This window comes from Stegostoma tigrinum, unplaced genomic scaffold, assembly GCF_030684315.1.
Source record: "Stegostoma tigrinum isolate sSteTig4 unplaced genomic scaffold, sSteTig4.hap1 scaffold_121, whole genome shotgun sequence".
Classification (NCBI taxonomy): domain Eukaryota; kingdom Metazoa; phylum Chordata; class Chondrichthyes; order Orectolobiformes; family Stegostomatidae; genus Stegostoma; species Stegostoma tigrinum.
The window spans coordinates 315,135-386,725 of record NW_026728070.1 but is presented as its reverse complement, the minus strand read 5'-3'; the positions used below and the strand labels follow the sequence as shown (position 1 = coordinate 386,725).

General features: G+C 48.6%; 2 protein-coding genes across 2 annotated transcripts; both read left to right on the top strand.

Annotated features, from left to right (window-relative positions):
- The first annotated feature begins 29,619 nt into the window (after window positions 1-29,619).
- LOC132207686 (zinc transporter ZIP10-like) lies at window positions 29,620-30,643 on the top strand. The gene is made up of 3 exons (XM_059643588.1): window positions 29,620-29,995; window positions 30,441-30,526; window positions 30,618-30,643. The coding sequence occupies exons 1-3, from the start codon at window positions 29,772-29,774 to the stop codon at window positions 30,641-30,643; spliced, it is 336 nt and encodes a 111-aa protein (XP_059499571.1). The 5' UTR covers window positions 29,620-29,771.
- On the top strand, window positions 30,574-52,198 carry LOC132207684 (zinc transporter ZIP10-like). The gene is made up of 9 exons (XM_059643586.1): window positions 30,574-30,675; window positions 34,540-34,714; window positions 36,523-36,692; window positions 37,507-37,653; window positions 41,437-41,539; window positions 43,751-44,062; window positions 47,146-47,226; window positions 48,576-48,766; window positions 50,748-52,198. The coding sequence occupies exons 1-9, from the start codon at window positions 30,652-30,654 to the stop codon at window positions 50,898-50,900; spliced, it is 1,356 nt and encodes a 451-aa protein (XP_059499569.1). The 5' UTR covers window positions 30,574-30,651; the 3' UTR covers window positions 50,901-52,198.
- Window positions 52,199-71,591: the final 19,393 nt, after the last annotated feature.

Genomic DNA, 71,591 nt, shown 5'->3' with positions numbered 1-71,591 from the left:
CAGTCTCCTTTAGCAGCTATTCACCCTCCTAGCCAGTTTGTTATTAACTCCTTTGTCAGTCCAATGTGCTCTTCTCTGCCTTTGGGCTCTAGCCTATCGTTTACCCCATCCCATTTCCTGACTTCTGTGTATAAACCAACATTTTCCCATCCAACTTCAGTTCTGAAGAAGATTCACTGGACCCGAAACATTAACTCTGAATTTTTCTTCACAAGTGCTGCCAGACCTGCTGAGCTTCCAGCAACTTCTGTTTTTGTTCATGAATGGGAAAGGTTTGGTGGAATATGGGCTGGGATCAGGTAAGTGGGACCAGTTTAGTTTGGGATTTTTTTGGCATGGACTAGTTGGACTGAAGGGGCTGTGTGTCTATGACTCTATGTTAAGGGCCTATAGTCAAGACCGATCAGAGGATTGGAATAAAGGAATTTTATGTTCAGTTTTTGCAATGAGAAGTGCACCAAATGACTCTATCAGATTCAAATTTAAATTAGTTTTTGTGTATGAGATAAACAGACCACTGAATTTGGTTAAGGAGTATTGATGGGCTAGAGTCAGTGACCAAATATTTAGACTATGTTAAATTTTAGGGAAGGTTTATGAATAGAGTGAATGAGTTAGTTAGACAGCATTTATAAGTAATGCAGCAAATGAAAAGCTGACAAGAAATCATAAGTTTGTAATTTTGCCAGTGCAAGTAATTTTCCAGTGTTAAGTGAGCTTTTGAAGGCAAGGTTTAGAGGCCCTTATCAAGTCAAAAGTAAATTGAGTGAAGTAACTATTTATTAAGAATGCCAGAAAGAAAGAAATTTCACTGTGTGTGTTTTGTGAATATGCTCAAAAGGTTTTTTGATAGGGAAGGAAAGCAAAAGAAGACTATGTTACTGTTAAAACACAGAGTTAAGAACCAAGTTTAGATTGTTCTAAAGTGGACATTCCTTAAATTAAGTTGGACAATGAGGAATTTGTATAAATTGGGATAAATTAGTGAGTTACCTTTCAGAAAATCCAAATGAACGGAAACAATTATTACAATCACATGGGGAGATATATGGACATAAGCAGAGAAGTACTAATCTAATTAGGCATGATGTATAGCTGTTCCAAATAAGCAACTTCGTTGCATATTTAACCCTCTGAAGTTGGCATAGCTTCAAAAAGAGATTGAACACAAGCTCAAAGACTACATAATGAGTTACAGAGAATGGAGATACCAAGGTGCAGAACTGGATGAACACAGCAGGCCAAGCAGCATCAGAGGAGCAGGAAAGCTGACGTTACGGGCTGAGACCCTTCATCAGAAAATGGAGCTTAATCACAGTAACAGTGCCAAAACAGACGGTGCTGAATGACTATTGCACAGTCAATGCAATTACAAAATCTGTTTGTATCTTTTTCCACATGTAGAAGACTGAATTGAAAAGTTGGGATGAGCAACTTGTATAACTTGTATTTCTATTTTGGACTTACTCAGATACTGGTAGATATCATTATCCTAAATAGTGAAGGAAATTTCAACATTTTTGAAACCAAATGGGTCGTACAGTTTAAAGTCATCCCATATGAAGAATGTGCCAGCCAATTTCAAAGACTAACTAAAATGTCATTTTTGGATTATCCAATTTTTGGTGTAAACAGATGAACTGTGATTTTTACTCATGTGGAAGGAACATTTGGAGCATCTAACAGAATTCTTCAATTGACATCAGGAGGTAGGCTTGGTCATAAACATAGCTAAGAGTGAGTTCATAAAAGCCCAAGTCACGTTCTTGGGCCTTGTCATTGGACATGGACAGATGTGAAAACAAAGGTTATTGTGGGTTAACAGAGATAACAAAGTGTGGAGCTGGATGAACACAGCAGGCCAAGCAGCATCTCAGGAGCACAAAAGCTGACGTTTTGGGCCTAGACCCTTCATCAGAGAGACAGAGATAATGGGAACTGCAGATGCTGGAGAATCCGAGATAACAAAGTGGGAGACATTGGTTATTGTGGGCTTCCCATATCATTGATGAACAGGAAAGAATTACAAATCTTGGGACTGAGTTGCTGGTAACACTTAAAGGGCAATTAGGTAAGTACATGAATAAGAAATGTAAGTAAGTACATGAATAAAAATTGCAAGCAGATGGGACTGATTTCATCTAGGATTATGGTCAGTATGGTGCTGTTGGACTGAAGGATCTGTGTCAATAACTCTATGACTCAATGAATCTATAGGTCTGACTCTGTATAACTGTCTATTTCATTATAGGTGGGGACAGGTCTGTCATTGTTTAATATTAGGGTAATCTACTAGTGGGGTAGGTCCACTGGCAATTCTCTGCCCAACTCTCCAATCTATCTATATTCCATTGAATTCTCGGACAGTCACCAATCTTATTGTCAGCTGAAAACTTGCTATTCAGACCATTTATACCTACCTCCAAATCATTTATGTATATCACAAACAACAGTGGCCCCAGCACGGATCCATGTGGAACACCACTGGTCACAGGTCTCCATTTTGAGAAACTCACTTCCACTACAACTCTCTGTCTCCTGTAGCCCAGCCAGTTTTTTATCCATCTAGCTAGTACACCCTGGACCCCATGCGACTTCACTTTCTCTATCAGCCTGCCATGGGGAACCTTATCAAATGCCTTACTGAAGTCCAAGTATATGACATCTATAGCCTTTCCCTCATCTATCAACTTTGTCACATCCTCAAAGAATTCTATTAAGTTGGTAAAACATGACCTTCCCTGCACAAAACATGAGATAGTAGACTTGCAGATTCTGGAGAATCTGAGATAACAAGGTGTAGAGCTGGATGAACACAGCAGGCCAAACAGCATCATAGGAGCAAGAAAGCTGATGTTTCGGGCTTAGAACCTTCTTCAGAAATGGGGGAGGAGAGGAGTTTCTGAAATAAATAGGGAGAGAGGGGGAGGCAGATAAAGGATAGATAGAGGAGAAGACAGATGGAGAGGAGACAGACAGGTCAAAGAGGCGGGAATGGTGCCAGTAAAGGTGATGTAGGTAGGGAGGTAGGGAGGAGATAGGCCTGTCCAGGAAGCACGGACAGGTAAAGGGGGCAGGTAGGAAATGGGGGTGCAGCTTGAGGCAGGAGGAGGGGATTGGTGGAAGGAAGGACAGGTTAGCGAGGTGGGGATGATTTGGGTCGGTTTCGGGATGCGGTGAGGGCTGGGAAATTTTAAAGCTTGTGAAATCCACATTGATACCATTGGGCTGCAGGGTACCCAAGCAGAATATGAGTTGCTGTTCCTGCAACCTTCGGGTGGCAACTTTGTGGCACTACAGGTGGACCAGGATGGACATGTCTTCTGAGGAATGGGAGGGGGAGTTGAAATGGTTCGCGACTGGGAGGTGCAGTTGTTTAGTATGAACCGAGCATAGGTGTTCTGCAAAACTATCTCCACGCCTCTGCTTGGTTTCCCCAATGTAGGGGAGGCCATACAGGAACTGCAGATACAGTATATCACATTAGCAGATGTGCAGGTGAACATCTGTTTGATGTGGAATATCTTCTTGGGGCCTGGGATGGGGGTGAGGACGGAGGTATAGGGACAGGTATAGCACTTCCTGCTGTTGCAGGGAAAAATGCCGGGTGTGGTGGGGTTGGAGGGGAGTGTGGAGCGGACAAGGGACCTCAGGAGAGTGTGGTCCCTCTGGAAAGCAGATAAGGGTGGGGAGGGAAAAATTCTTTGATGGTGAGGTCGGATTGCAGATGATGGAAGTGTCAGAGGATGATGCATTGGATCTGGAGGTTGGTGGGGTGGTACATGAGGAAGAGGGGCATTCTCTTTTGTTTTTATTATTGCGGGGAAGGGGTGTGAGGGATATGTTGCAGGAAATGTGGGGGATATTGTCAAAGGTGCTCTCAACCACTGGAGGGGTGAGGCTGCAGTCGTTGAAAAACGAGGACATCGAGGTGTACAGAAGTGGAATGCGCCATCCTGGGAGCAGATACAGCAGAGGCGAAGGATTTGGGAATAGTAGATGGAATTTTTGCAGGAATGTGTGTGGGAGGAGGTGTATTCTAGGTAGTTGTTGTAGTTGGTGGGCTTGAATTGGCTATCGATTTCTAGGTGTTTCTGGAGTTAGAGACAGAGAGGTCCAGGAAGGAGAGATTTGAATTAGAGATAGTCCAGTTGAGCTTGAGGTTGGGGTGGATGGTGTTGGTGAAGTGTATGAACTGTTTGATCTCCTCATGGGAGCAATAGGCGGCTCTGATACACTCATCAATGTAACGGAGGAAGAGGTGTGGTTTGGGGCCAGTGTATGTACAGAAGAGGGACTGTTCCTCGTAACCTACAAAGAGGCAGGCATAGCTTGGGTCCATGCGGGTACCCATGGCCACCCCCTTTGTCTGTAGGAAGTGGGAGGAATAGGAAGAGTTGTTGAGGGTGAGGACGAGTTCAGCTAACTTGAGTTCAGGGCACACTCGTAGAAATGCACCAGATTCTCCGGACACTGCAATCAAGCCTACCCCAGCTCAGAGCCTCCCTCTCCCAGACATGCAAAGGACCTGTCCTGTTTTTTATTCTTCATAGGATCCACAACCTGAACTCTCAATTCTACTCAGCTTTATTGGACACAAAAAACCATAAGCACAGTAAACTTACTGGTGCCTACCACCCAAAACGGGCTTCCTCCACCTCCCAAATCCCCAGCTGTACCCTGGACCTTCCCCACATTGTGCCCGCCGCCATTGGGCCATGTGGCCACTGACAGAGCAACTACAGGTAATGTCACATCCTCCGCCGCCAGGTACGCAGTTCCGGGACAGCGAATGCCGTGGACACCGCTGCTGCTGACACCGCCTACGTTTCCGAGGCCAACACCATTGACGCTGAGAACGCACCTACCCTGCTCCGTCCAGTGTCTATGCGACATAACCCCGCCCACTGCCAATGTAACCCCACCCACTGCCAATGTAACCCCACCCACTGCTGATGCAACCCCGCCCGCTGCTGACACAGCCGCACCCATTGCTGAAGGAACCCCGCCCACTGCCAACGCACCTCCGCCCAGCAGCTGCAGAGGCACTCGACCCTGCCGGGTCTTCACTATCCCCCCAGACCTCCCCCTTATTGAGGACGAACTTTGTTCCCCTCCACCCAAACATCAGCGAATGCCTCTCATGCTTGGACATTGAGCAGTTCTTCCTCTGCCTTCATCTCCACGCCTACTTCTTTAACCATGAGCCTAACTCTCCCTCTACTGACCACTTCTCCCGCCTCCAATGCATCCCCTCCTCCTGGACACCACCCCCAGGCTTCCTACTTTCTCTCGACCTCTTCATCTCTAACAGCCGCTGAGACATCAACCGCCTAAACCTCTCCACCCCTCTCACCCACTCCAACCTCTCCCCCACAGAACGGGCAGCCCTCTGCTCCCTCCACTCCAACCCCAACCTCACCATAAAACCCGCAGACAAGGGAGGCACAGTTGTAGTATGGCGCACTGACCTTTACATTGCCGAGGCCAGGCACGAACTGTCCGACACCTCCTCCTACCGCCCTCTTGATCATGACCCCACCCCTGAGCACCAAACCATCATCTCCAATACCATCCACAACCTCATCACCTCAGGGGACCTCTCACCCAGAGCCTCCAACCTCATTGTTCCCCAAACCAGCACCGCCCACTTTATCTCCTTCCCAAAATCCTGGTCGACCCATTGTCTCTGCCTGCTCCTGCCTCACTGAACTCATCTCCACCAACCTGGGCTCCATTTTCTCCCCCTTGGTCAAGGAACTCCCTACCTACGTCTGTGACACCACCCACGCCTCCACCTCCTCCAGAACTTCCAATTCTCCGGTCCCCAACACCTCAGTTTCACCATGGACATCCAGTCCCTTAACACCTGCATTCTCCATGCAGATGGCCTAAAGGCCCTCCACTTCTTCCTGTCCTGCAGGCCCGCCCCATACCCCCGCACCCACACCCTCATCCACTTAGCCAAACTTGTCCTCACCCTCAATAACTTCTCTTTCAATTCCTCCCACTTCCTACAGACAAAGGGGATGGCCATGGGTACCTACATGGGCCCAAGCTTTGCCTTCCTCTTTGTAGGTTACATGGAACAATCCCTCTTCTCATCCTTATCTGCTTCCCAGAGGGACCACTCTCTCCGTGACTCCCTTGCCAGCTCCACACACCCCTCCAGCCCCATCACCCCCGGCACTTTTCCCACCAACTGCAGGAAATGCTACACCTGCCCCTGCACCTCCTCTCTCACTCCCATCCCAGGCCCCAAGACATCCTTCCACATCAAACAGAAGTTCACTTGCACATCTGCTAATATAGTATACTGTATCCGCTATTCCCATTGTGAACTCCTCTACATTAGGGAAACTAAGCAGAGGCTTGGGGGACCACTTTGCAGAACACCTCAGCTCGGTTCGCAACAAACAACTGCACCTCCCAGTCGCAAACCATTTCCACTCCCCCTCCCATTCTTTAGACAACATGTCCATCATGGGCCTCCTGCAGTGCCACAATGATGCCACGCGAAGGTTGCAGGAACAGCAACTCATATTCCTCTTGGGAACCCTGCAGCCATATGGTATCAATGTGGACTTCACCAGTTTCAAAATCTCCCCTTCCCCCACCGCATCCCAAAACCAGCCCGGCTTTGTTCACCCTCCTCCCTAACCTGTCCTTCCTCCCACCTATCTCCTCCTCCCACCTCAAGCCCTATCCCCATCTCCTAACTTCTAACCTCACCACCCACCCCTACCTTGACCTGTCCGTCCTCCCTGGGCTGACCTATCTCCTCCCTAACTCCCCACCTACACTCACCTTTACTGGCTCCACTCTTTGACCTGTCTGTCTCCTCTTCACCTATCTTCTCCTCCATCTATCTTCTTTCCGCCTCCCCCTCTCTCCCTATTTATTTCAGAGCTCCCTTCTCCTCTCCCATTTCTGATAAAGGGCCGAGGCCCGAAACGTCAGCTTTCCTGCTCCTCTGATGCTGCTTGGCCTGTTCTACACCTTGTTATCTGAGATCCTCCATGCATCTGCAGTTCCTACTATCTCTGTCAACACCAGCCATGTTTCTCCAGATGGAGATGTGTGAGTAAGATGTAACTGACTAAGTTGTAATCATTTCAAATTTCAAATGCGGTGGGTTTTTCAACCTATTTTTCCCCCAAAAGGATATTACAGCGTTGTTCAGCATGGAGACAAATACTTCAGTCCAACGCATCCATGCTGACCAGATATCCTATTGTGATCTCGTTCCATTTGCCAGTATTTGTCCCAGCCCCCACCCACTTCCTCTGACAGCTCGTTCCACACACGCACCACCTTCTGTGTGAAAATGTTCCCCCCTCAGGTCCCTTTCCCCCTCTCACCTTAAACCTATGCCCCTCTAGTTTTGGACTCTCCCACCCTGGGGAGAAAAGACCTTGTGTATTCATCCAAGCCATACCCCCTCATGGTTTTATAAACCTCTGTAAGTTCACCTCTGATGCTCCAGAGAAAATAGCCCCCAACTATTCAGCTTCTCTCTATAGATCAGGCCCTCCAACCCTGGCAACATCCTTATAAATCTTTTCTGTACATTTCAAGCTTCACAGCATCTTTCCTACAGCAGAGAGGCCGGAATTGAGCACAGTTTTCCAAAAGTGTCCCTAACCAATGTCCTGTACAGCCCCAACATGACCCTCCAAATTCCTGTACTCAACATACTGCCATAAAGGCAAGTGTACAAAACACCTTCTTCATCACCCTGTCTACCTGCCTCTCCACTTTCAAGGAGCTAAGAACCTGCAACCCCAAGGTTTCTATTTGTCAACTCTCCCCAGGATCCTATCGTGAAGTGTGTAAGCCCTGCCCCGCCTGCCCCATCGAAATGCAATACGTGGGTTGGCCTATGCTTCTGAATATCTGGGACCAGGAACTGAACTAAACGTACCACCATAAGGGATAAGTAGGCCATTCAGTAGGATCATGGCTGATCCAACGATCCTTACATCCACTTTCCTGCCCTTTCCTCAATTCCCTGACTGATCAGGAAACTATCGATCTCAGCCTTAAGAGTACACAAGGACCATGCCTCGACAGCTCTCCATGGCAAGGAGTTCCAAAGTCCCACAACCCTCTGAGAGAAGAAATCCTTCTTAATTTCAAGATGGGATGGAATTGCCCAGTGCTCAAATTCTCAGCTCTTTTAAAATACCTACAGTGGGGAAAGAAACCATTTGGCCCATCGAGTCTACAGCACACCTCCAAACAGCATCCCATCTCAGACCTAGCCCCCACCCTTTTCCCTTGCCCCGCATTTCCCCTGGACACTACGGGACAATTTCCCACAGCCAATCCCACCCTAACCTGCACATCCCTGGACACTATGGGACAATTTCCCACGGCCAATCCCACCCTAAACTGCACATCCCTGGGCACTACGGGACAATTTCCCACGGCCAATCCCACCCTAACCCGCACATCCCTGGGCACTACGGTTCAATTTCCCACGGCCAATCCCACCCTAAACTGCACATCCCTGGGCACTATGGGACAATTTCCCACGGCCAATCCCACCTTAACCTGCACATCCCTGGGCACTACGGGACAATTTCCCACAGCCAATCCCACCCTAAACTGCACATCCCTGGGCACTACGGGACAATTTCCCACTGCCAATCCCACCGTAACCTGCACATCCGTGGGCACTATGGGACAATTTCCCATGGCCAATCCACCCTAACCTGCACATCTTTGGACTATGGGAGGAAACCGGAGCACCCGGAGGAAACCCACATAGACACGGGGAGAATGTGAAAACTCCGCACAGACAGTCGCCCGAGGGTGGGATCAGACCTGGATCTCTGGCCCTGTGAGGCAACAGGCTGACCACTGAGCCACCCTTTAATATATGTAAACGAAGATTAATTGGAAGCTGATGACAAACTCCTCTCCCAGCTTGGGCAAGTGGAAGGTATGAGAAATGCCCTTTTGAACAAAAAAAATAAGATTATCCTTTCAAGACTTCGCACATTCGATCTTACAGGGCTTGCTGCATTTTGGAAATATCAAATACATTAACCTTCAACAACACTCCTGAGTTACCTAGAGCCATAGAGTAATACAGCATGGAAACAGGCCCTTCGGCCCAAACTGGTCCATGCTGACCATGGTGCCCACTCAGCATGCCCACATTTGTCCATATCTCTCTAAACTCTTCCCATGGTTTTTAAATGTCACTATTGTACCAGCCTCAACCACTTTCCCTGGCAGCCCATTCCATATGGGACATCTCATCTGGCCTGCAGTTTTATCCACTTTTTAGCCTGCTGAACTTATTAACATTCCCTCTCTCACTCTTGCTTTCTCCCACTCTCTTTCTCTCTCTCGCACTGTTACTTGCTCTGTCTCACTCTTTCTCACTGTCTCTCTCACTACTGTCTCACTATCTCTCTCACACTCACTCACTTCCTCTCTCTCACTTTCATCCTCTTTCACACACACTCACTCACACTCACTCTCTTGCTCTCACACACACATTCTCTCTCACACGCACTCTCACACACGCTCTCACACACGCACTCTCACACACGCACTCTCACACACATACATTCTCTCACACACACACTAACTCACTCTCTTGCTCTCTTACACACTCCCTCTCTCACACATGCTCTTTCTCACATACACACCCTCTCTTTCACACACACGCTCTTTCATTCACACACAGACACACGCACTCTCTCACACACATGCACTCTCTCACACACATGTTCTCTCTCTCACACACATGTTCTCTCTCTCACACACACACTCTCACACACACACATGTTCTCTCTCTCACACACACACGCTCTCTCTCACACAGTCTCTCTCACACAAATGCTCTCTCTCACACAGACTTCTCTCTCTCTCACACACACAGACACATACTCTCTCTCACACACACTCTCTCTTACACACATGCACTCTCTCTCTCTCACTCTCTCTCACACACACACAGACACACTCTCTCACACACATACTTTCTCTCACACATACACGCACACACACACTCTCTCTCTCTCACACACATGCTCTCCCTCACTCTCTTGCTCTCACAAACAGTCTCTCTCACGCAAACTTTCTCTCTCACTCTCATCCTCTCTCTCACACACTCTCTCACTCTCACACACCACACTCTCCCTCAATCTCTTGCTCTCACACAGTCTCTCTTACGTACACATTCTCTCTCACTCTCCAACACTCTCTCTCTCTCACACACACTCTCCATTACTCTCTTCTCTGTCTCTCTCTTCTGTTAATTCTGTCTATTATTTCAGAGGCCTGGACCCTCAGGTCTATACCTGTGCTGTTCTGTTCCATTAAGAACCAAAAGATTGCCTCAATATTCCCAAATGGGCTCTACTCTTTCCTAAGTTATTTTACTGATCTTTATAAATTTAAAGATACCCTTTGTGTTTTCGTTCATTCTACCAACCTATGCTTTCATATGCACTCTCTTACCTTCCCTCACTTATTCTGCAAATCCTGCTCATTTTTATACTCTTCCAGATATTTTGCCTTATTGAGTTGTCAATATCATACAGTCATAGAGTCATACAGCATGGAAACAGACCCTTCGGTCCAGCCCACCTGCGCTGACCAGGTTTCTTAAACTGAGTTAGTCCCTATTTGCCAGCATTTAGCCCCCTATCCCCCTAACCCCTTCCTATCCATGTCCCCATCCAGATGCCTTTTAAATGCTGTGACTGTACCAGCCCCCACCCACTTCGTCTGGCAGCTCGTCCCACACACACACCATCCTCTGGTCCCCCTCAGGTCCCTTTTAACTCTTTCATCTCTCACCTTAAACCTATGGCCCTCTAGCTTTGGACACCCCCCTACCCCCTGGGGGGTGGGGGGGGGGGGTGGTGGGGGTAGTAAAGACCTTGTCTATTCACCCTATCCGTGCTCCTCATGATTTTATAAACCTCTATAAAGTCACCCCTTCACCCTCCAATGCTCCAGGGAAAATAGCCCCAGTCTATTTCAGCCCCTCCCTGTAGCTCAAACCCTTCAGCCCCGGCAACATCCTTGTAAATCTTCTCTACACACTCTCAAGTTTCACCACACCTTTCCTGTAGCAGTGAGACCAGAACTGAACATAGTAATCCAAAAGTGGCCAACATCTCTTAAACCTGACCTGTAGGCAGCCCGACATCCAGGGCTCCCATACTCGCCTCGTATTCTGTCTAGCTCTTGTCTGAATTTTTCCTGCTGCTCTGATACAGTTTTATCTGCTTCCAGTCCACTTGGGCCAAACCAAATGCTATCTTAGTGAAGAGATAATGGGAACTGCAGATGCTGGAGATTCCAAGATAATAAAATGTGAGGCTGGATGAACACAGCAGGCCAAGCAGCATCTCAGGAGCACAAAAGCTGACATTTCGGGCCTAGACCTTTCATCAGAGAGGGGGATGGGGGGAGGGAACTAGAATAAATAGGGAGAGAGGGGGACGCGGACCGAAAATGGAGAGTAAAGAAGATAGGTGGAGAGAGTGTAGGTGGGGAGGTAGGGAGGGGATAGGTCAGTCCAGGGAAGACGGACAGGTCAAGGAGGTGGGATGAGGTTAGTAGGTAGCGGGGGGTGCGGCTTGGGGTGGGAGGAAGGGATGGGTGAGAGGAAGAACCGGTTAGGGAGGCAGAGACAGGTTGGACTGGTTTTGGGATGCAGTGGGTGGGGGGGAAGAGCTGGGCTGGTTGTGTGGTGCAGTGGGGGGAGGGGACGAACTGGGCTGGTTGAGGGATGCAGTAGGGGAAGGGGAGATTTTGAAACTGGTGAAGTCCACATTGATACCATATGGCTGCAGGGTTCCCAGGCGGAATATGAGTTGCTGTTCCTGCAACCTTCGGGTGGCATCATTGTGGCAGTGCAGGAGGCCCATGATGGACATGTCATCAAGAGAATGGGAGGGGGATTGGAAATGGTTTGCGACTGGGAGGTGCAGTTGTTTTTTGCGAACTGAGCGGAGGTGTTCTGCAAAGCGGTCCCCAAGCCTCCGCTTGGTTTCCCCAATGTAGAGGAAGCCGCACCGGGGACAGTCCCTCTTCCGCACCTACACAGGCCCCAAACCCCACCTCTTCCTCCGGTACATTGATGACTGTATCGGCGCCGCCTCTTGCTCCCCAGAGGAGCTCGAACAGTTCATCCACTTCACCAACACCTTCCACCCCAACCTTCAGTTCACCTGGGGCCATCTCCAGCACATCACTCACCTTCCTGGACCTCTCAGTCTCCATCTCAGGCAACCAGCTTGTAATTGATGTCCATTTCAAGCCCAACGACTCCCACAGCTACCTAGAATACACCTCCTCCGACCCACCCTCCTGCAAAAATTCCATCCCCTATTCCCAATTCCTCCGCCTCCGCTGCATCTGCTCCCACGACAAGACATTCCACTCCCGCACATCCCAGATGTCCAAGTTCTTTAAGGACCGCAACTTTCCCCCACGGTGATCGAGAACGCCCTTGACCGCGTCTCCCGCTTTTCCGCGACACATCCCTCACACCCCGCCCCCACCACAACCGCCCCAAGAGGATCCCCCTCGTTCTCACACACCACCCTACCAACCTCCGGATACAACGCATTATCCTCCGATACTTCCGCCATTTACAATCCGACCTCACCACCCAAGACATTTTTCCATCCCCTCCCCTGTCTGCTTTCCAGAGAGACCACTCTCTCCGTGACTCCCTTGTTCGCTCCACACTGCCCTCCAACCCCACCACACCCGGCACCTTCCCCTGCAACCGCAGGAAATGCTACACTTGTCCCCACACCTCCTCCCTCACTCCCATCCCAGGCCCCAAGATGACATTCCACATCAAGCAGAGGTTCACCTGCACATCTGCCAATGTGGTATACTGCATCCACTGTACCCGGTGTGGCTTCCTCTACATTGGGGAAACCAAGCGGAGGCTTGGGGACCGCTTTGCAGAACACCTCCGCTCAGTTCGCAAAAAACAACTGCACCTCCCAGTCGCAAACCATTTCCACTCCCCCTCCCATTCTCTTGATGACATGTCCATCATGGGCCTCCTGCACTGCCACAATGATGCCACCCGAAGGTTGCAGGAACAGCAACTCATATTCCGCCTGGGAACCCTGCAGCCATATGGTATCAATGTGGACTTCACCAGTTTCAAAATCTCCCCTTCCCCTACTGCATCCTTCAACCAGCCCAGTTCGTCCCCTCCCCCCACTGCACCACACAACCAGCCAGCTCTTCCCCCCCACCCACTGCATCCCAAAACCAGTCCAACCTGTCTCTGCCTCCCTAACCGGTTCTTCCTCTCACCCATCCCTTCCTCCCACCCCAAGCCGCACCCCCCGCTACCTACTAACCTCATCCCACCTCCTTGACCTGTCCGTCTTCCCTGGACTGACCTATCCCCTCCCTACCTCCCCACCTACACTCTCTCCACCTATCTTCTTTACTCTCCATCTTTGGTCCGCCTCTCCCTCTCTCCCTATTTATTCCAGTTCCCTCCCCCCATCCCCCTCTCTGATGAAGGGTCTAGGCCCGAAACGTCAGCTTTTGTGCTCCTGAGATGCTGCTTGGCCTGCTGTGTTCATCCAGCCTCACATTTTGCTATCTTAGTGAAATTAGCTTGTCCCCAGTCTCGAACTTTAATCCTGTAACCTTCCCCATAACTATCCTAAATCTTAACTGAGTTATGATCACTATCTCCAAAATGCTCCCCTGACTGAGATGCTTTTGGAGTATCAGATCTCAGACTGTCCTCTCCTTCACTGGGCCTGCCCCCAACCCTATCTTCCACATAAACAAAATCCCAACCTCTTCCCCACTACCCTCAGCTCTGAACCCGAAACATTAACTCTGATTTCTCTCCACCGACGCTGCCAGGCCTGCTGAGAGTTTCCGGCAATTTCCGTTTCTCTTCCTGCTGACTGCCTAAAAACAAAAAGGAATATTCTCTTGGGCAGCAATATAAGAATTGAGCACCTGTTGTATCTCGGCACTGAAACTATCGCAGTTAAATAATTTGTATTCGTTTCTGTCAATTCATCTCCCTGTATGTGCTCGGGCACTGCAGCTTGGAGCTAGGGTCTAGCTTCTGTGCTCCTGAGATGCTGCTTGGTCGGCTGTGTTCACCCAGCCCCACACTTTGTTATCAGTGCAAAGACATTACTCGTTTCAATTATCTCACGAGTCTCCATTACTGATTGGCAAGTCACAAGAAAAATTATTTAGACCTTACACATGGCACCCATGACCTAGTAGTCTCTAATACCAATGGTCAGTGCCTCTTTACCTTGTTAATAAAGTTAAGGGTGGGTTGTGATACTGGCGATTGAAGAATAACTCAACTGAGGTGCCAGGGTGTCGTTGTCACTTCCCTGTTGAGTCCACATCTCTAACTTCAAATCATACCTGACCTCATTTTGTGCTCACCCTGCACAGTGTACCCCTGTACACTTCACTCTGTCCAAGCGCCTCATGGTCCCCGTGTCCCTGTTTGCCGTGATCTGCCGGCTCTGCTCACAGAACAAAGCCCTTCGCTATACTTAGGCGCATGTGACCACAATAAATTTAGTTGAGTCGAACCCCTTCCTCAGCCAGGAGAGGGAATTGGCAGCACCCTGAGGAGAATCCGCTCGCAGCCCGACACTTCCTTACCCTCCCTGACTCATTCTGAAATCATGCCCTGACCACTCTCCGGGGGGCAGGCTTCTCCCAACAGGCACCCTGTCAATGCAATCCCACCCAACCTCGACCTCCCCAAAGACACTGCCCACCTTCGGGATTGCTTTAAATAATTATTTCATGGGATGTGGTCCCTCATTTGATTAACTCCATCCCTAAATAGTGTTAGGGATCAACGCTGTGAGCCTGGACTCACGTTAGGCCAGGTCAGGTAAGGCTTGGTGATTTCCTTCCCCTAGAGGGGGTTAGTGAAACAGTTGGATTGAATGGCCTCCTGCTGTTCCTGTGCGACAGGCTGGGAGAGGGGGGGGGGTCGAGTGGCCTCCTGCTGTTCCTGTGTGACAGGCTGAGGAGCGGGGGTGCTGAATGGCCTCCTGCTGTTCCTGTGCGACAGGCTGGGGGAGAGGGGGGCCGAGTGGCCTCCTGCTGTTCCTGTGTGACAGGCTGGGGGAGAGGGGGGCTGAATGGCCTCCTGCTATTCCTGTGGGACAGGCTGGGGGAGAGGGGTGCTGAATGGCCTCCTGCTGTTCCCCGTGAAGGCTTACACATCTGGAGTGGGTGCAGGAAGTAGAGTGTGGAGGAGTGGTGAGGGGGGGTTCTCGGGTGGAGTTTGAAAAGGCTGTGCTCCTGGTTGCGGCCAGCACTGTGAGCTGCGGTGATGAGAATCAAACAAATCAGCATTGTGTTTAATCTCATGCCGCCCCTTATCACTGGAGGTGTATTGTACAGCGAGTGCAGCGAGTGCTGGGCTGGCAGGCAGAGGTCTGCCTCACCGCTCAGCAAGCAATGCCAGGAGGGCAAAGTGCGCTTCTCCGATCAGTTCAGAGTCCTGACGAAGCTGCCTTGGGGTTTGAAACCAGACGCAACCCTCTCCAGGAGAATCCTGCAAATCCGCGGCCTGAGAGCTGGATAAGGTGGGTGTGGGGTGTGTGTGTGTGAGTGTGTGTGTGTGTGTGTGTGTGTGTGTGTGTGTGTGTGTGTGTGTGTGTGTGAGTGTGTGGTTCTTATCGAGAGCTGTATGGGGTGGCCCTCTCTCGCTGACCAGCAGCAGACGGACCGCCACTCAGAAAGGTGAGGTGGGGGGGGCGGGCAGGAGGAAGTGGGGAGGGGTACACGGAGGTGTTGCTGGAAGTTCTGAAAATCGCAACCCACCCCCACCCCCACCCACAACCTCCTCCCAGCAGAGACACGGGGTCATCAGGCTTGAGGTCAGCAAAGAGCGAGAGAGAGGCAGAAACAGGTTGGTGAGTCTTTCTTTGCAATGATAAGGGGCCGGGGGGGGAGGTGGTTTGTCTCTGCATCCTTTCCTCCATTCCCTTACTGCACCCACCCCACAAGACCGTACGACGCCACCCCCCCCCACCCAAGACTCCACCCCAGGCCGTTTCATCTGACGTGTTGTAGCACTGGCTTCTCAGGAATAGGAGGGCCAAGACTGGGCTGTGGGCAGGAGGGTAAGTGAGTGCCCTGGATTAGGGTGAGGGGGGGGGAGTGAGGAGTGGGGGGAGAATGAGGGAGGGGGAAGTGTGAGGCGTGGGGAGAGAATGAGTTGGCTACAGTATGAGGGGTGGGGGAGAGTGAAGGAATTGGGAGAGTGAGGGGTGGGGGAGAGTGAGGAAGAGGGGAAGAGTGAGCAGTTGGGGGGAATGAGGGATGGGGGGAAGTGAGGGGTGGGGGGGGAGTGAAGGGAGGAGGGAGAGTGAGGGGAAGGAGGGAGAGTAAGGGAGAAGGAGGGAGAGTGAGGGGGAAGGAGGGAGTGTGAGGGGGAAGGAGGGAGTGTGAGGGGGAGAGTGAGGAGGAAGGAGGGAGTGTGAGGGGGAAGGAGGGAGAGTGAGGGGGAGAGTGAGGGGGAAGGAGGGAGTGTGAGGGGGAAGGAGGGAGAGTGAGGGGGAGAGTGAGGAGGAAGGAGGGAGTGTGAGGGGGAAGGAGGGAGAGTGAGGGGAGAGTGAGGGGGAAGGAGGGAGTGTGAGGGGGAGTGAGGGGGAAGGAGGGAGAGTGAGGGGGAGAGTGAGGGGGAAGGAGGGAAAGTGAGGGGAGAGTGAGGGGGATGGAGGGAGAGTGAGGGCGAGAGTGAGGGGGAAGGAGGGAGTGTGAGGGGGAGTGAGGGGGAAGGAGGGAGTGTGAGGGGGAGTGAGGGGGAAGGAGGGAGAGTGAGGGGAAGGAGGGAGAGTGAGGGGGAGAGCGAGGGGGAAGGAGGGAGAGTGAGGGGAATGAGGGAGAGCGAGGGAAGTGAAGATGGTATTTTTGAAAACATGACAGCAGCACAAGTTACAAAGCTGTTTGAGGTGACGTGTGTGAATAGCTTTTGCAACCTTTTTTTTTCCAAAGTATCCGAGCACACTTCCTACTTCGCCACACTTCCAAAAGTACTTTCCCGGATTTCCAGTGTGCTATAGGGTGCTATATGAATGCGGTTTCTGCTTGTATGTTTTTGGAAATCTGTACAATTTGCCCCTTGACATTAAGAGGCTTCATTGCCACTGAATCTCCCCACCCCCACTATTAACATCCCAGGGGTTACCGTCTCCAGCGAGAGACAATCGAACCGTCACCTTCACCCCCTCGACGTTCAATGGTGTTACCATCACTGAATCCAACCCTCCCACCCCCACACCACCTCCACCAGGATCACCATCCTGGGGGTTACCCATTCAGCAGAAACTGAGACCCCCGCCGACCCCATATCAATCCTCTATGCCGATAAGGGGCAAGTCAGAGGCTGGGAATCCTACAGCGAGTAACTCCCCTTCTGCCTCCACCACCGTCACCCTCCCCAAAAGGCCCATCCCACCATCCACAAGGCATAAGGTTTGGAGCAGAAATGATGCTGCCTCTTGTAATTCAGTCTCAAACTGGGGTGGGTGAGGGGACAGACCTGTACCTGAGGTTGGAAGGGGTTGTCACTGAATATTGGATAGTGTCTCACCTGGGGAGAGGGGGGGGTGGTTGGCCATTTGGTGTGGTTGGTTGGATCAAGGGCTACTGGGAGTCCAGAATTTGAAACCTTAAACCGATTGGCCGCAGTCTTACGAGGGGTGCAACAGAGTTGCCAGGCCAAATGGTCTGCTGCTGCCCCAGCTGACTCAGGACAGCAGGAGGGGTGACCCTGGGTTGAGGAAGGGGGGAGTTGTTCAGTTCAGCAGCGAGGTGAGAAAACACGAGAGCGAGAGAGAGAGAGAGTGTGTGCTGGAGAAACTCAACTGGTCTGGCAGCATTTGTGGGGAGAGAGGGCGCGAGAAAGAGAGGTGGCGAGAGAGGGCGACAGGGAAAGAGAGAGAGGGGGAGAGGGAGAGAGAAAAGGAGGGGGAGAAAGAGGGGGAGAGAGAAAAGGACAGAGAGAAGGGGAGGGAGGGGGGGAGAGGGAAAGAGAGAGAGAGAGAGACAGGGAGAGGGAGAGAGAGAGAAGGAGAGAAAAGGAGGGGGAGAGAAAAGGAGAGGGGGAGGGGGAGGAGAGAGGGAGAGAAGGAAAGAGAGAGACAGGGAGAGGGGGAGAGAGAGGGAGGGAGAGAGAGAGAGAGAGTGTGCTGGAGAAACTCAACTGGTCTGGCAGCATCTGTGGGGAGAGAGGGCACGAGAAAGAGGTGGCAAGAGAGAGGGAGAGGGTGAGAGGGGGGAGAGACCAGGAGAGAAAAAAGGAGCAAGAGAAGGGGAGGGAGAGGGGAAGAGAGGGAAAGAGAGAGAGAGAGACAGGGAGAGGGAGAGAGAGAGAGGGAGAGAAAAGAAGGGGGAGAGAGAAAAGGAGAGAGACGGGGAGGGAGGAAGTGGGAGAGAGGGAAAGAGAAAGAGACAGGGAGAGGGAGCGAGAGCGAGAGAGAGTGGGGAGACAACAAGTTAAGATTTTGGGACCACTATGGTTCATTGTGATTTGGGACCAAAGAAGTTATACAGGACTCGAATATTAATGGTAGGCAAGCAGAGAAACAGGGCAGCAATTTTGTAATGTGAGTATGACAAAGCGTTTCAACCCTCTGCCTATATCCTGCCTTTCAATAGCACCTCGGCCATCCTATTCCTCACAGGCCCGTACAGCTGCCTTCATAAGATTTCAGAACAGAATTAGGCCATTCGGCCCAGCGGGACTGCTTTGCCCGTTTGATTGTGGCTGATGTCTTTCTCAACCCCGTTCTCCCCAGGATCCTCGATTCCCCCACCTACCGATCAAGAGCCTGTCTCTAAAAACCAGAAGAGATGCGGGTGCTGTAAATCAGGAACAAAAACTGAAGTGGCTGGAAAAGCTCAGCAGGTCTGGCAGCACCTGTGGAGAGGAATCAGAGTGAACGTTTCGGGTCCTGTGACCCTTCCTCAGAACGTATTGATCTCTGTCTCCAATATATTCGATGGCTTGGCCCCCACAGCCCTCTGGAGCAATGAGTTCCACACATTCCCACCCTCTGGTTGAAGAAATTCCTCCTCATCTCAGCTCTACAGGGCCATCCCCTCACCCTGAGGCTGTGCCCTCAGACCCTAGTCCCTCTTACTGAGTGGAAACATCTTGGGCCCCACACCTCAGGAAGGACATACCAACCCTGAAGCGTGTCCAGCGGAGTTTCACACGGATGATCCCTGAAATGGCAGGTTTAACGTATGATGAACGGCTAAGGATCCCGGGTATGTATTCATTAGAGTTTAGAAACTTGAGGAGAGATCTAGTAGAAACTTACAAGATAATGTATGGCTTAGAAAGGGTGGATACTGGGAAGTTGTTTCCGTTAGGGGAGACTAGGACCCGTGGGCACAGCCTTAGAATTAGAGGGGGTCAATTTAAAAAGGAAATGAGGAGACATTTCTTCAGCCAGAGAGTGATGGGCCTGTGGAATTCATTGCCACAGAGTGCAGTGGAGGCCGGGACGTTGGATGCCTTCAAGGCAGAGATCGACAAATTCTTGATCTCACAAGGAATCAAGGGGAGAGTGCAGGGAAGTGGAGTTGAAATGCCCATCAGCCATGATTTAAATAGCCAAGTGGACTTGATGGGCCGAATGGCCTTACTTACACTCCTATGTCTTGTGGTCTTATCTTCTCCAAGTCCGCTCAGTCCGGGCCCCGCAGTATTCTGTAAATTCCAATCAGCCCATCATCGTTCTGAAGTCCTCAAACAGTTGTGTACCTGGTCAACCTGCCACAGGAGAGGTGTTATTAAATCAGGAGGGGCGCAAGGAAACATTTACGAGGATGTTAGCAGGGGCCGGAAGGTTCAAGTTATAAGGAGGGCCTGGGCAAGCTGGCACTTACCTCGCTGGAGCGCCAGAGGCTGAGGGGCAACTTTACAGCGGTCTATAAAACCATGGCGGGGGGAGGGCATGGATAAGGTGGACGGACAAGGTCTTTTACCCCAGGAAATCCAAAACCAGAGGGGCGTAGGTTTAAGGTGAGGGGGGGGAAGGGGCCTGAGGGGGTAACATTTTCACACAGAGGGTGGTGCGTGTGTGGGACGAGCTGCCAGAGGGAGTGGGTGTGGGCTGGGACAGCGACAACATTTAAAAGGCGTCTGGGTGGGAACGTGGATAGGACGGGGATAGGGGGATAGGCGGCCGAATGCTGGCAAATGGGACTAACTCAGTTTAAGAAACCTGGTCAGCATGGATGGGTTGGACCGAAGGGTCTGTTTCCATGCTGTATGGCTCTATGATTCTATTGAGTACAGATACCCAGTTCTCAACCACTTCTCAAGCAGCAATGTTATTTGAATTGCCTCTAACCCATAATATCTTTTGCTGTTTGACCTCCACTAACCTCCGACCCCATCAGAGGACCCCCTCACCCCTCCAACTCTGATCTCTGTTTATCTCCTGTTCTGATAAAACATTGACTGGATTTCTGGCCAAGTATGATACTCCTGCCAGCTGAGGGACACCCAACAGTGAATCTTCCTTCTCCCCATGCTTGGCTTCCCCAGAGTATCACAAAAAAACAGCCTTTCCCAGCCATAGACCATCAGGAACAGGAACAGGGAATGGGCCATTCGGCCCCTTGGGCCTGCTCACCATTCAATAGAGGTTGTGACTGATCCGACCATCCTCGCATCCGCTTTTCCCTGGATTCCCCGACTGAACGGGAATCTCTTTATCTCGGCCCTCAATGTACACAAGGACTCTGTCCCCCCCAACAGATCCCTGTGACAAGGCTCTCCAAAGATCCACAACCCTCTGAGTGAAGAAATTCCTCCTCATCTCAGTCTTAAATCGGCACTTTTACTCTGAGGCTGTCCCCTCTGGTCCCAGACCCTTGATGAGGGGAAACCCCCACTCAGCATTGACCCTGTCTAACCCCCGATTATATTTCAATGAGATCACCTCTCATTAGCACATAGAACATAGAACAGTACAGGCCTTTCAGCCCACTATGGTGTGCCGAACTTCTACCCGAATCCTAAGGTCTATCTAACCCCCACCCCCACCTTATACTATCATCCACATGCCTATCTAATAGGCACTTAAATGCCCCTAATGAAGCTGACTCAACTACCCTCTCTGGCAATGCATTTCACACCCCGACCACTCTCTGAGTAAATAACCTACCTCTGACGTCTCCCCTGTATCTACCTCCACTCACTTTAAAGCTATGCCCCCTCATAATAGCTACCTCCACCCGAGGAGAAAGTCTCTGGCTGCCCACCCAATCTATACCTCTGATCATCTTGTGCACCTCTATCAAGTGACCTCTCATCCTTTGTCGTTCTAAAGAGAAAAGCCCTAGCTCTCTCAACCTTTCCTCATAAGACCTTCCCTCTATTCCAAGCAACATCCTGGTAAATCTCCTCTGCACCTTTTCCAACGCTTCCACATCTTTCCTGTAATGAGGCGACCAGAACTGGTCACGATACTCCAGAAGCAGCCGAACCAGCGTTTTGTATAGCTGGAGCATAACTTCACGGCTCTTGGACTCAATCTCTCTATTAATGAAAGCTAACACACCATTTGCCTTGTTAACAACTCTATCCACCTGGATGGCAGCTTTCAGGGAACTGTGAACATGGACTCCAAAATGAAAGTTCAATGAGATCGCCTCTCATTCTTCTCAACTCCAGTGAGTTGAGTTGCGAACCGGTTTAGCCTTTGCTCATAAGACCATCCCTCTATATCAGAGACCATCCTAGTGAACTTTCTCTGACCCTGCTCCGATGAAATCATATCTTTCCTTACTCAAGGGAAACGATCCTGCCCACAGATGCTCCAGATGTGACCTCCCCTTGTACAATTGAATTACTGCTTCCCTACTGTTAAACTCCAACCCCCTTGACATAAGAAGCAACATTCCATGACCCTCCCTGATTACCTGCTGGCCCTGTGTGCTAGTTGCCTGTGCTTCGCGTGCAAGCCCTCCAGCAAACGCCCCCTGTGTTGCAACATCCTCCATTCCCCACTCTGCGGCGTACAGGCCCATTCTGGTGAATGTCCTCTACACTCTCTCTCTAGTGCAGCCTCCCCCCTTCCTACAGTGTGGCACACAGCGAGGATTGAGCATCTAATGGGTTGAGAGCAGTTTATCTATTCCATGCAGCGTGTGAGAGTCACAGGTTGGGGAACACGACTGTGCAGGGGTCAGGTGGGGTGGGGGGAGTGTGGGTGAAGGGAGTTCAGTCGTTCGTTATATAACAAAGACCAACCCCCCAACCACACCCAGCGTGGCACCCCCCCCCCCACCCTCACCCCCACCCCCCTCCACCAGCTCGGAGCATTCAACACAAAGTCTCTGTTTCAGTTCTGAGAAGCAAAGCATAAATACCCTCTTTTCATGTCTCTTCTGTCGCCCCAGCCTGAAGGCTTTGTAGGTCAGCAGGAGATCACAAGGGGAGGTCATTCTGCAACACCCCACCCACCCCCCCAACATCATAGAGCCTATCATACAGGAGCAGGATGATCCCATCAGCCTCCTCCTTGAGCCTTTGGTGTACAGCTGACCCATAGCATCCCCAATCCTGACTTCCCCGAACCACCTTTCCCATGTTGGATGGGCCGGAACCCCTGTGTAAGGGACTTCCCCCCCCGCCCAACCTCCTCAGCCTGAGCTCTTTCCCACTCCCTGTGATGCTACCAACCAACCAGAAAGAATGGCTCAACCTCTATGGAACAGTTTATTCATCTCAAACCCTCGCTTTGTTCCAATGGTTAATCCCGACCCCCACTCCCTCCCTAATCTCCGATACCCGGGGGGGGGGGGGGGGGGGGGTGTTGGGTTGTGGGAACCTGGCCTTTGGGAGTTCGGGGATGGGAAGGGGGGGTCCATCAGATGGATGGACAGGATCACAAAATCCTTTGGAATTGGGACGAGAGAATGTGGAAGTGAGACCTTGGGCCGGTGGGGGGGAGTGGGGGCAGGTGAAGGCATGGCCATTGACGAGGGTCAAAGGTTAGCCAGGGTGGAGTGGGGTTGGCGGCACACTGGTGGGATGATCTGGTCACTGGTCATGCGATGGTAGGCCCCTAAAGAATCCTCTCTGCTTCAACACGATCACCTCTCACTCTTCAAAACCAGTGAATGACAGTCCCAACCTGTTTAGCCTTTGCTCATAAGACCATCCTTCCATCACAGGGACCAACCTAGTGAACCCTCTCTGAACTGCCTCCTATGAAATGATAGCTTTCCTTTGCTAAAGGGACTAGAACTGCTCACAGTGCTCCAGGTGCAGACTTGCCAGTTACAGTAAAACTTCTCAACTCTTATCCTTCAAACCCTCAGAGATAAATCCGAGAGTCAGACAACATTAATCCCAAAATGGGGAGTCCATGTAGTCAGAGTGCCCACTCTCCACTTCGCTGACACATACTCGAGTTGGCTCACTCAGATTTACTGATGGAGAGAAACATCGATCCCAATAACACACAAACCCCAACATCCAGACCCACTAAATATTTATTCCCACCTCCCCAGAGTATTCCACCCACCGACAACACTAGGTGTGACATCTTGTGTGAGTGGGGGGTGTGCAAGATGGGGAGAGGAGTTTGGGGTGAAGGAGATGGGACACACTTTAATGAGAGTCTTAGAGTTGTACAGTATGGAGTCAGGCCCTTCAGCCCAAATCATTCCTGTCAACTATCCCAAACTGAACCAGTCCCATTTGCCAGCGTTTGGCCCTCTATCCCCCTAACCCCTTCCTATCCACGTCCCCACCCAGACGCCTTTTAAACGTTGTCGCTGTACCAGCCCCCACCCATGTCCTCTGGCAGCTCATCCCACACACGCACCACCCTCTGTGTGAAAATGTTACCCCCTCAGGTCCCTTTTAAATCTTCCCCCTCTCACCTTAAACCTACGCCCCTCTAGTTTTAGGCTCCCCCATCCTGGGGGAAAAGACCTTGGCTATTAATCTTATCTTAGGGGCGGCACGGTGGCTCAGTGGCTGGCGCTGCTGCCTCACACCACCAGGAGCCTGGGTTCGATTCCACCCTCGGGCGACTGTGTGAGTGGAGTTTGCACATTCTCCCCGTGTCTGCGTGGGTTTCCTCCCACAGCCCAAAAGTGTGCTGGTTAGGGTTGGCCATGGGAAATTGTCCCGTAGTGCCCAGGGATGTGTGGGTTAGGGTGGGATTGTCCGTGGGAAATTGTCCTGTAGTGCCCAGGGATGTGTGGGTTAGGGTGGGATTGGCCGTGGGAAATTGTCCCGTAGTGCCCAGGGATGTGTGGGTTAGGGTGGGATTGTCCGTGGGAAATTGTCCCAAAGTGCCCAGGGATGTGCGGGTTAGGGTGAGATTGGCCGTGGGAAATTGTCCCAAAGTGCCCAGGGATGTGCGGATTAGGGTGGGATTGGCCGTGGGAAATTGTCCCATAGTGCCCAGGGATGTGCGGGTTAGGGTGGGACTGGCCGTGGGAATTTGTCCCGTAGTGCCCAGGGATGTGCGGGTTAGGGTGGGACTGGCCGTGGGAATTTGTCCCGTAGTGCCCAGGGATGTGCGGGTTAGGGTGGGATTGTCCGTGGGAAATTGTCCCGTAGTGCCCAGGGATGTGTGGGTTAGGGTGGGATTGTCCGTGGGAAATTGTCCCAAAGTGCCCAGGGATGTGCGGGTTAGGGTGAGATTGGCCGTGGGAAATTGTCCCAAAGTGCCCAGGGATGTGCGGATTAGGGTGGGATTGGCCGTGGGAAATTGTCCCATAGTGCCCAGGGATGTGCGGGTTAGGGTGGGACTGGCCGTGGGAATTTGTCCCGTAGTGCCCAGGGATGTGCGGGTTAGGGTGGGACTGGCCGTGGGAATTTGTCCCGTAGTGCCCAGGGATGTGCGGGTTAGGGTGGGATTGTCCGTGGGAAATTGTCCCGTAGTGCCCAGGGATGTGCAGGTTAGGGTGGGATTGGCTGTGGGAAATTGTCCCGTAGTGCCCAGGGATGTGCGGGTTAGGGTGGGATTGGCCGTGGGGAATTGTCCCGTAGTGCCCGGGGATGTGCGGGTTAGGGTGGGATTGGCCGTGGGAAATTGTCCCGTAGTGCCCGGGGATGTGGGGTTTAGGGTGGGATTGGCCGTGGGAAATTGTCCCGTAGTGCCCAGGGATGTGTGGGTTAGGGTGGGATTGGCCGTGGGAAATTGTCCCGTAGTGCCCGGGGATGTGCGGGTTAGGGTGGGATTGGCCGTGGGAAATTGTCCCGTAGTGCCCGGGGATGTGCGGGTTAGGGTGGGGTTGGCCGTGGGAAATGTGTGATTACCAAGATGGAGAAGGGGTTTGGGTCTGGGTGAGGTGTTCACTAGAGTCCTGTAACTAACTTCTTCTGGTGTTGGATTCTCACACGACTTCCTCTCTTTCAAGTTTGTGGTGTGACATTGCTGAGAATTCGATAGATTCTCTCAGCCCGGGCACTGATTCTTCACCTGGAGACCCCCTTGTCAGAAGCAACTCCCCAGTTCCTTGTTACATTTGGGGTTAGCTGTTATTCCCTGCCCTTTACTTTAGAACATTCCTTTGGCAGGCAGATTTAATTTTTGTCGTGAGGAGGCGGGTTATCAAGCAACGTTATCTCCTCTCTTCCAAAAACCAGCTTGTATTGATTACTTTTTCCCAGGGATGGTTACTTTGTGTGTTGCTTTTGATTCCTCCACAGCAGGTACACTGTGTCCTTTTCACAGAGTCAGGCAGCTTGGAAACAGGCCCTTCGGCCCAGCTCGCCCGTGCTGGTCTAGCCTCCCAAGCTGAACTCCGGCAGCTCGTTCCCTATACACACCGCCCTCTGTGTGGAAAAATGCCCCCAATTTATTGTAGCAAGTGTTATCGCTGATTCCTGCAGTCCAAGGAGTTTATCTTGTCACAGCTTTATAGCCCCTCGATTGTAAAGTAAACACTCTGTTTGATGTCGGCTGCAATGAAGTGAAATGCTCTCAGCGTGTGAACAACAGGACTTTGGAACAATATTACGGCTTAGCTCTCCGTTCCAAGCAATAAACATCGAAAACTGGGGACAGTGTCTGTACCGGCTGCCGGGGGAAAGCTGGGTCAGAAAGCAAGTTGTTAGGAGGATATTTTGAGTTCAGCGAGCTGGGCAACCTAGGTGGCAAACGTGTGAGCCATGTTGACTTTGGCAGAAGGAATGGAAAACATGTGCATTATCTGAACGGCGAGGGAGCTTGGAGGCACAGAGGGATCTGAGTGTCCTGGTGCACGATTCCCAGAAGGTCAGTCTGTCGGTGCAGCAAAGCAATTGGGAAAACCAGCAGGATGTCATGTTTTCATTGTGGGGGGTTGCAAAAGCAGGGAGGCCGGGTTTCGTTAATTAAAAGGGTGTAAGGAAGACCACATTGGGAGCGCTGTGCGCAAGACTGGTCACCACACTTACAGAGGGGTGTTATTGTATTAGAAGCAACTCAGGGAAGGTTTGTTGGACCAATCCCTGGAATGAGTGATAACGGGAACTGCAGATGCTGTAGAATCCAAGATAACAAAGTGTGAAGCTGGATGAACACAGCAGGCCAAGCAGTATCTCAGGAGCACAAAAGATCTCTCATGAAGGGTCTAGGCCCGAAACATCAGCTTTTGTGCTCCTGAGATGCTGCTTGGCCTGCTGTGTTCATCCAGCTCCACACTTTGTTACCCTGGAATGAGTGGGTTGCCTTATGAGGAAGGGCTAGACCTGCATCCTCCGAGAGGTGACCTGATTCACATGCGGATAGGTTGTAAAGGGACTTGACCGGGATGGAGTGGGATATGGGTACGGTGTTCCGGGAGGAGCTGGGTGTACGCGAGCCGAGGTTAAAAATCCCTCCACACCTCAGTCTGAATCAGGTGACCACCTTGCTCTGAGAACACTCCCCCCCCCACCCCACATTCAGCGTTGAGCCCCTCAGAAGCTGGGAGGGTTCCCCCCAACCCCCGATGAGATGGCCTGCCAAAGCAGAAAGTGAAATTCGAGTCACTGATTTTTTTTCCCGATGTGTCCCCCCCAGAAACCCCCAATTCCCAACACCCTCTGGGTAGAGTGGAGGGTCATTGGCGAGTGATTTTTCGTGGTGCGGTGGGGGTAGGGTGGGCACTGCGAGTGGCGTGTGACCCATCCAATATGTCCTCGAAGCAGGCTATCTGCTCGTGGGGTCTTGCTGTGTACCAAGGACACACCACCCCCACTCCACCGCAGCCCTCCGCACCGCAACTCTGTAGCCACTTGACTGGCTCTGCCAGATGCCTCAAGGTGTTGAGGGTTGACGACAGGGGCTATGGAAATGCAGGCAGGGTCCCCAGCCATTTCAGCCCGCCATCAACCGCCCATCTGTTCTAATCCCCTTTTCCCTCCACTTGGACCGTCACCTTCCACACTTGGGCTACCCATCCCTACTTGCCCAGAGCGCAGTTCATAGTCAACCACATTGCTGTGTGGGTCTGGAGTCACATGTAGGCCCAGACCAGGTGAGGATGGCAGCTTCCTTCCCTAAAAGGACATTAGTGAACCAGATGGGTTTTTCCCAACAATCAGCAACAGATTTACATTAGCGAGTTTTGAGAAGATTTGTAGCTCAGGTTGAGGCTCTGGATGTGAGTTTGCTCGCTGAGCTGGAAGGTTAGTTTGCAGACGTTTCGTCACCATTCTAGGTAACATCATCAGTGAGCCTCCGACGAAGCGCTGGTGTTATGTCCCGCTTTCTATTTATCTGTTTAGGTTTCCTTGGGGATGGTAGATTGGCTCCAAATCAATGTGTTTGTTGATGGAGTTCCAGTTGGAATGCCATGCTTCTAGGAATCCTCGTGCGTGTCTCTGTTTGGCTTGTCCTAGGATGGATGTGTTGTCCCAATCAAAGTGGTGTCCTTCCACATCTGTATGTAAGGATACGAGTGATAGTGGGTCTTGTTATTTTGTGGCTAGTTGATGTTCATGTATCCTGGTGGCTAGCTTTCTGGCCTGTTTGTCACAGTTCTTGCAAGGTATTTTGTAGATGACGTTCGTTTTATTTGTCTGCATAGGGTCTTTTAAGTTCATTAGCTGCTGTTTTAGTGTGTTGGTGGGTTTGTGGGCTACCCTGATGCCAAGGGGTCCGAGTAGTCTGGCAGTCATTTTGGAAATGTCTTTGATGTAGGGGAGAGTGGTTATGGTTTCTGGACCCGTTTTGTCTGTTTGTTTGTTTTTATTGCTGAGGAATCGGCGGACTGTGTTCATAGGGTACCCATTCTTTTTGAATACGCTGTATAGGTGATTTTCCTCTGCTCTGCGTAGTTCCTCTGTGCTGCAGTGTGTGGTAGCTCGTTGGAATAATGTTCTAATGCAGCTTCGTTTGTGGGTGTTGGGATGGTTGCTCCTGTAGTTCAGTATTTGGTCCGTGTGTGTTGTTTTCCTGTAGACGCTGGTTTGAAGTTCCCCATTGGCTGTTCGCTCTACTGTGACATCTAGGAATGGCAGTTTGTTGCTGTTTTCCTCCTCTTTTGTGAATTCACGTTGAAATCTGGAACCAAGAGTCTAAAGATGACCATGTATCCATTCCCCTTTAGGGAAGGAAACTGCCATCCTTACCTGGTCTGGGCCTACATGTGACTCCAGACCCACACAACAATGTGGTTGACTATGAACTGCGCTTTGGGCAATTAGGGATGGGTAGTAAATGCTGCCTGGTCAGCGATGCCCTCATCCCGTGAACAAATAAAGAAAGGAAAACACCCTCCCTACAGTACAGAAACCAGAGCCACGCACAGATCATTGTAGGCAGCATTGTAGGAAGGATGGAGTCAGATTGTGTTGGAAGAATGAGGAGGGGTGGGAAGCCTGTAAAATTCAGGCAGCGGGAAAACATGGGAAGGAATTTCGCAGTGTCTGGTGGGGTGGGTGGAACACGGAGCCCAGAAACAGGGGGCTCACGGGCTAACAGAGACTGAGTAGGACTGGGATGAGGAGATTTGTCTTCATCCAGAGAGAAGGGAGTCTGTGGGGATTCTCTACCACAGAAAGCGGTAGGGCCTAAACATTGATTGGTGTGGAGAAGGATTTAGATGTCGCTCTTAGGGGGTGACAAGGTATGGAAGTGGGGACTGGGGGTTAGAAAGCAAGGAACGGGGGACTGAGTTTGACAATCAGCCGTGATCTCATTGAAAGGGCCAACAGGCCTTGAGGGGCTGAGTGGCCTACACCCAGCCCCTGCCTTCCACATCTCCAAGCCCCTTGCCACCCTTGTACCTGGTCCCGCGGACGGATCAAGGTAAGGTCCTTCCTCTGTCGACCCATCCCGCTGGCCCAGACATGCACAGCCAGATCCCACCGGTCCCCCATGTGCCCCCCACCCCGAGGCTCCCATTTTTCCCGGCCTTCTCCCTGGCTTCGTCGGCGTTCCTGGGGGGTGGGGGGGGTGAGGGAGGGATCCATGTTGGCCGCACCCCCAAGGGTTTTAATTTGTCTTTGTCCAATTGTAGGTGACCCAGAAGGAAAGGTGGGGAGGAGGAGGAGGAGGAGGAAGATGAAGAGCAGGTTCTTGACGGTGTTTCTCCTGGGGTCGCTGTGCGTCTGGGTGGGCCCGGAGTGGGGGTGCAGAGCTCAGGGAGAGGCGGCGAGAACCGGAGGAGCGCCGAAGAGCCGGGATGCCAGGCCCGCCCTGGAAGCAGTGGCCGAGCAGAGGTACTACCTGAGCAGGCTATTCGGCCACTATGGGCAGGGCGGCAGGATCTCCTCTGAGGGTCTCCACAGGCTCTTGATGAGCCTGGGCCTAGGCCAGGTCCAGGTGGTGGAGATCGAACACGAGAAGCTGGGCCATGCCCATGTGTCCCATCTGGACGCCCTAGAGCTCCAGGAACGCAAGCACATCCACAGTCACACCACACAGGACCACCTGTCCATGCTGGCCGGGCAGTCTGGGGGCACCACCGGCCCGGACAGAGGTGCCCAGGGAGCGAGAGCCACCACAGCGTCCAGCCTCAGGTCAGTCACCACACCGTCTACTGCAACCATTGCACGCTCACTCAGGGACTGGGCGCTGCCGGAAGGTTAGGGACCAGGCGCTGTAGGAGGGTCAGGGACTGGGCACTGCCGGACGCTCAGGGACTGGGCGCTGTCTGAGGGTCAGGGACCGGGTGCTGTCGGAGAGTCAGGGACCGGGCGCTGCAGGAGGGTCAGGGACCGGGCGCTGCAGGAAGGCCAGGGACTGGGCGCTGTCAGAGGGTCAGGGACCGTGTGCTGTCGGAGGGTCAGGACCGGGTGCTATCAGATGGTAAGGGACCGGGGCGCCGTCAGAGGGTCGAGGCCAAGGGACCGGGGCGCTGTCGGAGGGTCGGGGCCGAGGGACGGGGGGTGTGGGGGGGGGGGGGGGGCGCACGATGGGAGGGGTGAGACTGACCAGGATTTAATGGCACCTATTGTGTTGCAGATCCTCCAAATGGACGAAGGACAGGAGGACAGAGACTCCTGCAGCCCGACGGGATTCCCTGGGAGACGCCCAGGGGAATGTCCGGGGTTGGGGGAGGCTGCGGCAATGGAGGAGCATGGGGGGTCACCGAACACAGAGATCGCCGCAGGACCAGCCCCTCCCTGCCCCATCCCACAGGCTCACTGATGATGATCGGGTCCTGAACCATTCCATGTATAACCACCTCCATGAAAATGTGAGTCTTCCGGAGGATTCGATCTTTCCCAGAAACTATCACCATTCATGTTGCCTGGGTGAGGGAGCTTCTGGGTAACTGGGTAACCCCACTGCCCATTTTATCTCAGGGGTGCCCTGCTCCCTTTCTCTCTGAGAGCAAAGGCCAGCTGGAGTCATGCAGTCGCACAGCACAGAAACAGACCCTTCGGCCCAACCAGCCCATACTGACCATAGTCCCGAACTAAACTAGTCCCACACCTGCCTGCTCCCGGCCCATCTGCCTCCAACCCTTTCCCTGTCCACGTACTCATCCAAATGTCTTTTATATGCTGTAACTGTGCCCACGTCCACCACTTCCTCAGGAAGCTCACTCCACACGCGAACAACACTCTGTGTAAAAAAAATTAGTTGGCCCCTCATGTCCTTTTTAAAACTTTCTCATCTCACCTTCAAAATGTGCCCCAAACTCCCCCACTTTAGGGAAAACACTTCAGTTATTTACCCTCTCCATGCCCCCCATGGTTTTATAAACTGTTATAAGGTCCACCCCACTTCAGCCTGCAACGCTCTGGGGAAACCCCCCGCCCAGGTCTCTCCTTATCACGTAAACCCCCTCCATCCTGGAAAATCTCCTCCGAACCCTCTCCAGTTTAATAGTATCCTTCCTATAACTGGGAAACCCAAACTGAAGAGGCCTCACTAATGTACTAGACAACCTCAACATGACGTCCCAACTCCTACACCTGAAGGTCTGAGCGATGAAGGCAATCATGCTGAACGCCTTCTTAAACACCCTGTCTGCATGCGACATACACGTCAGAGAATTATGTACCTGAATCCCACAGGTTCCCTCTCTTCTACAACACTGCCCAAGGCCCTACTTCCAATTGTATAAGTCCTGCCCTTGTTTATTTTACGAATAAACAACAACCTGACTACCCCAACCCCCACTTCCCAGCACTTGGTCCCATAGCCATCCAGCTCCACACTTTGTTACTAGGTTACAGCCCAACAGGTTTATTGGAAAACACAAGCTTTCGGAGCCTCGCTCCTTTTTCAGGTGTTAGAGAGATTGAGGTAGTATCAGACGCAGAATTTGTAAGTGAAAGACTGAAGCGTTGCAATAGTGATGAGGATACAACATAGAACATAGAACAGTACAGCACAGCACAGGCCCTTCGGCCCACTGTGTTGTGCCGAATGTTTTAACCTAAACCTAAGGACTATCTAACCTCCACCCCTACCTTATACTATCATCCATAAGCCTATCTAATAGCTGCTTAAATGCCCCTAATGAGGCCGACTCCGCTACCCTCTCCGGCAATGCATTTCACACCCCAACCACTCTCTGAGTAAATAACCTACCTCTGATGTCTCCCCTGTATCTACCTCCACTCACTTTAAAGCTATTGCCCCTCATAATAGCTACCTCCACCCGAGGAAAATGTCTCCGGCTGCCCACCCAATCTATACCTCTGATGATCTTGTGCACCTCCTTCGAGTCACCTCTCATCCTTCGTCGTTCTAAAGAGAAAAGCCCTAGCTCTCTCGACCTTTCCTTATAAGACCTTTCCTCTATTCCAGGCAACTTCCTGGTAAATCTCCTCTGCACCTTTTCCATCGCTTCCACATCTTTCCTGTAATGAGGCGACCAGAACTGGTCACGATACTCCAGATGTGGCCGAACCAGGCTTTTATATAGCTGGAGCATAACTTCACGGCTCTTGGACTCAATCTCTCTATTAATGAAAGCTAACACACCATTTGCCTTGTTAACAACTCTATCCACCTGGGTGGCAGCTTTCAGAGAACTGTGAGCACGAACCCCAAGATCCCTCTGCTCCTCCACACTGTCAGGAATCTTTCCGTTAACCCTGTATTCTGCTTTCAAGTTTGTCCTTCGAAAATGAATCACCTCACACATTCCAGGGTTAAACTCCATCTGCCACTTCTCGGCCCAGCTCTGCATCCTATCAACGTCCCTTTGTAACCTGGAACAGCCCTCCGCACTGTCCACAATGTGACCCACCTTTGTATCGTCCATGAACTTACTAATCCACCCTTCCACTCCTTCTTCCAAATCATTTACAAAAATCACAAATTGAGGAGGACCCAAGACAGATCCTTGTGGCACACCACTCGTAACTGAGCACCATGTTGAATATTTTCCGTCCACTACCACCCTTTGTCTTCTAAGGGTCAGCCAGTTCTGAATCCAATCTGCCACATTCCCCCCCATCCCATGCCTCCTTACCTTCTGCATGAGCCTACCAGGGGGAACCACACGCTTTACTTAAATCCATGTATACCACACCCACCGCTCTACCTTCATCCACGTGTTCGGTCACCTCTTCAAAGAATTCAATAACGTTTTTGAGGCATGATCCATCCCTCACAGTATGCATTCCTTAAAAAATCTCCACATTTCAATAGTGCTCTTCTCTGACAGCATCTGTTACCCAGTTCTTGCCTAATAGAATTCTAATTACCCTTCCCCCAATTATAAACCTAACCCTGCTCTATGTACCTATCCTGTATTGTAAAAGTAACAGAGTTAATGATCGTTACCGCCAAAATGCCTTCCTCCCTGAACGCTCTGGACAAAATCTGCTCCATCTAAACTATTATAACTAAAAAGTTTCCAATCAATATTTGGAAAGTTGAAGCCACCCATGATTACAACCCTGTGACTTCTGCACCTTTCCAGCATCTGCCTCCCAATCCACTCCTCCACTTATTAGGGGGTCTGTTTAAAAAAAAAAGTGACCGCTCCTTTCTTATTCCTAACCTCAACCAAACTGACTCTGTAGACACATCATTCTCGAACTGCCTTTCAATAGCTGTGATACTAGCCCTGACTAGCATTGCCACTCCCCCACCCTCCCTGTTTCTTTTAAAAGCACCTAATCCCAGAGCTTCCAACAACCATTCCTGTCCCTGAGTTACCCAAGTTTCTGTAATGGCCACAACATCGTAGTTTCACGTACTGACCCATGCTCTAAGTTCATCCGCCTTTTTCTGATACTTCTAGCATTGAAGTATACACTCTTCAACCATCCCTGTGTCCACCATCGACTGCATTTCTTTATTAACAACTTCACTCTTTGTTCTGTCTGTTGGAAGGCTGAATACCTCATCCTCTGAATTACAAATCCGGTTCCCCACCCTGCTACCAAGCTAGTTTAAACTATCCCGTACAGCTCAAGCAAACCTCCCTCAGGATATTTGTGCCCTTGCGGTTCAGGTGCAACCCGTCCTCGCTGTACAGGTTCTACCTTCCTCCAGAATGTGCTCCAATTATCCACATAATGGAAGCCCTTCCTCCTACACCAGCCCTGTAGCCATGCGTTTAGCTGCATTGGCTCCCTATTTCTTACCTCGTATTTCTTAACTTGCATTAAGCAAACCTGAGAAGCTGTTAAATCTTTGAGGTTTTAATCGATGAATATGTCAATCTTGCGAGGGGGGTGGTGGGGGGGTGTGGGTTTCTCCGTACCTGAGGGAGAGCAGCGAGGCGCTTCCCAGAACAATCCCTGGGCGGATGAGGAGAGGGGCCGGATCGTTTCGAGCTGTGCTCACTGGGAGTTGAGACGAACGAGGAGGGAGGGAGTCACATGGAAACCTGGGGTGGGGTGAATGCGGGAAGAATGTCCCTGGTGACCGGGGGGTCAGGCGGGGGGTGGGATGTTGAGAACCAGGGGGTCACAGTATAAAGGAAACAGGGGGAGGACTGAGATGAGGAGAAATGTGTTCACCCAGAAGAGGTTGGGGGCGTGTTTTCATGTTTGTACGCGATCGCCATGACCCAGGGTGAACAGATCGAGGTGTCGGAGGGCTGTAATTATCAAACGATAGTCACTGGGGTTTGTTTCCATCCTGATAGTGTCTGAACGTAACTCAGCTCCTGGTCAACTTTGGGCTGAGCGATACGCGCGGGATTACGCCGAAACAGTTCACCTACATCTGCCCAGCCTTACTCTATCAGATAGACAGCCGGCTCTGTATCCAGCACCATGACTCACTGCAGGCCCAGCCGCGAGAGATTACACAGATGTCGGGTGAGTGACCAGGACACTGTTCCTCAACACCACACCCCCCCCCCCCCCCCCCCACCCAGCATCACCTAAACCTCCGGCAGCTGCTGCTCCCTCGGAATGACAAGAGGCTTGGACAGGGGCAGGGGCAGGGGAGGGTTTATGGTCTGGGTCAGGGTCAGGGTCAGGGTTAGGGGCAGGGGCAGGTTTAGGGTCAGGGTCAGGGTTCAGGAACAGGATCAGGGTCACAGTCAGGGGCAGGGTCAGGGTTAGGGGCAGGATCAGGGTCAGGGTCAGGGACAGAGTCAGGGACAGGGTCAGGATCAGGGTCAGGGACAGAGTCAGGATCAGGATCAGGGACAGAGTCAGGGACAGGATCAGGGACAGGGTCAGGGACAGGGTCAGGGACAGGATCAGGGACAGGGTCAGGGACAGGATCAGGGACAGAGTCAGGGACAGGATCAGGGACAGGGTCAGGGACAGAGTCAGGGACAGGGTCAGGGACAGGATCAGGGACAGGGTCAGGGACAGAGTCAGGGACAGGATCAGGGACAGAGTCAGGGACAGGGTCAGGGACAGGATCAGGGACAGAGACAGGGACAGAGTCAGGGACAGGGTCAGGGACAGGGTCAGGGACAGGATCAGGGACAGAGACAGGGACAGGGTCAGGGCAGAGTCAGGGACAGAGTCAGGGACAGGGTCAGGGACAGGGTCAGGGCAGAGTCAGGGACAGAATCAGGGGCAGGGTCAGGGAAAGAGACAGGGACAGGTTCAGGGACAGGGTCAGGGACAGGGTCAGGGACAGAGTCAGGATCAGGATCAGGGACAGGGTCAGGGTCAGGGACAGAGTCAGGGTCAGGATCAGGGACAGAGTCAGGGACAGGGTCAGGGACAGAGTCAGGGACAGAGTCAGGATCAGGATCAGGGACAGGGACAGGGTCAGGGACAGAGTCAGGATCAGGGTCAGGAACAGAGTCAGGGACAGAGTCAGGGACAGGATCAGGATCAGGATCAGGGTCAGGGCAGAGTCAGGGACAGAGTCAGGGGCAGAGTCAGGATCAGGGTCAGGGACAGAGTCAGGGACAGAGTCAGGGACAGGATCAGGATCAGGGCAGAGTCAGGGACAGAGTCAGGGACAGAGTCAGGGACAGGATCAGGGACAGGGTCAGGGACAGAGACAGGGACAGGATCAGGATCAGGATCAGGGTCAGGGCAGAGTCAGGGACAGAGTCAGGGACAGAGTCAGGGACAGGATCAGGGACAGAGACAGGGACAGGGTCAGGGACAGAGTCAGGGACAGAGTCAGGATCAGGGTCAGGGACAGGGTCAGGGACAGGGTCAGGATCAGGGTCAGGATCAGGATCAGGATCAGGGTCAGGGACAGAATCAGGGTCGAGTCAGGGACAGAGTCAGGATCAGGGTCAGGGACAGAGTCTGGATCAGAGTCAGGAGCAGGGTCAGGGACAGGTTTATGGTCAGGCTCAGGGACAGGGTCAGGGACAGGCTCAGGGTTCAGGTCATGGTTAGGGTTAGGGTTGGGGTCAAAATCAAGGACGAGGTGAGGATCATGTCTGACTGCAGACTGTCTACGTTGATGTGGGGTATTATAGAATATTGTCGTTCCGGCACAGTAAATAGTTACTAGCACTGAAATCTTGTGTACGTGATGTGTGAATGTGTGTTTGTGTGTATGAGAGGGTGTGTGAGGTTGACGGGTGGTGCTCCCAGCTGGTGGTGGGGTTTCCTGGAGACAGGAGATCCCCCACCACAAGCAGGAGGGTGTCCCTCAGACCTGGAGCCCGCTCTCAGCTGCTGCTTCTCTCTCCTCGCAGTCTGGCTCAGTGGGTTCATCGCCATTACCCTGATCAGCTTGACATCGCTGTTGGCCGTGGCCATCATTCCATTGCTCAGTCGTTCCTTTTCCAAGATCCTGCTCCGGTTCCTGGTCACTCTAGCCATTGGTACGCTGTCTGCAGATGCCCTGCTCCACCTCATCCCTCATGTAAGTACTGACCCCCCTCCCCCTTTGGGCTTCTTAGGTAGGAACAGCAGGAGGCCATTAGGGCCCCCTCCTCTCCTCCAGCCTGTCCCACAGGAACAGCAGGAGGCCATTCAGACCCCTCCCCTCCAACCTGTCCCACAGGGAACAGCAGGAGGCCATTCAGCCCCCTCCTATCCTGCAGCCTGTCCCACAGGAACAGCAGGAGGCCATTAGGCCCCCCCTCTCTCCTCCAGCCTGTCCCACAGGAACAGCTGGAGGCCATTCAGCCCTTTCCCCTCCAACTTGTCCCACAGGGAACTGCAGGAGGCCATTCAGCCCCCTCCTACCCTCCAGCCTGTCCCACAGGAACAGCAGGAGGCCATTAGGCCCCCCTCTCTCCTCCAGCCTGTCCCACAGGAACAGCAGATGGCCATTCAGCCCTTTCCCCTCCAGCTTGTCCCACAGGAACAGCAGGAGGCCATTCAGCCCCCTCTCCTCCAGCCTGTCCCACAGGAACAGCAGGAGGCCATTCAGCCCCCTCTCCTCCAGCCTGTCCCACAGGAACAGCAGGAGGCCAGGCAGCCCTGTCTCCCTATGGAGAATGGCCGAGACAGTCGTTGTCAAGGGCTCGGGTGTTGGGGGGTGCAGGGAGGTAGGTGGGGTCTGACCTTGATTGAACTCGACGTGGGAGGATGTGGGGGTGGGTGGGGGGAGGGGGGTATTGGGCCAAGTCGGGGAGGTCTTTGGTACAACGCAAGGAGCCCAACAGCGAGGACCTTACACCTCCCTGCCCCCCCCACCCCGCCAAACCGTGTCTGCTTTGATCCTATTTCAGAGCAGGCAGCTACAGCGGCAGGAGGAGCATTCCGAGGCAGCAGAGAAGGACTCTATCTGGAAGGGGTTGTCCGTGCTCGGAGGGATCTACCTCCTCTTCCTCATCGAGACCCTCCTGGGCCTGTTCAGGAACTGCAGAGTAGGGAAGGTGAGTGCGAGGCTGGGGTGTGGTGCGTAACTGGGGCCCAGGGACTTGGGGTAACTCTGTGCACAAAAAGACGTAGGGAATCAGGAAGGGCTTGTTGGCTCTCAATGGGCCGAATGGCCTATTCCGTGCTGTATATCTCAATGATTTATTTCAGAGCTATGAGGGTAGGGGGGCGGTCTCATTGCAAACTGGACGGGGTTGCTGGTAGGACCATATCTGGAGAACCATGAGCAGTTCTGGTCCTCATATTTGAGGAACGATGTTATTTCACTGCAGGCAGTTCACAGAGAAGGTTCACTGAGATGGTCCCTGCGATGGAGGGATGGTCTTACGAGCAAAGGTTAAACAGGTTGGGACTCTCACCTCCTGGAGTTGAGGAGAATGAGAGATGATCTCATTGAGACACATTGGGGTGAGACAGAGGGGGGTTTTCCCGTTACGGGAGGGTCTGGGACCAGGGGGCACAGCCTCAGGATAAAGAGGGACTGGTTTAAGGCTGAGTTGAGGAGGAATTTCTTCTCTCAGAGGGTTGAGAGCTTTTGGAACTCCTTGTCACAGAGAGCCGTGGAGGACGGAGTCCTTGTGTATATTGAAGGCTGAGATAGAGAGATCCGGATCGTTTGTGGAATCTGGGGAAAAGTGGATGTGAGGATGGTCAAATCAGCCATGATCCCTATAGAATGGCGGTAGCGTGCTCGAGGGGCCGAATGGCCTACTCCCTATTCTTGTTCCTGATGGGAATCATCCTCAGTGCTTCCAGTCTGTCCGACCCAGTTGTGAGTTCCCACATTTCCGTCCGATCCCCATACACCGTCCTCCTGAATGTGGGCCGAGTTCAACCGATCTGCCCTCAAAGGACGGTGCCCCCATCCTCAGGATGATGAGCCTGGTGACCCTCCGCTGCGCTCCCGCCACATCCTCTCCGAGGCAGGGAGACCAAAACTCCATGAATAGTGCTAACATCGCTAGGCTCCAGGAACCGTTGACTTCAGGGAGAGGAGAGCGGGAGGGCAGGTCCCTGCATGTATCAATGGTGCTGAAGTGGAGGCGTTCGAGAGCATCAGGTTCGTCAGGGGGCTAAAGAAACTCAGCACGTCCACAAGGACTCTCACCCATTTTTATAGGTGCAAGGTAGAAAGCATCTTATCCGGAAGCTTGCTCTGCCCAGGATCTCTAGAGAATCATGAACACAGCCCAGTCTATCATGTAAACCAGTCTTTAATTTTGACTGATTGAGTTTTCTTTGGAATTTGTGAGACAGTCAGAGTGTTGTTTTGGACTGATTTTGTTTGGCTCAGGACAATTAGAAAATGATAAGAAGTGCTGTGTTACATTTAAATAGCCAGCGTAGGTACGTAGGAGGAAAGCATTTCTGAGTGAGTGCAGGGAACAGTAAATAGGATGTAACCTTTGCTTAGGGTTTCAAGCATAAAGAAAGGTTTTTGGGAGGATAAGTAACTGAGAAGAGGACAGAGATAGTAGGAACTGCAGATGCTCGAGAATCTGAGATAACAAGGTCTAGAGTTGGATGAACACAGCAGGCCAGGCAGCATCAGAGGAGCAGGAAGGCTGATGTTTTGGGCCAGCACCTAGAATATTGAGATCCTTCAGAAGCGTTTCTCCCCGCGACTCCTGGAAGAAGGGTCTAGGCCCGAAACGTCAGCCTTCCCACTCTGAGGGTGCCTGCCCTGCTGTGTTCACCCAGCTCTACCCCTTGTTATCTCTGAAAAGAGGAGACCTTCCCTTTCTGCCATCTCGGGGATTGGTGCTGGGTCCACTGTCGTTTGTCGCTTACATCAACAATTTGACGGAGAATTTCGAAAGCATGGTTAGTAGGTTTGCAGGTGGCCCCAAAGCTGGAAGCGCTGTGGACAATGAGGAATGTTACCCCTTAGGACAGTGGAATCTTGATCAACTGGGCCAGTGGGCTGAGGAGTGGCATGATGGAGCTAAATTCAGATACATGTGATGTGTTGCTTTTTGGTAAGTCAAACAAGGACAGGACTTACACAGATTAATGGTAGGGCCCTGTGGAGAGTTGTCAAACAGATAGACCTTGTGGCGTTCAGGGACATAGGGGTCACAGGTAGACAGGTCGGTGAAAGTGGTGTTTGGAGATAACGGGAACTGCAGATGCTGGAGAATCCGAGATAACAAAGTGTGGAGCTGGATGAACACAGCAGGCCAAGCAGCATCTTAGGAGCATAAAAGCTGATGTTTCGGGCCTCGATTCTTCATCAGAAAAGGGGGATGGGCAGACAGTTCTGAAATAAATAGGGAGAGAGGGGGAGGCGGACTGAAGATGGAGAGAAAAGAAGATAGGTGGAGAGGAGAGTATAGGTAGGGAGGTGGGGAGGGATAGGTCAGTCCAGGGAAGACGGACAGGTCAAGGAGGCAGGATGAGGTTAGTAGGTGGGAAATGGAGGTGCGGCTTGAGGTGGGAAGAGCAGGTGGGTGAGAGGAAGAACAGGTTAGGGAGGCGAGGAAGAGCTGGGCTGGTTTTGTGATGCAGCGGGGGGAGGGAGATTTTGAAGCTGGTGAAGTCCACATTGATACCATTGGGCTGCAGGGTTCCCAAGGGGAATATGAGTTGCTGTTCCTGAAACCTTCGGGTGGCATCATTGTGGCACTGCAGGAGGCCCATGATGGACATGTCATCTAAGGAATGGGAGGGGGAGTGGAAATGGTTCGCAACTGGGAGGTGCAGTTGTTTATTGCAAACCAAGCGGAGGTGTTCTGCAAAGCGGTCTCCAAGCCTCTGCTTGGTTTCCCGATGTAGAGGAAGCCACAGCGGGTGCAGTGGTGTTTGGTACGCTCGCCTTTATTGGTCAGTGCGTTGAGTACAGGGAGTCGGAAGGGTCATGTCGAGGATGTGAGTGATGTTGGCGAGGCGTCTTCCACCCTGATCACCCTGTAATGCGAAGGATGTTATTAAACTGGAGAGGGTTCGGGAGAGATTTACCAGGATGTTGCCGGGTGTGGAAGGGTTTGAGTTGCAGGGCGAGGTTGGGGTGTCGCAGTTTTGGTGGTGGTGGGGGGGGGGGGGGGGGTCGCGGGGTGGCCTTGTTGTGGTTTATAAAATCACGAGAGGCAGAAAAAAGGAGAATAGCCAAGGCCTTTTCCCCTCGCATAAGGGAGCTCAAAACTGGAGGAACACACGGTGGGAGAAGGATTTAAAAAGGGACATGAGGGTTTTCCATAGGGTGTTTTGTGAGTGGAATGAACTATCGGAGGAAGTGGCAGACGCAATATTTAAAAGACATTTGGACAGGTACATGGGTGGGAAAGGTTTAAATGGATTTGAGGGAAACAGTTTAGTTTGGGGAAACCCGGCTAGCACGGACACGATGGGCCGAAGGGCCTATTTCTACACTGTGTGAGGCTATAACACACCAGGATTTCTTCAATCCTTAACTCTTACAAAAAAGGGGGCTTGCCTGCATTAGCACTCTCCTCTGATATGGGATCATGGTCGAGTTCCCTTATTGTGAGGCACCCCGTGACAGAAGTGCCTCTCGCCGAGCTCAGCGGGACGGACTATTCCGGAAGGTTCTTTATTTAGCGTCCGGCTCCCCTCTGAGGAGGTAAACAGCGTGTGCCGCTCGGCAGCGACCGTACGTAGAGACGGTGGGGGTAGTGGGGTTGGGTGGGGGGGGACGATGGTGGTGATGGAGAGGCTTGCAGGAGCCTGGCTCCTGCGTCATGGTGCACCTCGAGCTGCTCACGCTGTGCACCATCCTCCAAACCCGTTCCTCACCAGGCCCCGGCCTCCCTGTTCCCCAGGCAGGGCGCGGAAGGGGCCCCAACAAGGACAAAGGCCGAGGCGGTAAGGTTTGGGCGAACAAGGGCCATGAGACAGAACTCCAGCGGCTGGCGCCAGGTGTAGGTGAGTACGGATTGACCTCGGGGTGGGGGGGGAGAGGGGGAAACAGGGAGTGGATGAGGGGGGTGGGACGGGAGTGTGGGAGGAGAGTGAGGCAGTGGAGGAGTGGAGGAGGAAGTGGAGTGGGAGAAGAGTGAGGGAGTCAGGGAGGGGGTGGAGTGGGGCGGAGTGAGGGAGTGGGGGAGGGGAGTGGAGTGGGAGGAGAGTTGGGGAGGGGTGGCGTGGGAGGAGAGTGGGGGAGGGTGTGGAGTGGGGCGGAGTGAGGGAGTGGGGGAGGGGAGTGGAGTGGGAGGAGAGTTGGGGAGAGGGTGGAGTGGGAGGAGAGTTGGGGAGGGGGTGGAGTGGGAGGAGAGTTGGGGAGGGGTGGAGTGGGATGAGAGTTGGGGAGGGGTGGAGTGGGAGGAGAGTGGGGGAGGGGGTGGAGTGGGGCGGAGTGGGGGAGGGGAGTGGAGTGGGAGGAGAGTTGGGGAGGGGGTGGAGTGGGAGGAGAGTGGGGGAGGGGGTGGAGTGGGAGGAGAGTGGGGGAGGGGGTGGAGTGGGAGGAGAGTTGGGGAGGGGTGGAGTGGGATGAGAGGTGGGGGAGGGGTGGAGTGGGATGAGAGTTGGGGAGGGGGTGGTGTGGGAGGAGAGTGGGGGACGGGGTGGAGTGGGAGGAGTGTGAGGGAGTGGGGGAGGGGGGTGGGAGGAGAGTGAGGGAGTGGGGGGGGTGGGAGGAGAGTGAGGATTGGGGAGGGGGGTGGGAGGAGAGTGAGGGAGTGCAGGGGAGGAAAGTGAGGGAGTTGGGGAAGGGGGGTGGGAGTAGAATGAGGGAGTGGAGGAGTGGGGGAGGCGGTGGAGTGGGAGGAGAGTGAGGGAGTTGGGGGGAGGAGAGTGAGAGAGTGTGGGGAGGAGAGGGAGGGAGAGGGGGGTGGGAGGAGAGGAGGGAGAGGGGTGTGGGAGGAGAGGGAGGGAGGGGTGGGTGGGAGGAGAGTGAGGGAGTGGGGGAGGGGGGTGGAGGAGAGTGGGAGAGGGGGCTGGGAGGAGAGTGAGTGAGTGGGGGGCTGGGAGGAAAGTGAGGGATCTGGGGAGGTGGGGTGGGAGGAGAATGAGAGAGGGAGGTTGGGGTGGGAGGAGAGTGGGGGGGAGGGGAATGTGGCAAGAGGAGAGTGAGGGAGTTCGGGGGAGGGGTTTGAAGTGGAAGGAGAGTGAGGGGTTGGGGGGATGGTTTTGAAGCGGGGGAGATTGAGGGAGTGGGGGCATGAGAAGAGTGAGGGAGTGGGGGAGGGGGTGGAGTGGGAGGAGAGTGAGGGGGTAGGGGAGGGGGTGGAGTGGGAGGAGAGTGAGGGGGTGGGCTGGGGGAGGGTTTTGAAGCGAGACGAGAGTGAGGGGGTGGGTGGGGGAAGGGTTTGAGGCGGGAGAAGAGTGACGGAGTTGGGGGGAGGGCTTTGAAGCAGGAGGAGAGTGATGGAGTGGGGGAGGGGTGGGTTTTGAAGTGGGAGGAGAGCGAGGGGGTGGCGGGCGGACGGTGGGTGGGAGGAGAGTGAGGGGGTGGCGGGCGGAGGGTGGGTGGGAGGAGAGTGAGGGGGTGGCCGTCGGAGGGTGGGCGGGAGGAGAGTGAGGGGGTGGCGGGCGGAGGGTGGGTGGGAGGAGAGTGAGGGGGTGGCGGGCGGAGGGTGGGTGGGAGGAGAGTGAGGGGGTGGCCGTCGGAGGGTGGGCGGGAGGAGAGTGAGGGGGTGGCGGGCGGAGGGTGGGTGGGAGGAGAGTGAGGGGGTGGCGGGCGGAGGGTGGGTGGGAGGAGAGTGAGGGGGTGGCGGGCGGAGGGTGGGTGGAAGGAGAGTGAGGGGGTGGCGGGCGGAGGGTGGGTGGGAGGAGAGTGAGGGGGTGGCGGGCGGAGGGTGGGTGGGAGGAGAGGGAGGGGGTGGCGGGCGGAGGGTGGGTGGGAGGAGAGTGAGGGGGTGGCGGGCGGAGGGTGGGTGGGAGGAGAGGGAGGGGGTGGCGGGCGGAGGGTGGGTGGGAGGAGAGTGAGGGGGGTGGCGGGCGGAGGGTGGGTGGGAGGAGAGTGAGGGGGTGGCGGGCGGAGGGTGGGTGGGAGGAGAGTGAGGGGGTGGCGGGCGGAGGGTGGGTGGGAGGAGAGGGAGGGGGTGGCGGGCGGAGGGTGGGTGGGAGGAGAGTGAGGGGGTATATTTTCTACCATCCTTACTGAGCTCTAAGGATCTTCTTAAACCGGGATTATAGCTCCTGGCAACAGTGCTCACCCGGAAGATGACAAAGACGCCTCCCTCAGTGTCCATGTGACTCCTGACTCACTGGAGCAGAACAGGGGGGATGCGCCTCCAGGTCACTCCCACACTCAGACAACCACCGGTAGGACCACTCGTGTCCAGGAGGGACAGCACCCCAGGCACAGCATGGAGCAAGAGACCCATGGTCATAGCCATGGGCGTTCCCACAGGCCGGCAAACATGAGGAATGCTGGAATAGCCACGATCGCCTGGATGGTCATTGTTGGTGATGGCGCCCACAACTTCACAGACGGCCTGGCCATCGGTAAGGGGCTTGGGGTTGGAGAGCTATCACAGCCTGGCACTGTCACAGCCTGGGACTGTCACAGAGAGGGTTACCGCAGCCTGGCACTGTCACAGCCTGGGACTGTCACAGAGAGGGTTACCGCAGCCTGGCACTGTCTCAGCCTGGCACTGTCACAGAGAGGGTTACCGCAGCCTGACACTGTCACAGAGAGGGTTACCGCAGCCTGGCACTGTCACAGCCTGGGACTGTCACAGAGAGGGTTACCGCAGCCTGACACTGTCACAGAGAGGGTTACCGCAGCCTGGCACTGTCACAGCCTGGGACTGTCACAGAGAGGGTTACCGCAGCCTGGCACTGTCACAGAGAGGGTTACCGCAGCCTGGCACTGTCACAGCCTGGCACTGTCACAGAGAGGGTTACCGCAGCCTGGCACTGTCACAGCCTGGGACTGTCACAGAGAGGGTTACCGCAGCCTGGCACTGTCACAGAGAGGGTTACCGCAGCCTGGCACTGTCTCAGCCTGGCACTGTCACAGAGAGGGTTACCGCAGCCTGACACTGTCACAGAGAGGGTTACCGCAGCCTGGCACTGTCACAGAGAGGGTTACCACAGCCTGACACTGTCACAGAGAGGGTTACCGCAGCCTGGCACTGTCACAGCCTGGGACTGTCACAGAGAGGGTTACCACAGCCTGGCACTGTCACAGAGAGGGTTACCGCAGCCTGGCACTGTCACAGCCTGGGACTGTCACAGAGAGGGTTACCGCAGCCTGGCACTGTCACAGAGAGGGTTACCGCAGCCTGGCACTGTCTCAGCCTGGCACTGTCACAGAGAGGGTTACCGCAGCCTGGCACTGTCACAGAGAGGGTTACCGCCACCTGGCACTGCCACAGCCTGGGACTGTCACAGAGAGGGTTACCGCAGCCTGACACTGTCACAGCCTGGGACTGTCACAGAGAGGGTTACCGCAGCCTGGCACTGTCACAGCCTGGGACAATCTGAGACTGTCACAGCCTGGGACTATCTGGGACCGTCACAGCTTGGGACTATCTGGGACTGTCACAGCTTGGGACTATCTGGGACTGTCACAGCCTGGGACTATCTGGGACTGTCACAGCCTGGGACTGTCACAGCCTGGGACTAGCTGGGACTGTCACAGCCTGGGACAATCTGGGACTGTCACAGCCTGGGACTATCTGGGACTGTCACAGCCTGGGACTGTCACAGCCTGGGACTAGCTGGGACTGTCACAGCCTGGGACAATCTGGGACTGCCCCAGCTATGCCTGCCTCTTTGTAGGTTACGTGGAACAGTCCCTCTTCCGCACCTACACAGGCCCCAAACCCCACCTCTTCCTCCGGTACATTGATGACTGTATCAGCGCCGCCTCTTGCTCCCCAGAGGAGCTCGAACAGTTCAACCACTTCACCAACACCTTCCACCCCAACCTTCAGTTCACCTGGGCCATCTCCAGCACATCCCTCACCTTCCTGGACCTCTCAGTCTCCATCTCAGGCAACCAGCTTGTAACTGATGTCCATTTCAAGCCCACCGACTCCCACAGCTACCTAGAATACACCTCCTCCCACCCACCCTCCTGCAAAAATTCCATCCCCTATTCCCAATTCCACCGCCTCCGCCGCATCTGCTCCCATGATGAGGCATTCCACTCCCGCACATCCCAGATGTCCAAGTTCTTCAAGGACCGCAACTTTCCCCCCACAGTGATCGAGAACGCCCTTGACCGCGTCTCCCGCATTTCCCGCAACACATCCCTCACACCCCGCCCCCGCCACAAGCGCCCCAAGAGGATCCCCCTCGTTCTCACACACCACCCCACCAACCTCCAGATACAACGCATCATCCTCCAACACTTCCGCCATTTACAATCTGACCCCACCACCCAAGACATTTTTCCATCCTCATCCCTGTCTGCTTTCCGGAGAGACCACTCTCTCCGTGACTCCCTTGTTCGCTCCACACTGCCCTCCAACCCCACCACACCCGGCACCTTCCCCTGCAACCGCAGGAAATGCTACACTTGCCCCCACACCTCCTCCCTCACCCCTATCCCAGGCCCCAAGATGACATTCCACATTAAGCAGATGTTCACCTGCACACCTGCCAATGTGGTATACTGCACCCACTGTACCCGGTGTGGCTTCCTCTACATTGGGGAAACCAAGCGGAGGCTTGGGGACCGCTTTGCAGAACACCTCCGCTCGGTTCGCAATAAACAACTGCACCTCCCAGTCGCAAACCATTTCCACTCCCCCTCCCATTCTCTAGATGACATGTCCATCATGGGCCTCCTGCAGTGCCACAATGATGCCACCCGAAGGTTGCAGGAACAGCAACTCATATTCCGCCTGGGAACCCTGCAGCCATATGGTATCAATGTGGACTTCACCAGTTTCAAAATCTCCCCTTCCCCCACTGCATCCCTAAACCAGCCCAGTTCATCCCCTCCCCCCACTGCACCACACAACCAGCCCAGCTCTTCCCCCCCACCTACTGCATCCCAAAACCAGTCCAACCTGTCTCCGCCTCCCTAACCTGTTCTTCCTCACCCATCCCTTCCTCCCACCCCAAGCCGCACCTCCATCTCCTACCTACTAACCTCATCCCACCTCCTTGACCTGTCCGTCTTCCCTGGACTGACCTATCTCCTCCCTACCTCCGCACCTATACGCTCCTCTCTACCTATCTTCTTTTCTCTCCATCTTCGGTCCGCCTCCCCCTCTCTCCCTATTTATTCCAGTTCCCTCACCCCATCCCCCTCTCTGATGAAGGGTCTAGGCCCAAAACGTCAGCTTTTGTGCTCCTGAGATGCTGCTGGGCCTGCTGTGTTCATCCAGCCTCACATTTTATTATCTTGGATTCTCCAGCATCTGCAGTTCCCATTATCACTGTCACAGCCTGGGACTACCTGGGACTGTCACAGCCTGGGACTACCTGGGACTGTCACAGCCTGGGACTATCTGGGACTGTCATAGCCTTGGGCTATCCCCAATCTATCCTTTGTCTCTATTAATCCTCGGCCACAACCAGGAATGAAGTTTGTTGTCATCAAAGCCACTTGTATCCGTTTTGTCCTGTAGGAGCTGCGTTTTCCACAGGGATTTCAGGAGGTTTAAGCACTGCCATCGCTGTGTTTTGTCATGAGCTTCCCCATGAACTGGGTGAGTATGACAGTCTGCTGCTTGTCCTGACTTTTACTGTGTGACTGCCTTTAGCTGCATTTATCGCTCTTCTCCACGTCCGGTTGTTATTCTTCATCCCAGATATGTTCCGACCCTAATTGCCCAGAGGGTAGGCAAGAGTGAATCCTCTTGCTGAGGGGTCACACGCAGACCAGACCGGGGTTAGGTCCTCCCAGAGAGGGTCACTGTGCCAACTCCTCTATCTCGCTCTCTCTGAATCTCTATCGCTGTCTCTCTCTCTCTCTGTCTCTCTCTCCCTTTCACTATCCAGCTTTCTCTCTCTGCCTTCTCCTCTCTTTCTCTCTCCGTCTTGTCTCTCTCCATCTCTCTGCCTCGCTCCTTTTCTCTCTACCTCTCCATCTTTTCTCTATGCTTCTCTTTCTCTTTCTTTCTGTTTTCTCTGTCTCTTTCCTCCTCATGATCTCTCCATCTTATCTCTGTCTGTCTAGTTATCTATCTCTCTTTACCTGTTCCTCGCTCTGTCTCTCTCTCTGTCTCGCCTCTATCTCTCTCTTTTCCTTTTACTCAAGCTCGCCATCTTCTCTCTGTCTTTCTGTTTTTCTCTATCTCTTCATCTTATCACCAACTGCTTCTCTCTTTCTTTTCCCCTCTATCGCTGCCTCTTCTGTCTCTCTCTCTCTCCATCTCCTTTCTTTCCGTCTCTCTTTTCCTTTTTATCTCTGTTGTTTCTCTCTATCCCCCTTCTCTCTCTTTTCCTCTTTCTCTATCTCTCTGTCTCTCTCTCTCTTACTTGCTCTAAGACCATAAGACACAGGAGCAGAAATTAGGCCATTCGGCCCATCGAGTCTGCTCTGCCATTCAATCATAGCTGGTAAGTTCCTCAACCCCATTCTCCCGCTTTCTCCCCACAACCCTTGATCCCCTTGACGATGAAGAACCTCTCTCTCTCAGTCTCAAATATACTCAATGACCTGTCCTCCATAGCCTTCTGTGGGAGTGAACTCCATAGATTCACCACTCTCTTGCTCAAGAAGTTTCTCCTTACGTCCGTCTTAAATGGTCTACCCTTTACTCTACAGCCACTCTCTCGAGTCCTAGCCTCTCCCACCAGCTCCTACTTATAATCCTTTCTCTCTCTCTCTCTGTCTCTTTTCCTCTCCCTCTATCTCTCTATCTTTGCTGTCTCTGCCTGTTTATCTCCTTCCTCTCTCTCTCTCTCTCTCCGTGTCTCTCTGTCTCTCTCTGTCTCTCTGTCTCTCTCTCTGCCCATGGTGCCCAATCAGCAGGGCTGGCTCTGCCAGGCATCACGCAGCTCGGTGTAGGATCCCGCTGTGCCTGGGTTGAAGTTTTCTCTGTTTCTGTTCCAGGTGATTTTGCAGTGCTCCTGCGAGCGGGGCTCACACTCAGACAGGTTGTAGTATTTAACTTGGTGTCAGCTCTCGTTAGTTACCTGGGTTTGGCTGTTGGAATTGCTATTGGCCAGCACACTGCCTACGTAACACCCTGGATCTTTACTGGAACTGCAGGCATCTTCCTCTATGTGTCTCTGGTCGACATGGTAAGTACATCCCCTTAGCTTTACTCCATCAGCTCCCGCGGTATTTCTTTAAGATTTTAGATGTTATTGCCACACGTCCTCAAGTACAGGAGTACAGTGACAATCACACATGGCACCAAATTTGGTACTAAAGTACCAAGGCACAAAAACAAGTTTAGGTACAAAGTTGAAAGAGAAAAAAGAATTATTGTCTGTCTCTCTCTGTCTCCATCTCATAGAGTCATAGAGATGTGCAGCACAGAACCAGACCCTTTGGTCAAACTCGTCCATGCCGACCAGATATTCTAAATTAATCTAGTCCCATTTGCCAGCATTTGGCCCAGACCCATCTAAACCTTTCCCATTCATATACCTATCCAGTTCCCTTTTAAATATTATAATTGTACCAGCCTCTTCCACTTCCCCTGGCAGTTCATTCCATACACGCACCCTCCTCTGTGTGAAAATGTTACTCCCTCAGGTCCCTTTTAAAGATAAACAAAGTGTGGAGCTGGATGAACACAGCAGGTCAAGCAGCGTCTCAGGAGCACAAAAGCTGACATTTCGGGCCTAGACCCTTCATCAGAGAGGGGGATGAAGGGTCTAGGCCCGAAACGTCAGCTTTTGTGCTCCTCTGATGCTGCTGGGCCTGCTGTGTTCATCCAGCTCCACACTTTGTTATCTCGGATTCTCCAGCATCTGCAGTTCCTACTATCTCTGGTCCCTTTTTAAATCTTTCCCCCTGAAGCACCCTCACCGAGGATTGGAGTCAGGGTGGGGCAGAATACCTTCACATCAGAGTCAGGACATTCTGGAGGGAGTGTGAAAGAGAGAGAGAGAGAGACACACACAAAGAGACAGAGACAGAGTGAGGGAGAGAGAGGCTGTACAGGACATTGATAAGGGCCACTTTTGGAATACTGTAGTCAGTTCTGGTCTCCCTGCGGTGGGAAGGATGTTGTGAATGGGGTCTGAAAAGATTCGCCGGGGTGGGAGGGTTTGATCTACAGGGAGAGGCTGGGGTTATTTTCTCTGGAGCGCCAGAGGCTGAGAGGATGATTTTATAGAGGTTTATAAAACCATGAGGGGGCATGGATAGGGTAAATAGACCAGGTCTTTAACCCCGGGGGTGGGGGGGGGTTCCGAAACTAAAGGAAGGTGGGAGGGGGGAAGGGAGCTGAGGGGGTAACATTTTCACACAGAGGGTGGTGCGTGTGTGGGACGAGCTGCCAGAGGGAGTGGGTGGGGGCTGGGACAGCGACAACATTTAAAAGGCGTCTGGGTGGGGACGTGGATAGGAGGGGGATAGGGGGCCGAACGCTGGGAAATGGGGGCTGGATTAATTCAGGATATCTGGGTCGGCATGGACAAGTTGGAATGAAAGGTCAGTTTCTGTACTGTACAGTTCTATGACTATCTCTCTATGAAAGAGACACACACACAGTGAGAGAGAGAGAGAGAGAGAGAGACAGTGAGAGAGAAAGAGAAATTTTAGGGAACATTACTGTCCTCATACAGAGTGGGATAGATGTGAGACAAAGAAAGCAGCACGGTCAGACCCCCTAATTAATCTGGAAGCCAAACTAGGGACTGAATGGCCTCCTGCTATTCCTGGTGGGACAGTGTCAAGGCTGAATGGCCTTCTGCTGTTCCTGGTGTGACAGGCTCAAGGCTGAATGGCCTCCTGCTGTTCCTGTGGAACAGGCTCGAGGAGAGGGGGCTGAATGGCCTCCTGCTGTTCCTGTGCGACAGGCTCGAGGAGAGGGGGCTGAATGGCCTCCTGCTGTTCCTGTGCGACAGGCTCAAGGCTGAATGGCCTCCTGCTGTTCCTGTGGGACAGGCTCGAGGAGAGGGGGCTGAATGGCCTCCTGCTGTTCCTGTGGGACAGGCTGGAGGAGTGGGGGGTGGGGTGGCGGTGGTTGCTGAATGGCAGTGAATTGCTATGAAATCCATCTGCAGTAGGGCTGGCTCTGAGGGTAACGATTCTGGTTTGTGTGTGCAGCTCCCGGAAATGATACATGCGCAGACAGGGAGCGGGGAGCACAGTCCGCTCGGGATGTTTCTCAGTCAGAATCTCGGCTTCCTGCTCGGTGTTGGGACCATGCTCTGCATCGCCCTGTTTGAGAACAAATTACAGCTAGACATCAGCTTTTAGGAGGCGTCAAACTGGACAGAAGTGGGACAGAAAAAAGACCTCGGGCCATCTCTCACAAAGTGGGATCTTCCTATTCTCAAACACCTTGAGGTTCCTTCCCAGCGACTCGGCCGCCTCCTGCGGTCCCAGTGGGGTTGGCACGTCCTGCCTTTCTCAAAATCCTGCCGAGCGCCTGGACATCGGAAATGTGCTGCCTTCAGATGCCAGGAGACCACATTGAACTGTCTTCCTTTCAGTCTCTGCACCTACAGACTTTCCTACGTGTTCCCTGGCCTCTATAAAGTGTAGCCATGTTTACTTGGGACTTTCACATCTCTGGCCAGGATCCCATACGCATGAGCAAGGATGTGGCTGGGTGGAGTTAGTGTATCATTCGGAGGAATTAACCCAACACAGCATGTCATCCACACCAGATAATCCTTTACCATTAGCTGCAGACAGTTTTATTCAACACTGTAACACACCGATACATCCCACAACACTCACTGTAACACACCGATACATCCCACAACACTCGCTGTAACACACTGATACACCCCGCACCCCTCACTGTAACACACCGATACACCCCACACCCCTCACTGTAACACACCGATACACACCACACCCCTCAGTGTAACACACCGATACACCCCACACCCCTCACTGTAACACACCGATATACTCCACACCCCTCACTGTAACACACCGATACACCCCACACCCCTCACTGTAACACACCGATACACCCCACACCCCTCACTGTAACACACCGATATACCCCTCACTGTAACGCACCGTTACACCCCACACCCCTCACTGTAACACACCGATACATCCCACAACACTCGCTGTAACACACCGATACACCCCGCACCCCTCACTGTAACACACCGATATACCCTTCACCCCTCACTGTAACACACCGATATACCCCGCACCCCTCACTGTAACACACCGATATACCCTTCACCCCTCACTGTAACACACCGATATACCCCGCACCCCTCACTGTAACACACCGATATACCCTTCACCCCTCACTGTAACACACCGATATACCCTTCACCCCTCACTGTAACACACCGATATACCCCACACCCCTCACTGTAACACACCGATATACCCCACACCCCTCACTGTAACACACCGATATACCCCGCACCCCTCACTGTAACACACCGATATACCCCGCACCCCTCACTGTAACACACCGATACACCCCACACCCCTCACTGTAATACACCGATAGACCCCACACCCTTCACTGTAACACACCGATACACCCCACACCCCTCACTGTAACACACCGATACACCCCACACCCCTCACTGTAACACACCGATATACCCCACACCCCTCACTGTAACACACCGATACACCCCACACCCCTCACTGTAACACACCAATGTACCCCACACCCCTCACTGTAACACACCGATATACCCCACACCCCTCACTGTAACACACCGATACACCCCACACCCCTCACTGTAACACTCTGATATACCCCACACCCCTCTCTGTAACACACCGATATACCCCACACCCCTCACTGTAACACACCGATACACCCCACACCCCTCACTGTAACACACCGATATACCGCACACCCCTCACTGTAACACACCGATATACCCCTCACCCCTCACTGTAACACACCGATATACCCCTCACTGTAACACACCGATACACCCCACACCCCTCACTGTAACACACCGATACACCCCACACCCCTCACTGTAACACACCGATATACCCCTCACTGTAACGCACCGTTACACCCCACACCCCTCACTGTAACACACCGATACACCCTACCCCCCTCACTGTAATGCACCGATACACCCCACACCCCTCACTGTAACACACCGATATACCCTGCAGCCCTCACTGTAACACACCGATACACCCCACACCCCTCACTGTAACACACCAATATACCCCACAGCCCTCAACTGGACATGCTGATATCCCCCACAACATCATAGAATGATAGAATTTTACTGTATAGAAGGAACCTGTTTGATCCATCATGTCCATCCTGGTTCTGAAAGAATATTCTTCTTTACCTTGTCAAAACTGCTCATCATTTGTACACCTTGGTAAGGGTCACCCCTTAATCTTCTCTGATCCAATGTGAATGAGTTCAAACTTGCGAATTGTCCCTTCTCTCCAAAATCCCCCAGTCCCACAGTGTTTTATTAAGCCTCCCTTACACTCTCTTTAACATCCTTCATTCAATAAGGTGCCCAGAACTGAACAAAATAATCTCAAGGTACTCCAAACTTAACTGATAACATGAACAAATTGCGCATTTTTCTATGTTCGGTGAATGAATGAAATGAAATGTAATAAAATGACCATCAATTGACTAAAATAAGACTACGCCCCCAGCTGGATTTATTTATGTTGCAAATTGAGCGCAGCATTTTATGATAATAAAATGTGAGGCTGGATGAACACAGCAGGCCAAGCAGCATCTCAGGAGCACAAAAGCTGACGTTTCGGGCCTAGACCCTTCATCAGAGATTTTATCTTGTGTTTTCTCCTTTGACAAGTTTTCACTGAAGTTTTGAGAGGGTTTTCTATTGACAGTGACTTTAATCATCATATCTTGTTATGGAGTAGTGTATGCAATTTCATTCCTATCTTGTAGTGATCATACTGAGTCAGCTGGGTGCACCCCTCAGAATCTGTGTTCCCTGATTTGGACTGTAAACCTGGTCCGATCAGGGAGCCCTGGCTGACAGATATAAACAGGAGGGTCAAGGGGTTCTGTTCCTGGCTCTGGATCAGTGTCAAGGAGTCTGTGCGTGTAAATAGAGGGTGATCCATTACCGGCCTCTGTGCAGTTACTTGCAGTGGCAAGGAGTAAGAATAGTATGATCCCGAAGAAACTCGCTGGCGATGTCAGCATTTGAGTCAGGGTAAGCGTTTCTGGCGTCGTGCCACCATTTGCAATTGCAGTTAGCTGAGGATTCCCAGAGGAATGCTACAATTAGTACCAATATTTGAGGATGCAATCTGAGGTATTGTCAGCCTGTGCCATTCTTCAGCGGATTTTGGAGAACGTTTTACAAGGCCTGTACCCCCAGGTTGCCATTTGTCCAGAGAATGTGATAATAACAGGGAAGAGCAGTAAGGAGAACTTAGGGAACTTAGACAAGGCAGAAGTCAGCCGTGAAATGGCATACTCCCCACTTGCCTGGATAAGGTGCAGCTATTTCTGTCTTTGTTTCGGAATTTTCGGCTTCCCCAGTTATTTATTTTATTCTCTTTAATGGATACACTGTCACTCAGCTGTAAGGCACAGTGACAGGCTGCAGTGCACAAAGAGGCCACTCAGCCCGTTGTGCACGCCCCAGCTCTAGCCTCCTCAGGCCGATCTCCTGCGCCCCACCCTACCCCGTTTCGCTTCACACCATTTCATATCCAAACAACCGTCCAACGGCCCTGCGGAATGGGCCAGAGATATGTTGTTTATCCACGGCGTCGGCCCTCGTACAGCGCGAAAACAGGCCCTTCGGCCCAACGCATCCATGCCAACCAAGTTTCTGAAATGTGGCCCTTACAGATACATTTCAGGGTAACACGGTGGCTCAGTGGCTAGCACAGTTGCCTCACAGCGTCAGGAACCCCAGTTCAATCCCACCTTCGGGTGACAGACTGCATGCGCAGAGTTCACACATTCTCGCCACATCTGTGAGAGTTTGGCCCAGGTGCTCCGGTTTCCTATACAATCAGAAAACTGTTGGATTTCTGAAGGGTCCAGACCCGAAACGTCAGCTTTCCTGCTCCTCTGATGCTGCTTGGCCTGCTGTGTTCATCCAGCTCTACACCTTGTTATCTCAGATTCTCCAGCATCTGCAGTTCCTACTGTCTCTGGAAAAACTCGGGGTGTTTTCTCCAGAGGCAGAGGGGAGACTTGATAGAAGTCTATAAATTATGTAGGGTTGACAGTCAGAGTCTTTTTTTCCCCAGGGTTGAAATGTCTAAGTCTAAGGGGGGCATGCATTTAAGGTGAGAGGGGGAAAGTTTAAAGGAGATGTGAGGGGTGAGGTTTTTTAACACACAGAGTGCTAGGGGTGTGGAACGCGGTGCCAGGTGTGGGTGGTGGAGGCAGGTACGATAGAGGCATTTAAGGGGCTTTGAGATAAGCATAAGGATATGCAAGGAATGGAGGGATAGGGACCAAGGGCAGACAGAAGGAATTAGTCTAATTGGGCGTCATGTTGAACTGAAGGACAGTGATGGTTTTTATGGAGAAAGTAAGGCAAAGGTAAGACCTGCTGTAAGATTATTGAGGGGGGGTGGTACGGACAGGGCAGATAGACCTGAGAGGGGTGTATAATGTTACCGGGGAGGTGGTACGGACAGGGTGGATAGACCTGAGAGGGGTGTATAATGTTACCGGGGAGGTGGTACGGACAGGGTGGATAGACCTGAGAGGGGTGTATAATGTTACCGGGGAGGGGGTACGGACAGGGTAGATAGACCTGAGAGGGGTGTATAATGTTACCGGGGGGGGGGTACGGACAGGGCGGATAGACCTGAGAGGGGTGTATAATGTTACCGGGGAGGTGGTACGGACAGGGTGGATAGACCTGAGAGGGGTGTATAATGTTACCGGGGAGGGGGTACGGACAGGGTGGATAGACCTGAGAGGGGTGTATAATGTTACCGGGGAGGGGGTACGGACAGGGTGGATAGACCTGAGAGGGGTGTATAATGTTACCCGGGGGGGGGGGTACGGACAGGGCGGATAGACCTGAGAGGGGTGTATAATGTTACCGGGGAGGGGGTACGGACAGGGTGGATAGACCTGAGAGGGATGCATATTATTACGGGGGCGGGGGGGTGTACGGACAGGGTGGATAGACCTGAGAGGCGTGTATAATATTACAGGGGGGGGTATGGACAGGGTGGATAAACCTGAGAGGGATGCATATTATTACGGGGGTGGGTACGGACAGGGTGGATAGACCTGAGAGGGGTGTATAATATTACGGGATGGAGGGTACGACAGGGTGGATAGACCTGAGAGGGATGTATTATATTAAGTGGGGGGGGGGTATGGACAGGGTGGGTAGAGGGCGGCTGTAAGGCTTTGTTAAAGACAGTTTGAAGTGACAGACAGGAGGACAGGAAAGGGTAGTTTTTCACTGAGTGGCTAGTGGCTGTCTGGAATGCCTTGCCCAGGGTGGGAAAGCTCTCAGCCTTGGAGAAACCCCCTAGTGTTATCAGATTCAACGCTGGGCAGGGAGGTGGGGGGCGCGGGGGGAATCTGGCTTTGATGGATAGCAGAACATTAAATGGGCTGAAGGGTCTATTCTGTGTGACTCAATTCGCTTGACGTGGCCGATGGTGGAAATGTGAGGAGAACCAGGGGTCAGAGAGCAGCTGAGGAGGGAGAGGGAGTTGGACAGAAAGAGGGTTAACACTTGAGGTGAGGCTCAGGGCAGTGATAGAGAGACAGTGAAGGTGATGGAAGAGGGCTGTTGGATAGGGGCAGGTTGGAAGCTGCAGCAGGCCAACAAAGCGGCTCACCTCCCCACCCGCCTCGCCCAGCACAACCTTCTCTGGGAAATGGAGGGGGGTGGACGTAGTATCAGGTGATGGACTAAATTCTCTGCTCCGAAACAGATCTCAGTTCACAAAAATACATTAAATAACACAGCAAATTAATTTGACAATAATTTGGAAGTGACATGGCAAATTATTGTACAAAATGTGCATGAGATTGCAGCAAATTTTATTTCACACGAGTGCATTTAATAGCAGGGCAAATATCAATTTGGTGAAACCCTAATGCACATTTTATTTTACCAAAAAGTAAAGGTAATAGCAGGGCAGAATTCATTTGATGATGGTACTTGAAATACCAGGACAAACTTCATTTGGTGAAGTTACTTGAAATATCAGAGGGAATTTCATTTGAAGTTATTTGAAATATCACAGGGAATTTTATTTGGTGAAGTTATTTGAAATGTCAGACGGAATTAGATTTGGTGAAGTTATTTGAAATGACACAGGGAATAACATTTGGTGAAGTTATTTGAAATGTCACAGTGAATTACATTTGGTGAAGTTATTTGAAATGTCAGAGGGAATTACATTTGGTGAAGTTATTTGAAATGTCAGAGGGAATTACATTTGGTGAAGTTATTTGAAATGTCAGAGGGAATTACATTTGGTGAAGTTATTTGAAATGTCAAAGGGAATTGCATTTGGTGAAATTATTTGAAATGTCAGAGGGAATTACATTTGGTGAAGTTATTTGAAATGTCACAGAGAATTACATTTGGTGAAGTTATTTGAAATGTCAGAGGGAATTGCATTTGGTGAAGTTATTTGAAATGTCACAGGGAATTACATTTGGTGAAGTTATTTGAAATGTCACAGGGAATTACATTTGGTGAAGTTATTTGAAATGTCAGAGGGAATTACATTTGGTGAAGTTATTTCAAATGTCAGAGGGAATTACATTTGGTGAAGTTATTTGAAATGTCAGAGGGAATTACATTTGGTGAAGTTATTTGAAATGTCAGAGGGAATTACATTTGGTGAAGTTATTTGAAATGTCAGAGGGAATTACATTTGGTGAAGTCATTTGAAATGTCAGAGGGAATTACATTTGGTGAAGTTATTTGAAATGTCAGAGGGAATGACATTTGGTGAAGTTATTTGAAATGTCAGAGGGAATTACATTTGGTGAAGTTATTTGAAATGTCACAGGGAATTACATTTGGTGAAGTTATTTGAAATGTCAGAGGGAATTACATTTGGTGAAGTTATTTGAAATGTCGGAGGGAATTACATTTGGTGAAGTTATTTGAAATGTCAGAGGGAATTACATTTGGTGAAGTTATTTGAAATGTCACAGGGAATTACATTTGGTGAAGTTATCTGAAATGTCACAGGGAATTACATTTGGTGAAGTTATTTGAAATGTTCAGAGGGAATTACATTTGGTGAAGTTATTTGAAATGTCAGAGGGAATTACATTTGGTGAAGTTATTTGAAATGTCAGAGGGAATTACATTTGGTGAAGTTATTTGAAATGTCAGAGGGAATGACATTTGGTGAAGTTATTTGAAATGTCAGAGGGAATTTCATTTGGTGAAGTTATGTGAAAAGTCACATGGAATGACATTTGGTGAAGTTAATTGAAATGTTGGAGGGAATTACATTTGGTGAAGTTATTTGAAATGTCAGACGGAATTAAATTTGGTGAAGTTATTTGAAATGTCACAGGGAATAACATTTGGTGAAGTTATATGAAATGTCGGAGGGAATTACATTTGGTGAAGTTATTTGAAAAGGCACATGGAATTACATTTGGTGAAGTTATTTGAAATGTCACAGAGAATTACATTTGGTGAAGTTATTTGAAATGTCAGAGGGAATTGCATTTGGTGAAGTTATTTGAAATGTCACAGGGAATTACATTTGGTGAAGTAATCTGAAATGTCACAGGGAATTACATTTGGTGAAGTTATTTGAAATGTCAGAGGGAATTACATTTGGTGAAGTTATTTGAAATGTCAGAGGGAATTACATTTGGTGAAGTTATTTGAAATGTCACAGGGAATTACATTTGGTGAAGTTATTTGAAATGTCAGAGGGAATTACATTTGGTGAAGTTATTTGAAATGTCAGAGGGAATTACATTTGGTGAAATTATTTGAAATGTCAGAGGGAATGACGTTTGGTGAAGTTATTTGAAATGTCACAGGGAATTACATTTGGTGAAGTTATTTGAAAGGTCAGAGGGATTTACATTTGGTGAAGTTACTTGAAATGTCGGAGGGAATTACATTTGGTGAAGTTATTTGAAATGTCAGAGGGAATTACATTTGGTGAAGTTATTTGAAATGTCAGAGGGAATTACATTTGGTGAAGTTATCTGAAATGTCACAGGGAATTACATTTGGTGAAGTTATTTGAAATGTCAGAGGGAATTACATTTGGTGAAGTTATTTGAAATGTCAGAGGGAATTACATTTGGTGAAGTTATTTGAAATGTCACAGGGAATTACATTTGGTGAAGTTATCTGAAATGTCACAGGGAATTACATTTGGTGAAGTTATTTGAAATGTTCAGAGGGAATTACATTTGGTGAAGTTATTTGAAATGTCTGAGGGAATTACATTTGGTGAAGTTATTTGAAATGTCAGAGGGAATTACATTTGGTGAAGTCATTTGAAATGTCAGAGGGAATTACATTTGGTGAAGTTATCTGAAATGTCAGAGGGAATTACATTTGGTGAAGTTATTTGAAATGTCAGAGGGAATTACATTTGGTGAAGTTATTTGAAATGTCAGAGGGAATTACATTTGGTGAAGTTATTTGAAATGTCACAGGGAATTACATTTGGTGAAGTTATCTGAAATGTCACAGGGAATTACATTTGGTGAAGTTATTTGAAATGTACAGAGGGAATTACATTTGGTGAAGTTATTTGAAATGTCTAAGGGAATTACATTTGGTGAAGTTATTTGAAATGTCAGAGGGAATTACATTTGGTGAAGTTATTTGAAATGTCAGAGGGAATTACATTTGGTGAAGTTATTTGAAATGTCAGAGGGAATGACATTTGGTGAAGTTATTTGAAATGTCAGAGGGAATTTCATTTGGTGAAGTTATTTGAAAAGTCACATGGAATGACATTTGGTGAAGTTATTTGAAATGTTGGAGGGAATTACATTTGGTGAAGTTATTTGAAATGTCAGAGGGAATTACATTTGGTGAAGTTATTTGAAATGTCACAGGGAATAACATTTGGTGAAGTTATTTGAAATGTCAGAGGGAATTGCATTTGGTGAAGTTATTTGAAATGTCACAGGGAATTACATTTGGTGAAGTTATCTGAAATGTCAGAGGGAATTACATTTGGTGAAGTTATTTGAAATGTCAGAGGGAATTACATTTGGTGAAGTTATTTGAAATGTCAGAGAGAATTACATTTGGTGAAGTTATTTGAAATGTCACAGAGAATTACATTTGGTGAAGTTATTTGAAATGTCAGAGGGAATTACATTTGGTGAAGTTATTTGAAATGTCAGAGGGAATTACATTTGGTGAAGTTATTTGAAATGTCACAGGGAATTACATTTGGTGAAATTATTTGAAATGTCAGAGGGAATTGCATTTGGTGAAGTTATTTGAAATGTCAGAGGGAATTACATTTGGTGAAGTTATTTGAAATGTCAGAGGGAATGACATTTGGTGAAGTTATTTGAAATGTCACAGGGAATTACATTTGGTGAAGTTATTTGAAATGCCACAGGGAATGACATTTGGTGAAGTTATTTGAAATGTCACAGGGAATTACATTTGGTGAAGTTATTTGAAATGTCACAGGGAATAACATTTGGTGAAGTTATTTGAAATGTCACAGGGAATTGCATTTGGTGAATTTATTTGAAATGTCACAGGGAATTACATTTGGTGAAGTTATCTGAAATGTCAGAGGGAATTACATTTGGTGAAGTTATTTGAAATGTCAGAGGGAATTACATTTGGTGAAGTTATTTGAAATGTCAGAGGGAATTACATTTGGTGAAGTTATTTGAAATGTCACAGAGAATTACATTTGGTGAAGTTATTTGAAATGTCAGAGGGAATTACATTTGGTGAAGTTATTTGAAATGTCAGAGGGAATTACATTTGGTGAAGTTATTTGAAATGTCACAGGGAATTATATTTGGTGAAATTATTTGAAATGTCAGAGGGAATTGCATTTGGTGAAGTTATTTGAAATGTCAGAGGGAATTACATTTGGTGAAGTTATTTGAAATGTCAGAGGGAATGACATTTGGTGAAGTTTTTTGAAATGTCACAGGGAATTACATTTGGTGAAGTTATTTGAAATACCACAGGGAATGACATTTGGTGAAGTTATTTGAAATATCAGAGGGAATTACATTTGGTGAAGTTATTTGAAATGTCAGAGGGAATTACATTTGGTGAAGTTATTTGAAATGTCACAGGGAATTACATTTGGTGAAGTTATTTGAAATGTCAGAGGGAATTACATTTGGTGAAGTTATTTGAAATGTCAGAGGGAATTACATTTGGTGAAGTTATTTGAAATGTCAGAGGGAATTACATTTGGTGAAGTTATTTGAAATGTCAGAGGGAATTACATTTGGTGAAGTTATTTGTAATGTCGGAGGGAATTACATTTGGTGAAGGTATTTGAAATTTCACAGGGAATTACATTTGGTGAAGTTATTTGAAATGTCAGAGGGAATTACATTTGGTGAAGTTATTTGAAATGTCAGAGGGAATTACATTTGGTGAAGTTATTTGAAATGTCGCAGGGAATTACATTTGGTGAAGTTATTTGAAATGTCACAGGGAATTACATTTGGTGAAGTTATCTGAAATGTCACAGGGAATTACATTTGGTGAAGTTATTTGAAATGTCACAGGGAATTACATTTGGTGAAGTTATCTGAAATGTCACAGGGAATTACATTTGGTGAAGTTATTTGAAATGTCAGAGGGAATTACATTTGGTGAAGTTATTTGAAATGTCAGAGGGAATGACATTTGGTGAAGTTATTTGAAATGTCAGAGGGAATTTCATTTGGTGAAGTTATTTGAAAAGTCACATGGAATGACATTTGGTGAAGTTATTTGAAATGTTGGAGGGAATTACATTTGGTGAAGTTATTTGAAATGTCAGAGGGAATTACATTTGGTGAAGTTATTTGAAATGTCACAGGGAATAACATTTGGTGAAGTTATTTGAAATGTCAGAGGGAATTGCATTTGGTGAAGTTATTTGAAATGTCACAGGGAATTACATTTGGTGAAGTTATCTGAAATGTCAGAGGGAATTACATTTGGTGAAGTTATTTGAAATGTCAGAGGGAATTACATTTGGTGAAGTTATTTGAAATGTCAGAGGGAATTACATTTGGTGAAGTTATTTGAAATGTCACAGAGAATTACATTTGGTGAAGTTATTTGAAATGTCAGAGGGAATTACATTTGGTGAAGTTATTTGAAATGTCAGAGGGAATTACATTTGGTGAAGTTATTTGAAATGTCACAGGGAATTACATTTGGTGAAATTATTTGAAATGTCAGAGGGAATTGCATTTGGTGAAGTTATTTGAAATGTCAGAGGGAATTACATTTGGTGAAGTTATTTGAAATGTCACAGGGAATTACATTTGGTGAAGTTATTTGAAATGTCACAGGGAATTACATTTGGTGAAGTTATTTGAAATGCCACAGGGAATGACATTTGGTGAAGTTATTTGAAATGTCACAGGGAATTACATTTGGTGAAGTTATTTGAAATGTCACAGGGAATAACATTTGGTGAAGTTATTTGAAATGTCAGAGGGAATTGCATTTGGTGAATTTATTTGAAATGTCACAGGGAATTACATTTGGTGAAGTTATCTGAAATGTCAGAGGGAATTACATTTGGTGAAGTTATTTGAAATGTCAGAGGGAATTACATTTGGTGAAGTTATTTGAAATGTCAGAGAGAATTACATTTGGTGAAGTTATTTGAAATGTCACAGAGAATTACATTTGGTGAAGTTATTTGAAATGTCAGAGGGAATTACATTTGGTGAAGTTATTTGAAATGTCAGAGGGAATTACATTTGGTGAAGTTATTTGAAATGTCACAGGGAATTACATTTGGTGAAATTATTTGAAATGTCAGAGGGAATTGCATTTGGTGAAGTTATTTGAAATGTCAGAGGGAATTACATTTGGTGAAGTTATTTGAAATGTCAGAGGGAATGACATTTGGTGAAGTTTTTTGAAATGTCACAGGGAATTACATTTGGTGAAGTTATTTGAAATACCACAGGGAATGACATTTGGTGAAGTTATTTGAAATATCAGAGGGAATTACATTTGGTGAAGTTATTTGAAATGTCAGAGGGAATTACATTTGGTGAAGTTATTTGAAATGTCACAGGGAATTACATTTGGTGAAGTTATTTGAAATGTCAGAGGGAATTACATTTGGTGAAGTTATTTGAAATGTCAGAGGGAATTACATTTGGTGAAGTTATTTGAAATGTCAGAGGGAATTACATTTGGTGAAGTTATTTGAAATGTCAGAGGGAATTACATTTGGTGAAGTTATTTGAAATGTCAGAGGGAATTACATTTGGTGAAGTTATTTGTAATGTCGGAGGGAATTACATTTGGTGAAGGTATTTGAAATTTCACAGGGAATTACATTTGGTGAAGTTATTTGAAATGTCAGAGGGAATTACATTTGGTGAAGTTATTTGAAATGTCAGAGGGAATTACATTTGGTGAAGTTATTTGAAATGTCGCAGGGAATTACATTTGGTGAAGTTATTTGAAATGTCACAGGGAATTACATTTGGTGAAGTTATCTGAAATGTCACAGGGAATTACATTTGGTGAAGTTATTTGAAATGTCACAGGGAATTACATTTGGTGAAGTTATCTGAAATGTCACAGGGAATTACATTTGGTGAAGTTATTTGAAATGTCACAGGGAATTACATTTGCTGAAGTTATTTGAAATGTCAGAGGGAATTGCATTTGGTGAAATTATTTGAAATGTCAGAGGGAATTACATTTGGTGAAGTTATTTGAAATGTCAGAGGGAATTACATTTGGTGAAGTTATTTGAAATGTCACAGGGAATTACATTTGGTGAAGTTATCTGAAATGTCACAGGGAATTACATTTGGTGAAGTTATTTGAAATGTTCAGAGGGAATTACATTTGGTGAAGATATTTGAAATGTCAGATGGAATTACATTTGGTGAAGTTATTTTAAATGTCACAGGGAATTACATTTGGTGAGGTTATTTGAAATGTCAGAGGGAATTACATTTGGTGAAGTTATTTGAAATGTCAGAGGGAATTACATTTGGTGAAGTTATTTGAAATGTCACAGAGAATTGCATTTGGTGAAGTTATTTGAAATGTCAGAGGGAATTACATTTGGTGAAGTTATTTGAAATGTCACAGAGAATTACATTTGGTGAAGTTATTTGAAATGTCAGAGGGAATTGCATTTGGTGAAGTTATTTGAAATGTCAGAGGGAATTACATTTGGTGAAGTTATTTGAAATGTCAGAGGGAATTACATTTGGTGAAGTTATTTGAAATGTCAGAGAGAATTGCATTTGGTGAAGTTATTTGAAATTTCACAGGGAATTACTTTTGGTGAAGTTATTTGAAATGTCAGAGGGAATTACATTTGGTGAAGTTATTTGAAATGTCAGAGGGAATTACATTTGGTGAAGTTATTTGAAATGTCGCAGGGAATTACATTTGGTGAAGTTATTTGAAATGTCACAGGGAATTACATTTGGTGAAGTTATCTGAAATGTCACAGGGAATTACATTTGTTGAAGTTATTTGAAATGTCACAGGGAATTACATTTGGTGAAGTTATCTGAAATGTCACAGGGAATTACATTTGGTGAAGTTATTTGAAATGTCACAGGGAATTACATTTGGTGAAGTTATTTGAAATGTCAGAGGGAATTGCATTTGGTGAAATTATTTGAAATGTCACAGGGAATTACATTTGGTGAAGTTATTAGAAATGTCAGAGGGAATTACATTTGGTGAAGTTATTTGAAATGTCAGAGGGAATTACATTTGGTGAAGTTATTTGAAATGTCACAGGGAATTACATTTGGTGAAGTTATCTGAAATGTCACAGGGAATTACATTTGGTGAAGTTATTTGAAATGTCAGAGGGAATTACATTTGGTGAAGTTATTTGAAATGTCAGAGGGAATTACATTTGGTGAAGTTATTTGAAATGTCACACGGAATTACATTTGGTGAAGTTATTTGAAATGCCAGTGGGAATTACATTTGGTGAAGTTATTTGAAATATCAGAGGGAATTACATTTGGTGAAGTTATTTGAAATGTCACAGGGAATTACATTTGGTGAAGTTTTTTGAAATGTCAGAGGGAATTGCATTTGGTGAAATTATTTGAAATGTCACAGGGAATTACATTTGGTGAAGTTATTTGAAATGTCAGAGGGAATTACATTTGGTGAAGTTATTTGAAATGTCAGAGGGAATTACATTTGGTGAAGTTATTTGAAATGTCACAGGGAATTACATTTGGTGAAGTTATCTGAAATGTCACAGGGAATTACATTTGGTGAAGTTATTTGAAATGTCAGAGGGAATTACATTTGGTGAAGTTATTTGAAATGTCAGAGGGAATTACATTTGGTGAAGTTATTTGAAATGTCACAGGGAATTACATTTGGTGAAGTTATCTGAAATGTCAGAGGGAATTACATTTGGTGAAGTTATTTGAAATGTCAGAGGGAATTGCATTTGGTGAAGTTATTTGAAATGTCAGAGGGAATTACATTTGGTGAAGTTATTTTAAATGTCACAGGGAATTACATTTGGTGAGGTTATTTGAAATGTCAGAGGGAATTACATTTGGTGAAGTTATTTGAAATGTCAGAGGGAATTACATTTGGTGAAGTTATTTGAAATGTCACAGAGAATTACATTTGGTGAAGTTATTTGAAATGTCAGAGGGAATTACATTTGGTGAAGTTATTTGAAATGTCACAGAGAATTACATTTGGTGAAGTTATTTGAAATGTCAGAGGGAATTGCATTTGGTGAAGTTATTTGAAATGTCACAGGGAATTACATTTGGTGAAGTTATTTGAAATGTCTGAGGGAATTACATTTGGTGAAGTTATTTGAAATGTCAGAGGGAATTACATTTGGTGAAGTTATTTGAAAAGTCACAGAGAATTACATTTGGTGAAGTTATTTGAAATGTCAGAGGGAATTGCATTTGGTGAAGTTATTTGAAATGTCACAGGGAATTACATTTGGTGAAGTTATTTGAAATGTCACAGGGAATTACATTTGGTGAAGTTATTTGAAATGTCAGAGGGAATTGCATTTGGTGAAATTATTTGAAATGTCAGAGGGAATTACATTTGGTGAAGTTATTTGAAATGTCACAGGGAATTACATTTGGTGAAGTTATTTGAAATGTCACAGGGAATTACATTTGGTGAAGTTATTTGAAATGTTCAGAGGGAATTACATTTGGTGAAGTTTTTTGAAATGTCAGAGGGAATTACATTTGGTGAGGTTATTTGAAATGTCAGACGGAAGTATATTTGGTGAAGTTATTTGAAAAGTCACATGGAATTACATTTGGTGAAGTTATTTGAAATGTCAGAGGGAATTACATTTGGTGAAGTTATTTGAAATGTCAGACGGAATTACATTTGGTGAAGTTATTTGAAATGTCACAGGGAATTACATTTGGTGAAGTTATTTTAAATGTCACAGGGATTTACATTTGGTGAAGTTATTTGAAATGTCACAGGGAATTACATTTTGTGAAGTTATTTGAAATGTCAGAGGGAATTACATTTGGTGAAGTTATTTGAAATGTCACAGGGAATTACATTTGGTGAAGTTATCTGAAATGTCACAGGGAATTACATTTGGTGAAGTTATTTGAAATGTCAGAGGGAATTACATTTGGTGAAGTTATTTGAAATGTCAGAGGGAATTACATTTGGTGAAGTTATTTGAAATGTCAGAGAGAATTGCATTTGGTGAAGTTATTTGAAATGTCACAGGGAATTACATTTGGTGAAGTTATTTGAAATGTCAGAGGGAATTACATTTGGTGAAGTTATCTGAAATGTCACAGGGAATTACATTTGGTGAAGTTATTTGAAATGTCAGAGGGAATTACATTTGGTGAAGTTATTTGAAATGTCAGAGGGAATTACATTTGGTGAAGTTATTTGAAATGTCAGAGGGAATTGCATTTGGTGAAGTTATTTGAAATGTCACAGGGAATTACATTTGGTGAAGTTATTTGAAATGTCACAGGGAATTACATTTGGTGAAGTTATTTGAAATGTCAGAGGGAATTGCATTTGGTGAAGTTATTTGAAATGTCAGAGGGAATTACATTTGGTGAAGTTATTTGAAATGTCTCAGAGAATTACATTTGGTGAAGTTATTTGAAATGTCAGAGGGAATTACATTTGGTGAAGTTATTTGAAATGTCAGAGGGAATTGCATTTGGTGAAGTTATCTGAAATGTCACAGGGAATTACATTTGGTGAAGTTATTTGAAATGTGACAGGGAATTACATTTGGTGAAGTTATTTGAAATGTCAGAGGGAATTACATTTGGTGAAGTTATTTGAAATGTCACAGGGAATTACATTTGGTGAAGTTATTTGAAATGTCAGAGGGAATTACATTTGGTGAAGTTATTTGAAATGTCAGAGGGAATTGCATTTGGTGAAGTTATTTGAAATGTCGGAGGGAATTACATTTGGTGAAGTTATCTGAAATGTCACAGGGAATTACATTTGGTGAAGTTATTTGAAATGTCAAAGGGAATTACATTTGGTGAAGTTATTTGAAATATCAGAGGGAATTACATTTGGTGAAGTTATTTGAAATGTCAGAGAGAATTGCATTTGGTGAAGTTATTTGAAATTTCACAGGGAATTACATTTGGTGAAGTTATTTGAAATGTCAGAGGGAATTACATTTGGTGAAGTTATTTGAAATGTCAGAGGGAATTACATTTGGTGAAGTTATTTGAAATGTCGCAGGGAATTACATTTGGTGAAGTTATTTGAAATGTCACAGGGAATTACATTTGGTGAAGTTATCTGAAATGTCACAGGGAATTACATTTGGTGAAGTTATTTGAAATGTCACAGGGAATTACATTTGGTGAAGTTATCTGAAATGTCACAGGGAATTACATTTGGTGAAGTTATTTGAAATGTGACAGGGAATTACATTTGGTGAAGTTATTTGAAATGTCAGAGGGAATTGCATTTGGTGAAATTATTTGAAATGTCACAGGGAATTACATTTGGTGAAGTTATTTGAAATGTCAGAGGGAATTACATTTGGTGAAGTTATTTGAAATGTCAGAGGGAATTACATTTGGTGAAGTTATTTGAAATGTCACAGGGAATTACATTTGGTGAAGTTATCTGAAATGTCAGAGGGAATTACATTTGGTGAAGTTATTTGAAATGTCAGAGGGAATTACATTTGGTGAAGTTATTTGAAATGTCAGAGGGAATTACATTTGGTGAAGTTATTTGAAATGTCACAGGGAATTACATTTGGTGAAGTTATTTGAAATGCCAGTGGGAATTACATTTGGTGAAGTTATTTGAAATATCAGAGGGAATTACATTTGGTAAAGTTATTTGAAATGTCACAGGGAATTACATTTGGTGAAGTTATTTGAAATATCAGAGGGAATTGCATTTGGTGAAATTATTTGAAATGTCACAGGGAATTACATTTGGTGAAGTCATTTGAAATGTCACAGGGAATTACATTTGGTGAAGTTATTTGAAATGTCAGAGGGAATTACATTTGGTGAAGTTATTTGAAATGTCACAGGGAATTACATTTGGTGAAGTTATCTGAAATGTCAGAGGGAATTACATTTGGTGAAGTTATTTGAAATGTCAGATGGTATTACATTTGGTGAAGTTATTTGAAATGTCAGAGGGAATTACATTTGGTGAAGTTATTTGAAATGTCACAGGGAATTACATTTGGTGAAGTTATCTGAAATGTCACAGGGAATTACATTTGGTGAAGTTATTTGAAATGTTCAGAGGGAATTACATTTGGTGAAGTTATTTGAAATGTCAGATGGAATTACATTTGGTGAAGTTATTTTAAATGTCACAGGGAATTACATTTGGTGAGGTTATTTGAAATGTCAGAGGGAATTACATTTGGTGAAGTTATTTGAAATGTCAGAGGGAATTACATTTGGTGAAGTTATTTGAAATGTCACAGAGAATTACATTTGGTGAAGTTATTTGAAATGTCAGAGGGAATTACATTTGGTGAAGTTATTTGAAATGTCACAGAGAATTACATTTGGTGAAGTTATTTGAAATGTCAGAGGGAATTGCATTTGGTGAAGTTATTTGAAATGTCAGAGGGAATTACATTTGGTGAAGTTATTTGAAATGTCAGAGGGAATTACATTTGGTGAAGTTATTTGAAATGTCACAGGGAATTACATTTGGTGAAGTTATTTGAAATGTCAGAGAGAATTGCATTTGGTGAAGTTATTTGAAATTTCACAGGGAATTACATTTGGTGAAGTTATTTGAAATGTCAGAGGGAATTACATTTGGTGAAGTTATTTGAAATGTCAGAGGGAATTACATTTGGTGAAGTTATTTGAAATGTCGCAGGGAATTACATTTGGTGAAGTTATTTGAAATGTCACAGGGAATTACATTTGGTGAAGTTATCTGAAATGTCAGAGGGAATTACATTTGGTGAAGTTATTTGAAATGTCACAGGGAATTACATTTGGTGAAGTTATCTGAAATGTCACAGGGAATTACATTTGGTGAAGTTATTTGAAATGTCACAGGGAATTACATTGGTGAAGTTATTTGAAATGTCAGAGGGATTTGCATTTGGTGAATTTATTTGAAATGTCACAGGGAATTACATTTGGTGAAGTTATTTGAAATGTCAGAGGGTATTACATTTGGTGAAGTTATTTGAAATGTCAGAGGGAATGACATTTGGTGAAGTTATTTGAAATGTCACAGGGAATTACATTTTGTGAAGTTATCTGAAATGTCACAGGGAATTACATTTGGTGAAGTTATTTGAAATGTCAGAGGGAATTACATTTGGTGAAGTTATTTGAAATGTCAGAGGGAATTACATTTGGTGAAGTTATTTGAAATTTCACAGGGAATTACATTTGGTGAAGTTATTTGAAATGCCAGTGGGAATTACATTTGGTGAAGTTATTTGAAATATCAGAGGGAATTACATTTGGTGAAGTTATTTGAAATGTCACAGGGAATTACATTTGGTGAAGTTATTTGAAATGTCAGAGGGAATTGCATTTGGTGAAATTATTTGAAATGTGACAGGGAATTACATTTGGTGAAGTTATTTGAAATGTCAGAGGGAATTACATTTGGTGAAGTTATTTGAAATGTTCAGAGGGAATTACATTTGGTGAAGTTATTTGAAATGTCAGATGGAATTACATTTGGTGAAGTTATTTTAAATGTCACAGGGAATTACATTTGGTGAGGTTATTTGAAATGTCAGAGGGAATTACATTTGGTGAAGTTATTTGAAATGTCAGAGGGAATTACATTTGGTGAAGTTATTTGAAATGTCACAGAGAATTACATTTGGTGAAGTTATTTGAAATGTCAGAGGGAATTACATTTGGTGAAGTTATTTGAAATGTCACAGAGAATTACATTTGGTGAAGTTATTTGAAATGTCAGAGGGAATTGCATTTGGTGAAGTTATTTGAAATGTCAGAGGGAATTACATTTGGTGAAGTTATTTGAAATGTCAGAGGGAATTACATTTGGTGAAGTTATTTGAAATGTCACAGGGAATTACATTTGGTGAAGTTATTTGAAATGTCAGAGAGAATTGCATTTGGTGAAGTTATTTGAAATTTCACAGGGAATTACATTTGGTGAAGTTATTTGAAATGTCAGAGGGAATTACATTTGGTGAAGTTATTTGAAATGTCAGAGGGAATTACATTTGGTGAAGTTATTTGAAATGTCGCAGGGAATTACATTTGGTGAAGTTATTTGAAATGTCACAGGGAATTACATTTGGTGAAGTTATCTGAAATGTCAGAGGGAATTACATTTGGTGAAGTTATTTGAAATGTCACAGGGAATTACATTTGGTGAAGTTATCTGAAATGTCACAGGGAATTACATTTGGTGAAGTTATTTGAAATGTCACAGGGAATTACATTGGTGAAGTTATTTGAAATGTCAGAGGGATTTGCATTTGGTGAATTTATTTGAAATGTCACAGGGAATTACATTTGGTGAAGTTATTTGAAATGTCAGAGGGTATTACATTTGGTGAAGTTATTTGAAATGTCAGAGGGAATGACATTTGGTGAAGTTATTTGAAATGTCACAGGGAATTACATTTTGTGAAGTTATCTGAAATGTCACAGGGAATTACATTTGGTGAAGTTATTTGAAATGTCAGAGGGAATTACATTTGGTGAAGTTATTTGAAATGTCAGAGGGAATTACATTTGGTGAAGTTATTTGAAATTTCACAGGGAATTACATTTGGTGAAGTTATTTGAAATGCCAGTGGGAATTACATTTGGTGAAGTTATTTGAAATATCAGAGGGAATTACATTTGGTGAAGTTATTTGAAATGTCACAGGGAATTACATTTGGTGAAGTTATTTGAAATGTCAGAGGGAATTGCATTTGGTGAAATTATTTGAAATGTGACAGGGAATTACATTTGGTGAAGTTATTTGAAATGTCAGAGGGAATTACATTTGGTGAAGTTATTTGAAATGTCAGAGGGAATTACATTTGGTGAAGTTATTTGAAATGTCACAGGGAATTACATTTGGTGAAGTTATCTGAAATGTCAGAGGGAATTACATTTGGTGAAGTTATTTGAAATGTCAGAGGGAATTACATTTGGTGAAGTTATTTGAAATGTCAGAGGGAATTACATTTGGTGAAGTTATTTGAAATGTCAGAGGGAATTACATTTGGTGAAGTTATCTGAAATGTCGCAGGGAATTACATTTGGTGAAGTTATTTGAAATGTTCAGAGGGAATTGCATTTGGTGAAGTTATTTGAAATGTCAGAGGGAATTACATTTGGTGAAG

Bases quoted from the DNA above. Each gene is read 5' to 3' on its own strand.
- LOC132207684 (XM_059643586.1), top strand. From the start codon at position 30,652: ATGTATAACCACCTCCATGAAAAT. The intron at 34,715-36,522 runs GTGAGTGACCAG...CTCTCCTCGCAG, and splicing joins AGAGATTACACAGATGTCGG to TCTGGCTCAGTGGGTTCATC. The intron at 37,654-41,436 runs GTGAGTGCGAGG...CCTGTTCCCCAG, and splicing joins GGAACTGCAGAGTAGGGAAG to GCAGGGCGCGGAAGGGGCCC.
- LOC132207686 (XM_059643588.1), top strand. From the start codon at position 29,772: ATGAGCCTGGGCCTAGGCCAGGTCCAGGTGGTGGAGATCGAACACGAG. The intron at 29,996-30,440 runs GTCAGTCACCAC...ATTGTGTTGCAG, and splicing joins ACCACAGCGTCCAGCCTCAG to ATCCTCCAAATGGACGAAGG. The intron at 30,527-30,617 runs GTTGGGGGAGGC...CCCATCCCACAG, and splicing joins CGCCCAGGGGAATGTCCGGG to GCTCACTGATGATGATCGGG.